The 60,948-nt window shown below is 36.6% G+C and overlaps 2 protein-coding genes across 11 annotated transcripts; one reads left to right on the top strand and one right to left on the bottom strand.

Annotated features, from left to right (window-relative positions):
• The first annotated feature begins 1,560 nt into the window (after window positions 1-1,560).
• Window positions 1,561-9,364, top strand: RBM12B (RNA binding motif protein 12B). 9 transcript variants are annotated; one of them, XM_045860755.1, is made up of 4 exons: window positions 1,664-1,852; window positions 3,932-4,001; window positions 5,147-5,197; window positions 5,788-9,364. In XM_045860755.1, exon 4 carries the CDS (start codon window positions 5,816-5,818, stop codon window positions 8,741-8,743), a length of 2,928 nt encoding a protein of 975 aa, XP_045716711.1. In that variant the 5' UTR covers window positions 1,664-1,852; window positions 3,932-4,001; window positions 5,147-5,197; window positions 5,788-5,815; the 3' UTR covers window positions 8,744-9,364. The 9 variants fall into 9 exon arrangements, with proteins under 9 accessions (XP_045716712.1, XP_045716711.1, XP_045716704.1 ...); XM_045860748.1 differs by lacking the exon at window positions 3,932-4,001 and adding an exon at window positions 2,312-2,609; XM_045860754.1 differs by having other exon boundaries at window positions 1,664-2,097.
• A 3,747-nt stretch (window positions 9,365-13,111) lies between these two features.
• CIBAR1 (CBY1 interacting BAR domain containing 1) lies at window positions 13,112-39,239 on the bottom strand. Of its 2 annotated transcripts, XM_045860757.1 has the most exons (9): window positions 39,083-39,239; window positions 38,411-38,645; window positions 36,127-36,195; window positions 35,062-35,163; window positions 32,032-32,037; window positions 30,777-30,881; window positions 20,414-20,527; window positions 15,095-15,214; window positions 13,112-13,391 (listed from the first exon to the last, which is right to left on the bottom strand). In XM_045860757.1, exons 1-9 carry the CDS (start codon window positions 39,106-39,108, stop codon window positions 13,302-13,304), a joined length of 867 nt encoding a protein of 288 aa, XP_045716713.1. In that variant the 5' UTR covers window positions 39,109-39,239; the 3' UTR covers window positions 13,112-13,301. The 2 variants fall into 2 exon arrangements, with proteins under 2 accessions (XP_045716713.1, XP_045716714.1); XM_045860758.1 differs by lacking the exons at window positions 32,032-32,037; window positions 35,062-35,163.
• Between the last annotated feature and the right edge of the window lie 21,709 nt (window positions 39,240-60,948).

The following is a 60,948-nucleotide window of genomic DNA, read 5'->3' as shown; positions in this document are numbered from 1 at the left end:
AAAATAACATAGATGAGAGTGTTTCCAGGTACCCTTAATAGAGAAACACTTTTTGAGATTAGGTAACTTGTGTTCTATTTCCATGCTTAGCAAACAACTCCCTGATCATATGACTTCATATAGAGTGTGTATATAGCCAGGAAAGTTCTGGTCAGACTGAGTTCATCTCGGGTTCACTTTAATAGTATTTATTCTTGTGAATTAATATTAACAATTTAACATTCTGGAACATTTCTTTTGTGTGCCTTCTATTTTATTTTTTTGAGTACAATTTCCTTTTAATCTTTTTCCAGAAAACTTTTCATCAGTCCTTAAGGTCTTAGCTCCTTGTGTGGGCTTTGGTGGAGGTCATAGGGCAGTACCTGCAGGGTGCTAAATCAGTGTTGGGTGTTTGGTCCTTCCAGGCTTCATGAGAATGTTTCCTGACTACTTTGCTGTGAATGGCACAACTCACACAGTAATGTAGGTTCACATACGGCTTGGGAGGCACATACGTGTCGAAGACATTCACTTTGTAAATGTTCCTAACCCTGTGGCCTCTATTATGTTTTGAATGAACTCCTTACTCTTCTTCTTTTTATTGCTTTTAGAAAGAGAGAAGAAGGCGGGGGGTGGAGACAGAAGAGAGAGGAAGAGAGAAGAAGAGAGAGCGACAGAGAGACACTGAGAAACAGGGAGTCATTCAACATTTCCAGCAACACTAATAGGTAGCTACTGTTATTACCTTCATTTTACGAATGAGGAAACAGGCACAGAGGTTAAGTGATTTGCCCAAGTGAGTAAATAAATGGTGGCTCTCACTCCAGGAACCACCTATTGTCCATTTGTTAAACTACTTCTTCTTACTCACAATCATATTAAATTAAAGAACGTGTACTTTGCAGTGAGCAAGGACTCGGAAACATTTTTTCTCACCTGTAACTATTTTAAAGATGTGTTTTTTGCTTTGTTAGTGAGGTTTGAAACAACTGATAAATGCGTGTGTAGTTATGAATGTGGTGGGCTGCTTTATTTGTAAACAATAAAATCAAATCAAACACAAGGTGGTTCACCAGCTATTACAGAGCAGGCATTATAGAACATGACTGTAATTGTGCTTTCTCACTTTTCATGATTGGCTTGTTCCTATGTTTCAAAACACCGTGAGATAGGAACAACAAATGCAGACATAAAATTATTGATGTCTATCAGATTGAATAAACATGCATTTATTAAGCCTCCTGGGTGCTGGCATTGTATCTTGAGAATATCTAAGGTAGTAAAAAAACTATTATTTTGTGGCCTCTTATAGTTTACAAAGATCCTTTCAGAAGATGCTTATGCCACACATTAACTGCAGCACTGAAAAAAAAAAAAGAAATTGCCAATTTTCTCTGCTTTTACTTCCTTTTCCTTTACTCCTGGAAATCACGAACGTTTATCCACTGAACAATGTACTAAAGCAGTTCTTTATTGAAGGTTCTCATTCTAGGTACCGGTTGATTCCCAAGTTCTGTGTTGAATTATCGCTTTTCCTAGGTGTGGCTCCCGGATTGGCTGGAATCTGAGCATGCGCAGAAGCTCAGCAAAGGCGGGCGGGTGCGGGCTGGTGCCTCCCTTCACCCCCGATAACGGGAAACGGGTGAGTGTCAGGGAGCGTGCGCAAACCTGGCCGGGGCGCCGGGGTGGTGGGTTACGCCTGGAGAGCGCATGGGCAAACTGTACGTCCGTTTGTCCGGAGCGGAGGGGAGAGTGGGCGCCATCTTCTTCTAGGCTCACTGAGGGCTGTCTCTACCTCTTCTGGGGAGGCTGCTGCGACGACGACGGGTGCTCCCCCCGCCCCCCGGCCAGTGTGTCCGACTCCGCAGCAGTGGTGTGTGTTTATTGTCAAGTGCGAAGCAGTTACCCTGGGGGCGTCGGGGGTGGGGAGGAGTTGGCGTCTGGGACGGAAGAACTGGGAAAGGCGGGGCCGGCAGCCACGCCAGGACCTAGCTCAGTTTCTGCCGTTAGGGCACCCTCTTTACTTGCTAAACACTCACTCTCCCGTCAGCCTTCAAGTGCTGTTGTGTGTGCGCTTTCCAGATTTCGTAAAAGTGAAGATCTCGAGGGATTTCATAGGTATCTTTTTTCCTTTGCTCTGTCATTGTAGTTAGCGGTGGCAGGAAAGCGCTGAAGGCCCGGCTCGTTAGGCGCGAGAGGGGCCAAAGTGTTTTAAATTTGGAAGTTCACGCTCTGGCGAGTTAGGGCGGATTGTTTGCCCTTGGGACCCGGGAACAGAAAGGCACGGAGGTGGGGCGGTCCAGGTTAATTTGAAAGCTGATTTTGTTGGAAGGTCTGGCGGCAGCATCGGATCGCACATAGCAACCTGGGCCTGGCGTGAAAAAAGGAAGCTCTGACCCCTGGGAATCTGGACAAAGGCTTTGGGCTGTAGAAGTGATGCCTTCCGCTGATCCCCATTTGAGGATTGATGGATGATGATATGAGAAATCCTGTGCCGTGTGGATTCGTCTTCATTTACAGAGCCTATTGGGGACTATGGTTCTGTCTTCATGCCTTTGGTTTTCATTTGAACCATTACATTATAAGAGGATAAAAGGCAGGCCATTATAAAGAATAATTGTGGACTGGGGGTAGGTTATTTTCTGCGGGGGAAATTTATGCGTTTAGAGTTTGAATGCACTTTATCGTAACAGATTTGAAACGTCGCAATTTTTGCTCCCTCACCATGTTCGGAATGACTTTGTTATTTGCTAGTTAAAATCAAGTGGATCTGAAATAATACCTATTTAAATTTAGCCTCCAGTGCCCTCTCAGGCTTGATTAGAGGATGTACATTTCATTGTTTAATGATAATGATAACCAAGGGGGATGAATTGTTGGATAAAAGTGCAGCAAAACGAGTTTAAAATGATTTCATTAATTTCAGTGACTTGCCCTTAAACGAGCTTCTAAGGACCCATTTCCTTCTTTTCATAGGTTTGAAGTTCCAATCTGTCACTGTCTTTAAATCATCAGTCACGAAAAATACTTTTGTTGCATTCATAAGTAGAAAAATTTTAAGTGCTTTAGAGTATTTTGGTTTTTTGTGTAATGTTCTACGAATGGAGTTTCTGGAGAATTTGCTTAAGGAAATTACTTGGCAAACAGAGGAAAAGTGTTCATTTTGAGAACTGGTCACTTATAAGTGGTCTCTTGTGTTATTGCAGAGATAAATGGTACATTACCCTAGTATCTGAAGGGAAAAAATTTTAAGCACTAGTTATATTTAACAGTGGCAAATTAAAACACATTTTTAATATAGTCTGCTTGAATTGGAATTCATGAGATTTGCCCTCAAGGAACTACTTAGGTAAAATATTGTTTTTAAGTTAGGGAGGATAAATTACTAGAAATCTTTGGAATTTGACATAATTATTCCCTGAAACATCCCTAACTTTTCTTGTAGATTTGTTTATGTTCTCAGGGTAAATTCCTTTTAAAATTAAAAAAAATTGGGAGAGAAACATGGTATGTATCTTACATGTTTTCTAAAACAGTTTAAAAGTGAAAAAAGGAGCTAAGTCAGTTTGTATAAGAAGGAGTCTTTAGAACTTGAATGGTGACAACTATTACAGAAGCCATTTATAGTTTTTGTTAAAATGCTGGTGTAGATTTGGTTTGTTGAAGAATTAGCTTATATTTGATTTTTTTTTGGTACTGTGCAGATTTTTCTTTTAAATAGACCGTTTTTTAGAGCAGTTTTTTTAGGTTTACAGAAATTTTGAGCAGAAGGTACAGATATTTCCCAAATACCTACCCTGCCCCCACATATACCATGCAAATATTTTAATAGTAAATCTCATTAACATTTTTAATATTTGACGTTGATAATTAAGATGCCAAGAAATTTCTTGATATCTTTTTTTAGTTTAGCTTGTAGTTTATAAAGTTTAATTTTGGACACTTTTCAAAGGAAAATAAATCCTGCAGACTTCAAAGAATGTGTCTTCAGACCCCACTTTGTGGAAAAGTGGTAATTGTGTGTAAGTATTGAATTAAAGCAACACTTACTTGTACATTAAAAACCAATTTATAATTATTAATTTAATGGCTCTTAAAAACTTCCTTGGAAAACTAGATTAAATATTGTTAGGTTATCTCTGAAAGTTGATGTGAATTTCCTTAAGGAAACACTAGGTTGAGATTTTTCAGTAGTTCCTACTGATAGTCCCCAAACATTCCAGATATTTTTACTTTTCTACATTGTCATTTGGGTTTATTCATTAGAACCCAGGGTAGTTGTTTGAAATGGAAGCTTGAGAAGATTCTGTATCTGAACATTTTCTGTTTGACTTGAGATGAATAGTGATTTCTTTTAGGAGTTTATGGGGTAGTGTAATAGTGGAGTTTAAGATAAGAAATGGTAGTAGCTGAGATTTTTGATTTTAGAGATATTTCAATATTTGCTTTAATTATATTTGGTTCCATGTTTGGAAGTGTGTATGTAGAATTTAAAATTGTATCCAAATGGTAGCCATTATTTGGATTTTGCTTTAAAAATTGGTTTTTGAAGTGTTTTATTCTTTTATTTGATCTTTTGAATGGTCACCTTTTTAATTTGATTTGGTCTTACGTTTTGAAAGGGAAGAGAATTACAAGTGTCAGACATATTAGTGAGTTAGGTATTTGGTCTTTTCATGGTTGGAAGAGATATAAAATTTTGGGGAATTTTTTTATTTTTAAATTTTATTTTACTTGTGGAAAGATTGTCTTTTCTATTTTTTTAAGTGGATGTAAAATTTATATACAATTTAAGCACAGACCTTAAAGATAAAATTTATTTAGCTTTGATAGACTTATGTACCCATGCAACCAACACTCCAGTGAAAATCTATAACATTTCCATCACCCCTTTCCTCGTACCATTTTCAATCAAGTTCAGTTTATAGGAAGTTTTTTAAAAAATTATTTGCAGATGTCTTCTCCGAATTTGTAGGCCTTTTTTTGCTAAAGAATGATTTATTTCCTCTCAGAACAAAGAAGACCATCTTGTAACACCCATACTTGTGGTTCCCTATATTGCTTCACTTTTTTACTAGGTCATTCTGAAGTGAATATCCTAATCTGGCGTTGTTTAAAATCAACTATAGAGGCCTGGGATTAATTATATTTCATTTTCTTTCCACAGTTAAGTTGCTTTTACAGAATTAACAGGTGTCCAAGAAATTAAAAAAAAAAGGTAAGATATTCAGAGTTTAAGGCTTTTCACAGAGGCTTGACAAAAAAATGTAAAAGTAGAATAATACGTATTAGGTACCCATGGCTTCTGTACTTTATGTCTGGCCAGGGATGCACTAGTGGTAAGCAATTTATTATATAATAAGCAGAAATTATATACTGACCATAGATGGCTTTTATAAATATGTAAAATTCATCATGGTAAAATTCTTTCATCCGCAAAGTTCTCTCTCATGTGTCAGTAGAAAGTATGTTTCTTAGTGAGTCTGAAAATGTTTTGGTCTTGTTGTGAAACAGTACTTGGCAGACTTACAAAGAAGATTTTATATTTTTGATGTTCATACTATTTAGGATAGGTGATATGAAAATGTGTCTTCAAAGTAGTCGGTTTATTTGTATGTTTAGATGGGAGAAAAGTTTATTCCTTATTTTTTTAAAGAATTAGATACAATCAATATTTTTGTGAACTCGTATTTTGTTGTCATTTATAAAGTGCTGAAGAAAGTAGGAACCAAGTAATTATTAAGCTTAGTGTCGGATAAGGTACTTCAAAAATAAGACTTGCTATTATGTGTACCTTTTTGTCTGCAGGTCATTATTGCTGTGATTTGAGCTCAGCATGGCTGTAGTCATCCGTTTACTGGGGCTTCCTTTTATTGCGGGGCCTGCGGATATTCGTCACTTTTTTACGGGATTGACTATTCCTGATGGAGGAGTGCATATAATTGGAGGGGAAATTGGGGAGGCTTTTATTATTTTTGCAACAGATGAAGATGCAAGACGTGCCATAAGTCGTTCAGGAGGGTTTATCAAGGATTCATCTGTAGAGCTCTTCCTTAGCAGTAAGGCAGAAATGCAGAAGACTATAGAAATGAAAAGAACTGATCACAAAGGAAGAGAGCGACCGGGATCTGGGGCATCAGGGGTTGGCTGCTTATCTAATTTTGTTGAGGGTATTAAAGAAGAAGCAAGTAATTCTGGATATGGCTCTCCGATTAATCAAGATGCTGGGTTTCATACTAATGGTACAGGACATGGTGATTTAAGACCAAGAAAGACACGACCATTAAAGGCGGAGAATCCTTATTTGTTTCTACGAGGTTTGCCTTACTTAGTAAATGAAGATGATGTACGTGTCTTTTTCTCTGGTTTGTGTGTAGATGGAGTAATTTTCTTAAAACATCATGATGGCCGAAATAATGGTGATGCCATAGTAAAATTTGCTTCATGTGTTGATGCTTCAGGAGGTCTTAAATGTCATAGAAGTTTTATGGGTTCCAGGTTTATAGAAGTAATGCAAGGCTCAGAACAACAGTGGATTGAGCTTGGTGGTAGCACAAGTAAGGAGGGTGACATTCCTATGAGAACTGAAGAACATTCTCCACTAAGAGGAATAAATGATAGGCATTTTCGAAAACGATCTCATTCAAAATCTCCCAGAACACGTTCTCGCTCCCCACTGGGATTTTATGTTCACTTAAAAAATCTGTCCCTAAGTATTAACAAAAGAGATTTAAGAAATTTCTTTAGAGATACTGATCTGACTAATGAACAGATTAGGTTTTTATATAAAGATGAAAGAAGAACAAGATATGCCTTTGTGATGTTCAAGACGCTGAAAGACTATAACACTGCTCTGGGTTTACATAAGACTGTTTTACAGTATCGTCCAGTTCTTGTTGATCCAATTTCTAGAAAACAAATGCTGAAGTTCATTGAATGTTATGAAAAGAAAAGACCAGCATCAGTAGAGAAAGAGAGGATTGGACATGTTTCACAAAAATATTCTCAAGAAGGTTACTCTGGCCAGAAACTGTGCATATATATGAGAAATTTTCCATTTGATGTTACAAAAGTTGAAGTACAGAAGTTCTTTGCAGACTTTTCTCTTGCCGAGGATGACATTTACTTGCTTTATGATGACAAAGGCATTGGTCTGGGGGAAGCACTGGTGAAATTCAAATCAGAAGAACAGGCCATGAAAGCTGAACGTTTAAATCGTCGAAGATTCTTGGGGACAGAGGTGTTGTTAAGACTTATATCTGAGGCACAGATGCAGGAGTTTGATGTAAATTTTTCTTTGCTGTCCAGTAAGAGACGGCAAGACCATTCAAAATCATGTGATAGGGATGACCCTTCCCATTCATTTGACTCAAATGATCTACCGGTATATGCAGTGGGCCTTTCTGAAAACTTTAGGCATCTGCACGAAGACTTGAGGCAGATGGACAATTTCAGGCACGCCCAAGGGGATTTCCAGCCGCCTGATAGATGCCCTCCAGAAGACTTTAGGCATTCCCCAGAGGACTTCAGGCGCTCCCCAGAATTCAGGCACTCTCGCGAGGGACATTTCCGGACTCCTCAGGAGGAGGACTTCAGATGCTCTTGGGAGGATTTCAGGTACCGTGGGGAAGAAGACTTAAGGCACCCAAGGGAAGAGAATTGGAGGTGTCCACCAGAGGAGGATTTCAGGGAACCTCCCAAGGAGGACTTTAGGCGATCCCCTGAGGAGGACTGGAGGCAGCTTCCCAAGGAGGACTGGAGGCGGCTCCCCAAGGAGGACTGGAGGCGGCTTCCAGAGGAGGACTGGAGGCGACTTCCCGAGGGAGAGTTCAGACGGCCACGTGAGGAGGATTGGAGACGACCCCTTGAGGATGACTTTAGGCGGCTTCCCCAGGGAGAATGGAGGCGACGACCTAAGGAGGACTTCAGGCGACTTTCGGAGGAAGACTTAAGGCAACCTTTCGAACAGGACTTCAGGCGTCCACCAGTGGAGGACTTCAGACGTTCTCCTGAGGATTTCAGGTGTTCTCCTGAAGAGGACTTGAGGCGGCACCCCCAGGAGCACTTTCGGAGGCCTCCCCAGGAGCATTTCCGGCGTCCGCCCCAGGAGCATTTCCGACGGCCGCCCCAGGAGCATTTCCGATTCCGACGGTCACCCCAGGAACACTTAAGGCATCCACCTGATGAAGATTTCAGGCGCCTCCCGGATGAAGACTTCAGGAATCCTACTGAGGAGGACTTTAGGAGTCCCCAGGAGGAAGATTTTAGATGCCCTTCTGATGAGGACTTCAGGCGGTGTCCGGAGGAAGATCTCAGGGCAGCTCCAGAGGACTCTAGAGTTCCTGACAATTTCAGGCCGCCTGGTGAAGAGTTTAGGAGCCCATCAGATGATTTTAGAAGTCATCGCCCTTTTGTGAATTTCGGTCGCCCAGAAGGTGGCAAGTTTGATTTTGGAAAGCGTAATATGGGAAGTTTTCCTGAGGGGAGATTTATGCCTGATCCGAAATTAAATTGTAGTTCAGGTAGAATAACACCTATTAAGATAATGAATCTTCCATTTAAAGCTAATGTTAATGAAATTCTAGACTTTTTTCATGGTTATAGAGTCATACCTGATTCAGTTAGGATACAGTATAATGAGCAAGGATTACCTACAGGGGAAGCCATTGTGGCTATGGTAAACTATAATGAAGCTATGGCTGCTATTAAAGATCTAAATGATAGGCCAGTTGGCCCGCGCAAAGTTCGGTTAATTTTGCTCTAGAGAGCACGTCTAAATTCAGAGTTACCTCCCCACAGTATTGATGCAGTAAAATACATTTGTTTCTTAAAAAGTGTTTATTTTAATAGTCTAATGAAAAACATTTTAAATTTGATCTGTGACTGGAACAAATGTTAGTGGAATGTAAGTCTAGTTTTCTTTTGCTTGCAAATTGCCGTTTACTTTTTCTAATTAAAGTTATATATGTTTTTTTTTTTTTTTGACAGTGGGGAAGAGGACTAATTCCCTGAGTTCATTAATTTTTGTTGATGTCATGGGTATACCTCAAGACCTGTATAAAGTAGAGCTGTATTTGGGGAAGACAAGTTTCATATTCACTTTTGTTTGCATTCTGTAGTCTATATATTTTACTCAAAATGTATAAGGAATGGTCATCAGTAACTGATTTGTTCAGGTTTAGCATTTTCATTGCTGACTGCCTGCAGAATTAATGCCCTCTTCCTTGTCCGAGCTATTACTGTGTTAAGCTTCCTATTAATTATAAATATTTCTAAATGAACATACTGTGAACTTGAAATTTACTTATGTAAAAAGGTTAGGAGATTCTTAGTTTCCATGTTCATGACTTGAAAAGTTTTATAAAAATAAAAAAATTGCAACTGAGTAGACCAGCTAATTAACTTGTATTTGTATAAAAGGGAAAAAAAGAATTACAGCTTCTTTTGTGAAGTTTTTCAACAGTTACATTAAACAATATTTAGGACTGACCAAACATTCTGTAATGCTAGTGTAGAGTGTTATGTTAAGTTCCTGTGGTTTCTTCAACATCTCATCAACCAAACTGGTAAGATTAACTCAAAATACTTAAAAAGACAAAAAATAATTGTAGGTACAAAGACACTTTCAGGCTTGTGCTGGGAACACCTGATAGATATGGCTTGTGTTTCTAGGAAGAATTTTTTGATGATTCATATAACTTCTATTTTTATTAGGTTCTCATTCTTTAATTTCAAAACTTTGTATCAAAAGACCAAACAACTATTAGACTTGTGAAGTCAAATTTTGACTTTTGATATTTGACATTTAGCATAGAATTTTGCAAATACTGCATTTGATTTTTCTATACTTGTGATATTAATGGCTAACAAATATTGGACATTTACTGTGTGCTAGGAAGTGTAAGCGCTTTACATGCATGATCTCAATATGGTAAGAACCATAGAGTAAGTATTTACCTGTGTTTCATTGATGAGATAATAAAGGTTAGAAAGGTTAAATAACTTGCCTAAAATCATAGCTAGTAAATCATGGAGCCAGTTTCAACACACTCACCAGTGACTTCAGTTCATGCTCTTAACACTTTTTGCCTACTAACTTTGTTAAACGGTACTTTAAATTTTAGTAAGACCTTGCTAACAACATTTTCAAGAGTGAACCATATTTTTTACTTCCACTGTAGTTTTAAAAATGACATTAAAAAGTAAAATTAGTGTTCTCAAACATTGCTAACAAAAGACAAAGTAATTTTAAAAGTTTTTATATATCCAGGGTTTCTCTTGGATGCTAACATTATATATTGGCTTCTAATTTAAAATTAATTTTATCAAACATGATTTGACTTTGGCTTTTTATAGTTACATAAAACAAGTTAGGTAATTTTTTTCAATTCTGTGTCCAGAGATTTCCTACACTGAGCAAATAAGTATAAAATTTGAGTTGATATACAGTAGTTGTCATTTAATATTAGGATATTGCGGAAGTAGAAAACTGACGGTGTCAGTACTTAGCCAATTAGTAGTATAAGTATTTTGGAATAATCTTTAGTGGTTTAAAGAAATATGAGAGAAGCTAACCTTAACTTTGTTTTTAATAATAGTGAATATTCTGGTTGCTAATAAAATGAGTAAACTGGAAGTTTGGTTCAAAAACATATCAGTATGGCTTTTCAAACTAGTGAGCTTATAAATAGTTAGATGAATGATAAGCTAATATCCAAATCAAGCACAATGAACAAAATAGGAAGGAATATTTTTACATGCTAAAAGACTATACATAGTTCATTTGGTCAGCATTGTTGAGGAATTAAATGGTTCTCAAATATATACCAATAAAAGCTAAGATGAAGCTTAAAAGTGAAATATCACTGAATGTAGAACTGCTGAAAGGAGGCTGGTATATGGTAGGGGTGGATAAGAGGCCAACAATAGTAAACACAAGCTTTGTATTTTGATTATAAATGTAAAAATAATGGATTGATATGAAGTGAATTTTACTCTGTAATATATCAGTTTAATATATTTTCAAACTTTTTAAAATAAAAAGTTTATCATACAAATTTGGATTCTGCTGGTTGGGAGCCATTTTTTCCCACATCTTTTCCCAACTCTGTCTACAATGGTATGTTGATGACCAAAATTGGCCATGGTAGGAGTATTACACCATGGAAATTGGCAAATGCAAAGCAGGACATTTTCCACTCTAGGGAGTCAGCTTACTAGCACACCACCAATTTCAAACACATAAAAGAGTACCCATTAGTATACATGTGTACTAAATAAAGCCCTATATACCCATCATCTAACTTCAATATCATCTCATAGCCAATTTTATTTTTTTCTTACTGCTAGATATATCAGTACATTAGGGCATATTGGTTCTTTAGTTTAATGCCATTTTAATTGTCTTAAAACATTTTTGTCTAGAGGGTATGTGGAAAACACAGATCATGTCCAGAAAGTAAACTTAAGCCCATGACCAACAGGTAAGGTAGGAATCATATTAGGAATGTACTTTTACCACCTACTGTGAAAATATGGCCAAGAGTGACTTAGTCCATAAATCATCTGTTAAGTAGTAACCCTGTCACCTCTGTGTTTGCATAAATGTTAGCTGTCATTTATTGAGCTGTATTAGATACTATATGATCTATAATTATGTAAATTAACTATATCCTCTAATCCTAATAACAAACCTATTTTGGAGATAAGAAATGGAGTTCTATAAGCTAAGTAACTGCTTGAGGTGGTTGCCTGTTTTTTTTACAAGGTAAAAGAGGTTTTTATGTATTTAAAGGTGGTTACATTTAAATGGCTGCTTTTTGTCTTTTGGCTCACTGATATAAAAAAAATATTTACTACTTAGCCTTTAAAGGAAAAGTTTGCAGCTATGTCTAGTCTAAAAGAAACTTAATTTTACATCAATGAAAGTATTATGTATCGTATTCCTTTTGTCCTTAAGAGTGTTTCTTTGAGGTAAGCAGAACATACATTCTGTATTAATTATTTGCTGATTGTTTTACATGTCATACTGTTTTCACTGTACAGATTGGGCAACTCATGCTCACAAGTTGCAGCAAAAGAAATTAACTTTGTTTTTCTCTCAAGTACACCACTAGGTTTAAGTACTGGGAAAATAAAAATGCAGTGATATCTTCAGTTCCTTAAGAATACCAATTTATTTAGGATTTTTAAATGTTTTGAATATTTTAAAGTACTGAAGTAATTTTATCACATAAGACTATTCACTCAGGAAACAGTGCTTTGTTAGGAATGGAACCATGAATAACAAAGTCAAAAAAACATTCTGGAAAGTCTTTGTTTTTGTTATGAATGATTGCTTTTTGTAGTTTTCCCAAATGACTTTGTAAATTTCTTAGTTTGTATATGCCTGATTGGGATCCATGAAATAACAAAGTACAATTCCCCATTCAAAGAAACAAAAGCATCAGATGCATTGAAAAGCTCTAATTAGTTTTACATTTTCAGGAATAATTGTGACTATATACTCCTTTTTATTAGACGGTAATTTGGTAAAATTTTCTTAGAATTTTTAATGATTTATGCCTTTCCACAGTGTTTTCTTAGGCAACATTCCACCAAATTACAGCTTTCCAAAAGTTGCAGTAGTACCATGACAACTTGAGTATGACAGCAGTTTTGTTTTAAAACTAGTATCAGGCTGAATGTGGCTTTTAAAAGCTGAAATATGTGCTATATGTATAGTTGTAGAACACTGACATCCTAGATTCCCATTACTTTTAATCAAGGGTGATTATGCTCTTGTTGAAAAGTAAATTTATGTATTAAAAGATAAAACTTCAGGTTATAGTAAAAGTGAAAGATTTTTTTTGATTAAGACTTCACAGAATAGAATTCGTATTTAATCAGAATGACTAAGGACTCTTTTCTGGTAATGAAGGCATGAAAGCATGATGTCCTAACTTAAAGGAAGCAAGTGGTATTGTTAAATATTTTCTTTTTTGTCATCTATTGTAACCTCAACTAGGTAATTAATATGAAATACTTTGAAAATACATAATCTTTTTTAAAAAATGGAACCTATACAAAAAGATCACATACTGCTAGACAGGATGTTAAAATGACTGGTGTGTAATATTTTTTAAAGCCTTAATTTTTGTCAGCATAAATTTCCTTTATTTTTCATTTCCAGTAGGATTTCATATTGAGGTTTAATGTATCAAACCAGTATAAAGTTTTAAAATTTAGTGATTTTGGATTCCAAGTCATTTAAGATAAAAATGGAAATGTGAAGTTTACTTAAGAAAATGAATTTTCTTCTGTTACATCTTTGTCCTCATAAACTAATTTTCTTCTTCTGTTACATCTAAGTCTTCATCCTCTTCATCATCATCATCTGCTTGTTGATCCTTTCTTAGTCGACAGGTGGATACCTGTTAAGAAAACATTTTAAAAAATGTATGTTTGTACATGCTTGGTATTTTAAACATGCCCTCACAGAAAAGGGCACATAAAACAAATACTTCAGAAAAGTGTCCATAAATAATGATTTTTAGTAATGAAAATTCCCTATGGGTTACTACATTTTTAGGTGGAAACCAGTCAAAAGGCTTTCCATTCATGTTATTTTTTGAATAAAAATTGAAAATCATTCCAGTTGGATGTCAGTACTTCAATAACAAAATACTTTCGGAAAAAAGTATAGTCTCAGTATATTATGAATGTCAAAAAAATTTAAATTAAACAATTCTTGGGTCACAAAGCGTTGAGAATGATCAAAGGGATGGCAAAAGCACAAGGATATTTCAAGGAGGCAGTTGAAATAGTAAACTTTAAAAACAGAGTAACTTAAATAGAAGGAATCGACAGTCTGAATTCACCACTTAGCTTTAAATGCTGACTGTTATCACTTTGTCATCTTCTTCTAAACCTTTCTGAGAGTGATTATACCTTCCAGGGGACATCTGGCAGTGTCTGGAGACATTGTTAATTGTCACAAATGGGGGTGTGTGCTTCTGTGTGTAGCATCTCTTCAGTAGTGACTAGTGGTGCTGCTCAACATCTTTACAAGGCACAGGGCAGTACCACCTCTTCCATCACCAGGTTATCTGGCTCTTAGTCCATAGTGCTGAGGTTGAGAAACCCTGGGGTAATGTATTCTCCAATGCTACGGAGATGTTATCTAACTTAGGTGTAACATCATTAACTCTAAATAGTCACACAGAACTTCATAGGTACTGGAATACTAAACTTATGTAATATATGTGTACGTCATTTAATGTTGGAATCTTAAGGTAAATTGTTTAAGGGGAGAGATGCATGAATATAAAGTAGTAAGTAGATAATGTAGAGGACAGATGAAAACAGAAGGTGTTGGGTCATATTTACCTAAAAATTTTATTTTGAAAATATTTTGCTCAATTTTAAATTCTGAAGGCAAGGTATGAAAAACACATAGCTCTCCAGATCAGGAATTGGCCAGCCATGGCCTAGTTTGCATTTTTTTTTTTTTTAAATAACGTTTTATTACAGCACAGCCATTTATTGTTTTTTTTTTTTTTTTTAAATGTATTGCTTATGGCTGCTCTTAGATGGAACAGAGACCATATGTACAGCCCACAAAATCTATTATTTTCCTTTGTGGTCCCTTAGAGAAGAAGGTTGTTGAGCCCTTCCTGTTCTATATACCTGGTAACTCAGGCTTTCTGGATATAGACTGAGAAAACTGGCTCTTTACCTAAAGATCTGTGCTTCTGGATTTATGGGTAATGTCCAGGAAAGGCACTTTTTAGGTATAATTTCCAGTAAGTCATTATAATGGGACTTAAACTCTAAGTAGGTTGACTTTAGAATCTCTGTTCTTCATATTATACCAGAGAACAAATCTAGATTAGCATTCTCCTGTCCTTTGTATCTTGGCTCTGAAGGTTCTGCTTTAGAGAATAGTATGTGTTACTGCATAAAACATAATAAAAGAAATAACAGATGCACGGAGTGCAGTCTGGTACCATTATGTCTAAGAGGGTAAGGAAGGATAAGTTACATGAGATCATACGATTTAAGGGAAACATTTTTAGTACTAAACAATTCCAACGGCAGCAGCTCAAATTCTTTAAAGTTATGGTTTCTAGCTCACCTGTCCTGTTCCAGATACACACTTAGCTGACAGAGATCTCTGAAGAGGTGACTTTGAATTTGCTCTTACAATATCTAAACGAGATGAATAATCTGGTGGATACAGAGAATTTCGAAAAACCTGTTGCAATGATAAAACATTATAAAGTAGACATTAAATAATGGAAATCTAGAAAGCCATGTTAAATTCCTCTTAGTTAATGTTTTTAAAAATTTTATTTGTTTTTAGGGAGGGGAAGGGAAGGAGAATGGGAGAGAAACATCAGTGTGTGGTTGCCTCGTGTGCCCCCTACTGGGGATGTGGCCAGCAACCCAGGCATGTGCCTTGACTGGGAATTGAATCTGTGACCCTTTGGTTCACAGACTGGCACACAATCCACTGAGCCATACCAGCCAGGGCTAAGATTCTTTTAAAAGTAACCTTCCCCAACCCCTATCCCCCAGTATAAAATTTCAATTATTTATTATAAACTCAAAACAAAAAATTAAATATTTTAAGTTGTAAAGCTGAAAGCTAAAAAATTCTATTTGAACAATATATGATAATGATGGATCCTGAAACTGACACTTGAGAGATTTTGCTGGGGAAATGGGAAAGTTTACACCTCAAAAGAATATGCAAGCCAGCAGGAAGGCTGCAAAGCACACCTTTGATTCTTTCTGTTGTGCCTATCCTCAGCTCTTACCAATATAACTCCATTGTAGACCCACTATAATTTATGGATTCCAATCTCACTAGGATCTGGATTGCCATTACTTGTCAATTCTTTTTCCTTAAAGCTGTGGTTCCAGATCTTACCACTTTTTAAGCCTTCCTACATGTATCTTTTATTTTGCCCCATTTCTCTAATATGTAGACTAAAAGGTAAGGTTATCAGATGTGAATTTCTTCAACTTCCTTCCCCTTTTCCTTAACTCTTCACCTCATGTTTTTTTTTCCCTTAAAGTAAATGTCATTTTGACGCTTTCCAAGGTGATTTTTTTCCTTAGTCCAAAACCTCAAACCAAACCAGCAAATAAAAGCTTTCTCTCTGTATAGTTCCCTCCCAAAGCAAACAAACTCAAAATCAATTTTTCTTTTTTATTTATTTACTTTAAGATAAAACTTTATTCCTTAAAAAAATTCTCTAATATTCTACTTCTCCATTCATTTGTCAGTAAACTATAATTAGGCTTTTACCTTCCACTGAAATTGCTCTTGCAAAAATCACCAGTCATTGTTTTGTCATCTTCACTGACCTTGCACTGAAACTTACTTCCCAAAGCATGCCTTCACTCAACTTTTCATGTGCACTTGCTCTATTACTTCACATCTTCTCTTTTATTCCTTGCACCATAAATATTTTTGAAGAACTTCCTTTAGGCCACTTTTCCTTTTCTTGACACCTTTCTCTGAAAATCTTACCTATAGTATTTACTGGCTACCCTTCAACCAGTTCTCTATGGACCTCTTTTGATGGCTGTATTTATGCTCCCAGCTGCCTTCTATTCTCTTAAGATCAGCACTGTCCACTAGACCTTAATGAGATGATGGAAATGCTTACTGTTCTAGGCTGTCCAAAGAGGCCACGTGTGTGGTTTCTGAGCCCTTGAAATGTGGTTCCTGTGACTGAGAAATTAAATTTTTTATTTTAACCTTAAAGAGCCACATTTGGCTACTGGCTACTACACTGGACAGTGTAGCTCTAGATTGACCTTTACAATGAGAGACATTACCATACATTTAGTAGACCAAGCTAGAAGCCTGAGCATTCTGCCTAAATTCCTTGAGGTACAGTGGAATCTGTTACTGAACTGTTTGAGATTGGAGATGTTTGAAAACAGGTTTGACTGTACTTCTGTTTTAATTTTTGACTACATATTTTCCTTTATGGCTTACTTAGAATGACCTTACTAAACATCAAAATATGAATCCCATACCAAAATATTATATGGCTCCTGACTACCCAGAGTTCAGATGTCTTGGTGACATCCACAGCTTAAGATCACCCAAATCTACCTATCACTTTTCACTTCTAGCCTATATGCCTGCATGCGGAACATGTTATATTCTGACTTTGCAATGCTGGTTTTTCATCCTGGAATTCACTCAACTTTCAAAAGCCAAGTCAAATTCCATCTTTTGCTTTCTCCTATTCTCTAGTCAATAGCTCCTACTGTTCATACCCTAATACAGCCTTCATCTCACTGTTTTGTAATTATGTCTCCATAACTGGTTTTAAGTTCTTCTAATGTAAGGAGTCGTGTTTTATCTTTCCAAGCTTAAGACAGTGACCTGGTAAATTAATGATGTTACTATGAACTTAATTCTAATGTTTTGGGGAGGGGGGAAGGAGACCCAAACTAGAGGATGTCTATATGCATTTCTTTAAACCTTAGAGAAGTATGGAACAAAAAAGGAATCAAGGGGTGAAACTTAACACAAGAGGCAAGATTTGTGTTTTAGGGCAATTCAGGCATGCTAATTAGGTTATTTAACAGGTTACTGAGGACCCAATTGTGTTTGGTGCCAGACATGGAACACTGGCATGTTGGTGTGATATAAAAGCTGGATGACTCATTTATCAACAGGAATTTGGAAGGGATATATTTTTGTTAGAATAAGATTTTTTTAAACTTTTCTAGCAAAATGAAGTTAAGAATAGGAACTGAAAGGCAATATACACCCTTGGTTTAAAATTTTAAACCAGTTAAAATGAATCTCATTACAAAACAACAGATTTACAGATTGGCAATAATGCATTTTCCAGTATGGCCCAAGATCTCTTCTAGGAGTGAGTCTGAAGATCTAAATATGCTCTGAAGTAGTTGCACAGAACAAATGGGCCAGAGAATACTTTTTATGTGAAGAACAAATAAGGTAAGATGATTTGTGATACAGCTAGATGCCTAACTATGAAAAATTAAGTGCTGTCAGAATAAGTCTTGGTAGTTCTCATAAGCACGGACTACCTAAGAAGAATATCAAGTTATTTCTCTGTCCTTCTCTGTATATTTCCTGTAGTTATTTCCAAGAAACCTTGCTTTTAAAAGATCATTCCTCTTCTTGGTACCTGTTTGATATAATTTTACTTCCCTTGGCCCTGTAACTCTGCAGACTGTTCTCTTCTCCACAATTTCTGTATGGCATAATAGTAATAGTTTGTACCTATAATTTGTTATGCCTCAGAACCTTTGCATCTCTCTCTCTGAAAGTTGTTGCCAGGCATTCTCCTACTCATCCCTCAAACTTCTAATTAAATCATTCTTTTGATGCTTCATACTATTTGGAGTCCTCCATGACATTACACTCACAGCACACTGTATGTTTTCCCTATGAGACTGATTACATTATAAAACTTAAATACTTATACAGTATGTATACTTTTTATTGTCTGAAGTACATTTCTAACTTAAAATGCTAAGTCCTCAGCACTTAGAATGGTGCCTGGTATATAACAGGTGCTCAATAAATAGTTGTTGAATGAACATTTTATGAGGTAAATACTGTAAGTACCTCCATTTTAGAGATAAGGATGCTGAAGTGTGAAAAAGTTAACTTGCTCAATATTTTCCCTTTAGAAAGTGGGGAAGTGATACGCAAAAACAGATATACCACACAGCCCTGAGATCTTTAGTTTATCTCTCCTCACACAAGCTACTTAGTTGATTAAAAATAGTGGCAAGAGAAGCTGTAAGGGAAGTGGTGTGACAAAAAAGATATCTAGGGCCTCTGGAATGAGGAGGAAAATCTTGGGGTTCGAAGGGTTGAAGGAATTTTAGTGTCAGTTAAATGGCATGTCAGGGGTATTAGAAGGCATCAATTTTGAACCTGTTACTCAGTGAAGTATTGTTTCTGCAGGAAATAGTTCATGTCACTCATGAAGAACCACACTTCTGGCAGTATAGTAGTGTAGAGAGGATAAAAACAGTGTTATAAGGCTACTGGATTTGGATCTCAGCTATGTTACTAGCTATGGGAGCCTCTGGGAAGTTTCTTAACCTTACTAGCTATGGGAGCCTCTGGGAAGTTTCTTAACCTCAGTTTTCTCATCCATAGAAAGGAGAGCAATAAGTACTTTTATCAAAGTTGATGGATTAAAATAAAATGCATAAGATGAGTAGCTGGCCCAAAATAATCACTATATAAGCATTTGATATTTTATTTTACAAATCAAGATAAAAGCTTGATATTCTATTTAAAAAAATAGGACCATAAAAGGAATGAAAATTAAGAAATCTTAGCTTTAGTATCTAGAAGGAGTGGGCACTTAGGAAGCCATCTATTGACAAACAGTAAATGTAAATATAATTATTATGTGTAACTGATAAAACTGCTGCTATAGGTTTTGGCATTGGAAAGCTACACATACTAAACATGTACCTTTTTTCATATAATTGGGTTTTACTGGAACCAGTGTAGCAGTGAAAAGCTTGTGGAAGTTAGTAAAAAAGAAACTGGGGGAATCTTCAAAATTGTCAAATGGCAGACACTCCCAAATTGTACTACTTATTAATACAGATGGTTGTATCTTGAGAAAACAAAGCCTTTTTCATTTCTTTAGAAATAGTAAGTACTAAGTATGTCTTGAATATTCACTTTATCTATTTCAGCAAAAATACTTTGTGTTTTTTTCCCTCTCTTTTGGAAGGTAAGAGGGTAGGTTATATACTCTTCAGATATGCTTATTGCTGCCAGGCTTTGATATTTAATTGCTTTAATGTTAGTTGGCCAGATTTATTTGCATTTAACTATCTGTACAATGCAAGCCATTCATATATGCCTACATTTATTTCACAGCTTATAGATTAAGTCACAGAAAGCTGACTAGAAACCTGATTCTGCTTTTTACTAACTAAGTGGCCGTGGGCATGTTATTTAAAGCAGCTAAACCTGTTTTCATGGCTATAAAATGAGAATAATAACAGCACCTATTCAGAGGATTGTTTGAGGAGTGAATGAGAGAACTGCATGTACAGCTTTGGGTACTGTGCATGGCGTAAACGTTCAAATGTTAGCTCAAATCAATGAATGTTATTTTGAGCACACTAAAGTGACTTATTACCAGTCAAAATGATATGTTATTTTATGTAATGGCTTTATTTAGATTACATTTTACTAGCTATTAAGAAATTAATTCTTGGAACTTTACCATGGTTAATTTGAAAAGTTAAATAAATAAAAAATCATAGGAGTTCAGCTATTTGGGACTGTACACAATGACAAATTAACCACTGTAGTATTCTAACTTAAGATATTTTTACTACAAAACGCTAATAGCTGTCTTTTAAATATTTCAATATTAATAGAAGAAGTGAGCTTAGACAGACATAGTCGTACCTCTAAATCTTCTTCTTCATCAATCTTTTGTATATTTTGGTAGGCAGCAGTGAAGACCTCTAAAGCTTTGCCATGAAATAACATTTCAATAGTGATAAATTCTGAAAATATTGTCTGAAAAACACAAAAATTTGAAATTAAACAATCATATAAAAATTGCATTGTGAATGTAGTAAAGTTATTCCTTACTATATGCTTGCCATTTTATGAAATACACAGGAATTTTTTTTACAGAGCAAATGAAAAAATAGTTGCAAGACCTTTTGCAGCAAAACCTTCCAATTATACAAAATATCTCCTATCACCATTTACTTACCTCTTACTGTTTTTAGTTCTCTTTATACCTTGTAATTGACATTTGTGATAAAAAAAAATCTAACTGAAATGTATAACATTATATGCTGTCACCACATGCCTATGAGTATTAGATAAAGCAGTTCAGTTCTGAAGCTGGTATTTTAGCAACTACAACTAATGTTTGAATAGAATAAAAAATAAGACTTATAGAATAAGCCCTTAGGCTTGTTTAAGATGAGTACAGAGGGAGGTGGAGAATACACATTATAGAATGTCAGACACTTTTAATTTTTGAGTCGAGGATTTAGAGACCATCTGTTTACTTATGTGGATTTGTTTTATTGCATTTTGCATTATTGTGCCTCACAGATACTGCATTTTTTTACATATTGAAGATAAGACCCTCCACCAGTAAAAAGATTACGACTCAATGAGGGTTCAGGTGATGCTTAGCATTTTTAACAATAAAGTATGTTTTAATTTATGTACATTTTTTAAAAAAGACGCCATGCTATTGTCTACCTAATAGAATACAGTATAGTGTAAGCATCACTTTTATATGCACTGGGAAATGGAAAAAATTATGACTTGCTTTATTGTGATACTTGCTTTACTATGGTGGTCTGGAACAGAACCCACTATATCTCTAAGGTCTATCTTTACTTATGTGGAGAGAGAAGAGGTATTTGTCTTATATTACAAAAGCACCTGAGAAATAAATAAAATAGCCTCAAGTAAGGAATGAAGTTTAAATCACTGGAGTGAGGTGGGTATTAACTTCTATTTTATAATATTTTATAAGTAGACATTCTTAATCTTTAATAGATCACCACACTATTTTATACCTAGTGAAGTCTAAATATTTCCAAATTTATCACACCTAAATCAGTAAGTTTAGGCTTAATGCAAATCTGCTCCACTATGGTAACTTTGTCGAATATATGATCATTTCCAAATAACAAAAATTTTCAAATATTTGATTATTATTGTTAAATTCCTGATGGTTGAAATCTCTTAAGCAATTTCATCTCTGAACTAAGTTTTTCAATGCTAACAATTTATAGGAGTTACATTTTACTTAGTTCTTAAGTAAGCCCTGAAATAGGTAGATAGGCCTGTTGCTAAAGAAAGATACATTATTTTTGTTTATACATATCCTCTGATAAGAGAACATTACCACATTTAAAAGAGGGATTGACTTTGAGCCTGTTAGCAGCTTCCAATCTCAAAATTTAGTTTCAGTTTAAAGTATTTTGAATCTATAAATGACTGTTATTTACTATGGGGGTAGGAAGAAGCTCACTTTCAATTGTTCTGATACTTTGGTTTAGTCCTCTGTGGTTTAAACTTTCATCTCTTGACAAAATTTATATTATACACCTCTATAAGCCTTGTTAATTTTTTATAGTGTTTATTTATATATATATATTTTTTTTGGGTCAAAGACTGATGGGGAATCAGTGGAACTGCTAAGCTAGTATCCTAGATTTGGAATTTTGACCCAAGAGCCATGAAGCCTTAAGATTATCATAGAGGAGAATTATATTCCTGAGGATAGTGAGAAGGGAAAACTGCTAGTTATATTCTTATTTCTAGCTAGAATTTCATAAAATAACTGAAAACATGCAGAAAGGAGGATAACATTTTAAGGAACAATAAAATTAGATGGCAAATGATATAAGAACAAGGAAAAGCGTTATGTTTTTGAAATACGATGATTTCAGTGTGTCACTTTCTAGGACCAAATCATATTTAGAAATAATTTTCCTCAAATAAACATGGCCAACTTTTCTGTGATCTCAGATTATCTGTTTATCTGGAATGGGTCAGTATGGTCAGGGATAGAGTTACCTTTTTACCCCTTTTCATACTTATTTGGTATGACTACAAGACAGTTTTTAATTGGTGGGCGGCAGGAAGCTAATCTGAAAAATTCTTTACCCATCTGCAAGTATTCTGTAAAGCAGGATAGCAGAGTAGGTAAAAATATGGGCTCTGGATTAAATAAACCTGGGTTCAAATCATGACTGAAACATACCAGCTATGCAATATTAAACTCTGCTCCTTTCCCTCATTTTCCTCATATACACAATGGGGATAACAGTATGAACCTCATAGGTATTGTCTTAAGGATTAAAGAGTTGATCCAAGAACAAGTATAGTATGACTATTAGTTTAGAGTAAGTACTCAACACAAATTAAGTATTTTTATTGCTCAAGAAGTAAACCCGCTAAATTAGAAAATGTTCCTTATTCTAGTATTAAAACTTCCATCTGGTTTAATTAGGAAGCAGGATAATTTAACAAAAAAGTTATAAATGGTCTTTTTACATTTTGGCAAATAAAGGGGAAATGATAGCTCTCCAGATTAGAGGCTATTCCATAAATGACGTCAGAAGAACTTTCTATGCATAAGGTCACATATCTCCCCCATACCACATCAAAACACTACTGTAAGGTTAAACATTTAAAATATTAAAAAATCACATAAATAACAAGAATATATAAGCAAATATTTATATAATCTTGAGGATGAAAACAACTTTTCTAAGCATGAAACCAAGGCAGAAACCAAAAAGACTAATAGACCTGAAACAAAAATAAAACTCTTAAGGTGGCAAAAACACACAATAAGCAACAAAATGGGAAAATACATTTGCAGCGTATTTTTTTCTTAAAGGGTTAGTTTTATAAATATAAAAAACTGCTACAAATTAATAAAAATGCCAGCATTCAAAAAGGTGGGTTAAGGACAAGTGTGAATAATTTAAGGAAGAAATAAAAATGTGTCATTAAATAGATGAAAAAGTACTCTGCTTCAACAATACTAAAATGCCAGCTAAGACACTACAATATCAGATTGGTTATTAAAAATACTAATTGTTACATTGGGGTACTCACACAAGGTTTTATAGGCAAGTAAAAGAGTTCAAGCTTTGTGAACAGAGGTTTAAAAATAATAGGTTATATGGATCTGTTTCTTAGCACAAATATATCCATGATATGTTAAATTTGAAAAAGATGCTATATATAGTGTGTTCCCATTTATTTTTATTTATTTTTTAAGATTTTATTTATTTTTAGAGAGAGTGGAAGGCAGGGAGAAAGAGAGGGAGCAAAACATCAATGTGTGGTTGCCTCTTGTGCGCCACTAACTGGGGACCTAGCCTGCAACCCAGGCATGTGCCCTAACTGGGAATCAAACCCACGACCCTTTGGTTTGCAGGCTGGTGCTCAATCCACTGAGCCACACCAGCCAGGGCTAGTGTGTTCCCATTTAAATATAACTGTAGGAGTAACCATATTAGTTTCCACAATGATGTCATGAAGAGTAAATGAGGTTTATCCACATAAGATGCTTAGAATGTGTGACATAGTAAAAGACTAAAAATTTGTTATTACCATATCTCTTGTGTCTATGTACATAGTAAAAGAGTATGAAAGGATATAAACCAAATGCTAATTGATTATTTCTAATTAGTGGGATTATATTTTTCTCAATTTCATTAAAAAATTTATGGTGATTTTATAAGGAAAACAAAGCTACTAAAAATTAAATTTAGAAGATGTTTCTTGCTCATGTGTACTACTTCACCACACTCTGGATTCCTGTCCCTATCTGTTCAGGAGTGAACCCTGGTCAAGATCCATTTTGTAAGTATGAGATTCTCTTGACACTCACCATATAGCTGATGACTTTCTGTTATATGGGAAACAAATGGGGCTGTGATTTTTCTTCCACATTCTGTACATTAAGTTTCATACCAACTTTTCTCAGAGAACAAATTCTTTGAAAGGTTCCTATGAAAAGTCTTTGCCTAGAAATTGTGCTATCTTGCTGATAAATGCTACTGAAATTCAGATGGACTTGTTGATTTAATCCCACCTCAAAAATCGTAGGAGTTATGAGCAGTGCAGAACATACAGAGCAGAGATTCAGAACTGTAAAAGACTCTGGTATTGATTTCTGGGAGTTTACTAGAGTTGTGGTCAGCATTAAAAGTTTAGGTTGCATATGACAGACTGGTCTGGTATGCAGAAAATCCTAAGGAATCTACTAAAAAAATAAATTGTATTTCTGTGTATTTGCAAAAATTCAAAAATGAAATAAGGAAACAATTTCATTTACAGTATCATGGAGATTTATAAAATACTTGGGTAAAAGTTTAAGAAATCACAAAACTTAACACTCTTAAAAACTACAAACATTGTTAAATTAAGGAAGATTGAAATAAATGGAAAACATCCCATATTTATGGACTGTAAGAATTAATCTTAAAATGGCAATGCTTCCCAAACTGACCTACAGATTTGATACAGTCCCTATCAGATCCCAGCTAACCTCCTATAGAAACGGACAAGCTGAGTCCAAAGTTCATACTGAATTGCAACAGATCCAGAGTAGCCAAAACTATCTCTAAAAAGACCAAAGAGGAAGAACTCACACCCTAATTTTAAAACTTACTACACAGCAATGCTAATTAATGAAGACGTGGTACTGGCATAAAGACAGACATATAGATCAATGAAAATGAGAGACCTGAAACAAAAACCATGTCAACTTATTTAAATATTTAAACTATTAAAAAGTCAACAAGGGTGCCAAAATTTTTCACTGGAGGAAGAAAAGTCTCTTCAACAAATTGTGCTGGGACAACTGGTCATCACATGCAAGAAAATGGAATTTAACTTTTAGCTCAGATCATGTATAAAAATGGATCAAAGACATGAAATAACAAAAGCTATAAAGACTGTTAGAAAAAAAACATCAATCTTCATAACCTCAGATCTGGCAATGGATTCTTAAGTATGACACTAAAAGCACAAGCAATAATAACAAAAATACAATGGACTTTGTCAAAATTAAAACTTATGCACTGAGAAGTCTGTTCTGAGTTAACTTTTGTTGGAATAATTCTATTTTGATCTGTTTTAGAGGTACTACTCCCTTAACTCTTATACACATATAAATCCTATTGCAATGGTGTATAAATAAAACTGATTAAAAGTAAAAAATTATGCTTCAAGGAACACCATTAAGATAATGAAAAGAATCCACAGAATAGGAAAAAATGCAAATTACACATCTGATAAGGCACTTCTATCAGAATATACAAAGTACTCATAACTCAATATAAAGAAACCCAACTGAAATATACCTGAAGAATTTGAATAGCCATTTCTTCAAGGAAAAACAAATGGCCAGTTAGCATCAGCAAGAAATGTAAATCAAAACCACAGTGAAATACTTCACACCCACTAGAATGACTATAAGGAAAAAGTCTAATGAACGGATTGGTGAGGATGCAGAGAAACTGGAACCCTCATACTTGTGGTGCAGCTACATTGGAAAACAGTCTGGCAGTTTCTCAAATGGTAAGAGCTTACCATAGGATCCAGCAATTCAATTAGGTATATACCTAAGAGAAATAAAAATATATGTCCATGCAAAAACTTGTTGATGAATATCATTAACCATAGTAACCAAAAGGTAGAAACACCAGAAATGTCCATCACTTGATGAATAGATAAGTAAAATGTGGCAATAAGTACCAACACATGCTACAACGTGCTTGAAAGCATTATGCTAAATGAAGGAAACCAGTTACAAAAATCATGTGTTTTAGGATTTCATTCATATGAAATGGTCCAGAATAGCCAAATTCATACATGGGAGTAAAGGACAGAGCAGAGGAGGTTGCTTAGGGCTGCGGTAGGAGTGTGGTAGTGGGGAACAGGGAGGTAAAAGCTAAATGTACTAGGTTTCACTTTGAAGAGGATGAAAATGTGAAAATGGTCTAAAATTGAGTAGTGACGGCTGCATATATCTGAACACATGAAACATCACTTTTTAAATGGGTTAATTGTGTGGTATATGATGTACCATCTCAATTTTTAAAAAAGTAGGTTTCTTCCTGTCTTTTTGTGACCATCAGGAGACTTCCCTCTTTCCATGGCATGATACTGAAGGCAAAGAAAAACTTGGAAGCCCTTTCCTTCTCTGTGCACCCTCCAATGTGCAGTCCCTTTCTCCATGTCCTATTGCTTCAGGAAAGCCCAGGTATTAGGAATTGTAGTTGGGAATTCAGCACTCACTCACTCTGCCCTAGTTTTGTGATTGGTGTTAAATGCACCTGTAGAGGTAGTCAGCATGCAGGAGGAACACTGAAGTGAGCCCAAAGATCAGAGACAGACTGCCATGGGTAAAAGAACATTTTGCAGGCCTGAGGAACACTGCTGAGAGCCAGAAATGAAGACTCCCATCACTAAAGAAGCCTTTCAGTGGCAGTGAAATGAGGCATACATCACAAGTCTTCACTCTAATTTTTCAGGTTTATATCTGCTCATCATACTCTCTCACCTCAGGAAAGATGTTTGTCTCAGGCCAGCTTCCGGAGATGCCTGTCATGTGTAGCAATCTACCGTTACCCAACAGAATGCAGACTGAATTGAGAGGCTTTAAAAACTTTTCTCAGGGCAAAACCAGAGAACTTTGAGCCTGGTTATCAGAAAAAGCAAAGTTCTGAAATCCTTTGAACTGTGGCAGGTAATTAAAAAAAAAATTAAAGGTGTAAATAGATTTTATTTTACATATTGTAGAGAGGAATGATATAATTAAGTGGCAAACCATGCTTACTGATAAGAATATAACTTATGAAAACAGGATGTTTTCTTTGTTAACAATTGTAAAATGACCAAATGCTTTTCTTTAAAACTTGTTCCAGGAAAATTTGCAATAAGAACATCCTTAGATGACTTGTTTTGAAGGACATAATGTGGTCATAAGCAATCCTCCAAATCTTTCCAAGATGCCTATGAAAAAGTCACTGAAGACCTTCTGGAATCCATGATCCTAAAGTTTTCATATCTATTAATGTGTTACAATACCATAAGGCAATTCTGTGACACTTTATCACAGTGGTTGCAAGTTTACATGGTTAGCAATTCTTACCCTATTTATTTGATACTATGTAGTTATTAGAAAGCTTTGTGCTATAATAATAATAGGGACTTTAGTCAAGATGAGGACATTTTGCCTTCTTGTGTAACCATAGAAAGAATTACAACTAGATCCAACAACTAAGGATTTAGAGAAGCCACCTTCATCCAGTCGGGTAGGAGGGGCACGGTCATGGAGACTGGCAGAAATGCAGTGTGGCGCAGAGAAGTGGCAGCAGCGGTGAAATGGACAGTCTCAAATTCACATATGGTGGATAAAAATCTGGAGTGAAACCTTGACAGTGTGCAATGCCACCCCAGGCCAGACCGCACAGCGCAGGGTTGGTGCGTCAGGAAGATAAATCCCTAACTTCTGGCTGTAAAAACCAGTGGGGGTTGGGGTGGCAAAAGAAACTGCTGGATCTTCAGACAACTCCATTTAAAGGACCTGCACAGACTTAGAACATCCCCAAACCCACCCATTCTGGGATTCACCACTAGGGCAATAGCTAGGAAGGGCGCCAGTTGCATAAGGGAAGTGGGTGAAGTGACTGGAAATGGGGTGAGTGACAGGCAAACCTGCAGAAGCCACGCAGTGGCTCTGTCCCCTCTCTGATCCCTCCCCCAGCACAGAGCCACAAAGTGAAGTGGGTTGCCCCACCCTGATGATTACCTAAGGCTCTGCCCCATACAATTAACAGGTGCCTTTTCTACAATAGGCCACACTACTAAGACACAGAGTTAAAGCAGCTCCACCTATACACAGAAACAAATACTAGGAGACTGCTAAATTGAGAAGGCAAAGAAATATGGCCCAAATGAAAGAACAGAACAAAACCCCAGAAAAAGAACTAAATCAAATGGAGATAAGCAACTTATTAGACGCAGAGTTTAAAACACTGGTGATCAGGATGCTCAAAGAACTCACTGAGTATGGCAACAATATAAAGGAGGAAATGAAGGTTACCCTCAGTGAAATAAAGAAAAATCTACAGGGAATAATCAGTGGAGGGGAGGAAGCCAGGATTCAAATCAGTGGTTTGGAACATAAGGAAGAAATAAGCATTCAACCAGAATAGAAAGAAGAAGCAAGAATTTTTTTTTTAAAAAAGGATAGTATAAAGAGCCTCTGGGACATTTCCAAATGTACCAACATTTGAATCATAGGGATGCCAGAAAGAGAAGAGGAAGAACAAGAAATTGAAACCTATTTTAAAAAATAATGAAGGAACTTCCTTAATTTAGTGAAGGAAACACATATAGTCCAGTAAGCACAGAGAGTCCAAAACAAGTTGGACTCAAAGAGGACCACGCCAAGACACATCATAATTAAAATGCCAAAGATTAAAGAGAGAATCTTAAAAGTAGCAAGAGAAAGCAGAGTGTTACTTGCATAGGAGTTCCCATAAGATTACCAGTTGATTTTTCAAAAGAAACTTTGCAGGCTAGAAGGCACTGGCAAGAAGTATTCAAAGTGATGCAAAATAAGGACCTACAACCTAGATTATTCTATCTAGCAAAACTATCATTTAAAATGGAAGGACAGATAAAGTGCTTCCCAGAAAAGGTAAAGCTAAAGGCATTCATTATCACCAAGCCATTATTACATGAAATGTTAAAGGGACTTATTTAAGAAAAAGAAGATCAAAACTATGAACATTAAAATGGCAATAATTTCACAACCATGAACTGAATCTAAAAAAAAAACCAAACCCAAACTAAGGAAAGCAGAACAGGAACAGTATCGTAGATATGGAGATCATTTGGAGAGTTATCAGCTGGGAGGGGGAAGGAAGAGAAGGGGGAGAAAGGTGCAGTGACTAAGAAGTATAATTGGTAGGTAGAAAATAGATGGGGAGGTTAAGAATACTATAGGAAATAGAGAAGCCCAAGAACCCATGCATGACCCATGGACATGAACTAAGGGGAGAATGCTGGAGGGAAGGGGGTACCAGGAGGAGGAGGGCAAAGGGAGAAAAATTGGGATACTTGTAATAGCATAATCATGATATATTTTTATAATAAAATATATTTAAAAAAGAATAATAGTGTATTTGTATTAGAAGGGGAAGCACAGATTTTTAAAATGCATAATTGGTTTATAGTTCAAATTTTTTTTAATGTAATATGGCTAATATCAGCTCATTTTCATGGAGTTAATGTAAAGATTAAAAGATAATTTATATAAAGTGCCTGAAACAGTACCTGATACATAAAAGCATAATGAATATTATTTCTCTTTGATTAAATAGTATTTGTGATAAAAAATTGAAAATCTGGCCTCTTTTTGTAATGTAGAACCTTTATACTATTTTTCCAGAAAATAACATTTGATATATTTTTATAATAACTTTTTCATGCAGAATATGGGCTAAAAAATCAGAGTAATTTATTCTCTATATCTATGGGTCTGTTTCTGTTTCATTCATTTATTTTGTTCTTGATATTTCATATATAAGTGAAATCATATTGGTCTTTTTCTGTCTGAATTATTTCAGAAAGAAATAATAGATGTGTCCATGTTGTCCCAAATAGTAAACTCCATTTTTTTTATGGCTGAGTGCTATTTCACTGTATGTATGTACCACATCTTTTTTATCCAATCATCTATTGATAGGCACTTAAGTTGCTTCCATTTCTTAGCTACTGTAAATAATGCTGCAATGAATACAGGGTGCATGTACCTTTCTGAATTAGTGTTTTGGATTTCTTCAGATAAATACCCAAAAGTAGAATTGCTGGGTCATAAGGTAGTTCTGTTTTTAATTTTTTGAGGAACCTATATAATGTTTTCCACAGTGGCTGTACCAATTTGCAATCCTGGAAGGTGAAAAAGTGAAGGTTTTAAGAAGTACAAATTGGTAGTTACAAAAATAGTCACAGGGACTTAAAGTATAGCTTAGGGAATATAGTCAATGATATAATAACTATACATGGTATCACATGGCGGATCACTTTCTAAATTATATAAATGTCTAATCACTCTGATGTATACCTGAAACTCATGTAAAATAACATTGAATGGCAACTGTAATGAAAAAATCAGAGTAATTTAAATTTTTCATAAATTTAAAACATAAAGTAAGGTTTAAAAACATGTTTTGTACCTTAGCATCTACTCTATTACCTTTATATCCTTTATTTTCTGCTTTTCAAAATTGTCAATAGTTTCCTCCAGGTGACGAGTTGTTCGGGTAGCATCCATCGTAGCTCTCTGTAATTCCGTTTCTGCCTACAGAAGTATTGCCCGACAAAAGATATGAAAAAAAAAAAAAAAAAGTAAGTCAGAATCCATTCATTTGAGTCTACTGGCTTTTTGGCATAACAGTGTAAATGTTTGATAATATTTTTGCCATATAAAATAGAATGATCTATATTACAAGCACATGCAGAATAAAGAATGTTAAATCTATTAAGTGGCATGACTCAAGATCTCAAACAAAAGAAAACAAAACTCCTCCCTTTCCTTCTACAAAATCATTTTTTCCCTACATCACCCTTGGATGATTTACTATAAAAACAATTGTCTTTATTTTTCTACTGCTTTCACCTATTTCACTGTCTGTGCCATTTATCATTCTTTTTCCCACTTATCATTTCTCTCCCCTTTAACCCTATCTCCTCCCAAAATAAAGGGCCTGTGATTTAAGTATTTTCAAATTTCTAGTTCTTCAAATGCATTCAATGTTTCTAATTCTGTAACATGTAGAGTGGAATATACACTACAAATATTTATTTCAGCATCAAGTTTCTGTTTGTATATTATAAGCTAACAATAGTACTTTTACTATTTAGTTAATACTTATTACAAGACATATATATATACTAGTAACTACTAAATTAGATGACAAGTCTAATACTTCATGTACTCTAATAAGTACTCATACTATCTAGCCACATGTGGCTATTCATTGTTAAATTAATTAAATGCAAATTTAAAATCTAGTTTCTCAGTTACTCTAGTCACATTTCAAGAGCTCAATAGCCATATACAGTTAGTGGCTACAGTACTGTACAATGAAGAACATTTCCAATTTAATCATGCATTTCTTTTAAAAAAGCAAGTCTTTCTTTAGGACAATAGTTAACCAAAAATATTTGTTTTTTTTTAAACAGTAACAGATTTTAAAAGTCCAATGTTCAGATTCACTTCTTTCTAATAAAGTTTTAAGTCCTATGCTAGTACTATATTTCCTCAAAAGTATCACACATCATCATTTAATAGTAATCCATGGGAAAAATTTGCATTTGTCATCAATGTATTTGACACATAATATTCTGACATTTAGCCCTTGCTTTCTTTTTCAAGAAAATATATAAATTGAAATAAGTAAAATGGTTTACTCTAAGGATCCATCTTGACACACCACTTTATTACCCACCTGTGACTGAAATTCTTCATAAAGGAAAAATCCATTTCAAAGAGAACAATTTTTTTCAATAAATTAAAATCATGTACTCTTACAATTAAATTATACATTAATTATAATTGTATACTGAGTATACACTCTGACAATTGGGTTAATTCAAGCACAATTTCAAGATACTAAGTATTTAAAAATACTCTGTGTGTGTGTATATATATTAAGTTTTCCATAAAAGGTATAAAGTTTTTAAAAACCATATAAACATTTAACTTTAATCATACCTAGTAATCAAAAACAATTCTCTATATTACTGGGCTGGGGATTTTTAAAAAATATAATTTCATAGGAAATCCAAAAGTAAAATAGAGCTTCTTTGAAGATCCATTAACATGGAAAAATTTCTTAGTTATTTGATGCATGTTAACCTTTTATGACTAATGAGAGTTTCAAGCAGACTAATTTTTCTTAAAAAAAAAAAAAGATTTAGAGAGAGGAGAAGGGAGGGAGAAAGAAAGGTAGAGAAACATTGATTGGCTGCCTCTTGCATGCCCCATCTGGGGACCTGGTCCACAACCCAGGCACGCGCCCTGACCAGGAATCGAACTAATGGCCTTCCAGTTTGCAGGCCGGCACTCAATCCACTAAGCTACACTGGCCAGGGCCAGATTCTTTCTTAACACTGTTCATTACATGCGACTTATGCAATTCTTTACTTGTGAATATTTTCTTTTGACTTTTATATCTTTCTCCTCACCATTTATCAATAGGTTCATTTTAAATTTCAGAAGGGTAGGCAAATTTGGCTAAATGAGGAACAAATGGGGAAACAGAGCGCTAGCTGGAGCGTAGGTATCTTAATTTACCACCCTCCAAAAACTACTCTTCCTTTCTTAAAGTCTCAAATCCTTTTATTCCAGCATAGCATCTTGCCCAAAGTTACACAGCTATTTTTAACAAAGTGGGTATAGATTTGTTTTTTCCCTTTGTTGAAGATTCTATAATGTACCGATTTGAGTAGGAAATGGTTTTGATTAAAATACTGCATGACTTTATGAGTATCAGTGTATTTAATAGAAGTACTCATGAGTGCAAAATGCCTTACAAAAGGGTGAGCCAGATTGATGTTTTTCCAATTATGTTATAGGCAGCTTGTTCAGAAGCCACCAGGGGTTTTGGGGGTCAGCAGGCAGAAACCCTGGGATTCTTCTCTGCCTTATCCTCTTGTACCAGAACTACTCCATTTTATTTTTACTGTACTTTGCCATGTGTAATGTGCGCCCATGTTTTTGGTCCAAACTTTCAGGAAAAAAATCTTTTGTTTTAATTTTTAAACTCAATTTATTTATATTTAGAAGCAAAACTGATAATCATATTCCAGGGTATTATTTTGCATGTGGATATTGTTATTGCTTTCTAGAGTTAGACTTTTAACACATAAGCATAAATAAGAGAATTAAAAACATTTATATAGATATGGAATTAGTACTACCCATATAGAATGCACGTCCTATGCTAATTCTATGCTAAGTCATGCTATGATAGAATATATTTATATCAAATTCATTTATATGTAGATTATACTTTATTTTCTTGTCCTGGGTTGTCAAAATCCATCGGATTCAGATTTTTCTTCCCAGTGAGCACAGCAATTCACCTATAGCAATAAGCTATTCAGTTGTTGCATTTTTCTCCCCATATAAATCTGCAGACCTGCTTCCTCCATAGCAGTGTTTAGAAAATGGCATCTAAGTTATCTTTCTAACATCTTTGTTTTAGGAATAGATTCATTTCTGTGTTGAGTGTCAATACTAATACCCTTCACTCAACTTTGCCAACCACTCAGATTCCAGATGTGACCTTTTTTCCTGCTTTTATGTACTCTTGTATAAACAAAACAATAGAAACTTTACCTCTGGCTTAATTCTCAAAAGCTAGTGACATTCCTTGGTGTCTCCCTTAGTCCCTATTTGTCAGTCATAAATTTTCCATCATTCTCTGGTTTGTCTGACTGACTTAAAACCTAGACTTTATAATCTCCAGTTTGTAGATCTTAACTCTCAAGTACTGTTTAGATGTTCCTGTTCCAGCCCTGTGGCTGCCCTTTTTTTTTTTTTTTTTTAAATTACAAGGTTGGGCGTTATGTACCTTTGGTCCACAGGAAGGAGGACCAGGCAATTGGCGCAGCCCCATATCACTGCTCAAGGGGTTCACCTCAGGAATGGAGGTGTTCTGGAACCTCAAATGCCCCCAAAGAGCCACTCCTCATGTGCTTTCTGGCTGAGCTGGGCAGTAAAAACCTTAAAGAAGTAGGAAGGAGACATAAAGGAATGGGAAAAAGAGGCAGTGGGATAAGTTAGTACTTTCAATACAACTGCACCTATCCCAGGTGCTGGCAGTTAGCCACGGCACTATTTTCTGTTCTTTTGTTTAGCGAAGAACAAGGCACAATCCACTTTGAGAAAACAGTTATTCTTAATAGAAGAACTTCGTTACTTTACAGTAGACACTCCTACCTAAATCACTTAGTGTCCAGCTGTGGATCAATTATACTCTTGAGTCTCCTCAAGGTTTTGGCTGAAGTTGTAATTATGGTTTCACATCGTGTTTTTTTGTCTGTTTTAAGATAAAGGCAATTATACTGGCAAATAAAATTTTCCTTCCTGTTCTCAAAAGCAGGACAGATGGTAATTGCTAAATTATAATTAATGATAGATCTTTAATTTTATAATTAATACTTAGTTATCATGTGAAACAAATCTCATAATTTTGAACTTACTCTTTATAAAAACACCTACATTTATGACTGTTTTATTTTTCAAATACATATTGTGAAAAACAACATAAGGGGAGCAAATTAAGTGGTGTATTTTCTTTAAAGTTTTCCTAATTCTACAGTGAGAATTCATAAATGCATATTTCTTTTCAAACTCTATATTCAAATTCTCTGCATGTTTAGAAGTAGAAATGCATAATTTCCATATATATTTACTTTTGTACTGCATACCTTACAAAATATTTTTTGAACGACTAGAATTCAAAGGATACAATAACATGTCGGTCAGATGGGTTTCGCTGACGTGTTCTTTCTAACTGAGTTAACTGTTTAGCTTCTCGGTTCCTTGCTGTTAATGTTGCTTTGAGGTCATCCTGCAAATAGGCATTTTTTTGTTAATAATAATCTGTGATTTTAGAAATAAAACATACTCTGTTTTAAGAATGGGAGAATCATCTTGTTCAATCTGGGCATCATTGCCACTGGAATTATGACTGTGTCATCAGTGTGTATCTCTGTGTGAGAGTGCACACATGTGTTTCTTTAATATCCTCTCAAAAATAACGACATAGACAAGATAATTTCAATGTAAAACTAATAACCATGTAAAACCACATATATACAATTGTATAGGTATATAAACAATTTTGATTGTGGTGGTAGTTACATGTATACATACATTTGTCAAAATTCAATGAAGACTTAAAATGGGACAGTTTCATCACATGTAAATTATACCTCAATAAAATTGATGTAAAAAACAGAACTTTGAGAATGTAATGTATAGCATGGTGACTATACTTAACAGCACTGCATTGCACATTTGAAAGTTGCAAAGGGAGTAAGTAGATCTTAAAGCCCTATTCACAAAAAAAGTTTCTGTAACTGTGTGGTGACAGATGTTAACTAGACTTACTGTGGGGATTATTTCACAATATCTATAATATCAAATCATTATGTTGTATGCTTAAAACTAATATGTCAATATACCTCAACTAAAAAATAAAACTTTGTCACACTCATTTTTCATTTGTTATTATTTGCTTTAAAACAAAAATATAAACTTACATTTATTTAGTAAAATAATTTCTGTTCATATATTCTTCATGACTGTAAGTATTAAAAGTGTCCACAATAAACAAAATGATGCTTTATACTTAGTAAGCTCACTAAAAATATTTCATTATTCTCAAAGTTCTAGGAAATGATGACTCTTCAGAATGTGTAAAAAAAATGAAAAAACACTACTTTGTACTTTTCATTAAAAGAACATTTTTAGAAACCGTATACTCTAGAATACTTAATAATAACAACAGAAAAATAATGAATTGACTTACTCGTTTCATTTTTACAATGGTTCCATAAGCTTTCAATGGTTCAACTACTTTGGCTTCAAGTCTTTCAACCTATTGAAAATTATTATAAAATATAACTGAAAAGAAACACAGATCAAAATTTTAATTCTGAAATAAGAGATGTGATGTTTAAACATATTACACAGAATAATTAAAAAAATTTTAAATTAAAATTTCACAGTTCAACTTATCTTCAATAATCACCACAATTACTTAAGGTATAGCATCTAAACTTAAGCACATTAAAAACTGTTAAGCTTTTCAGTAACAAAACAGAAAAGACCTGGTACCCATTATGACAAGAAAATGTCTCAGGTTTCCAAAGAGCTCATCCTTACCATACCATCACCTCTGTATTACATTGTATCTCAAAGATGGAGCTTTTGGCTAAATTTTAAGGCATCTCAACTTTTAATAGTTATCTCTTTGAGTGTGTTTAGCTCAGTGTTGGATACTTTGAGTATATATTCTCCAAAATTAATAGCTCAACCTTCCAGACAAGAAAAGCAAAGCTGAAAGATACAGAATGTGGGAAATATTTAAAGCAACACAATCCTCAAAAGTCAAGAATGCTTGGAGACCACTGTATCAGCTGCATTTTTTTTTCTAGGAAGCCATTCGTAAATTATCAAAGCATAGAGAACAAGATAAAAGGTCTCAAGTGTTCCAGAGCTGTCAAACTGTATAGTTGTACTCTCTTAGAAGTAAACAGTTTTTCTGAAACATTACAATTTTTTACCACATATTGGGTAATTCTTTTACTAACAGCACTAGTGGAAAACACTGAAGCAAAAAGGAAAGTACATAGCATAAGAAAAATAACTCTTGAACATTAAAATATTTTTCAGGATAGATAATACAAGATGACATGTATTTAAATATTTAAGAAGAATATGGATTATTTTTGTAGCAGGAAAAGGGCTTTTTTGATAATACATGTTTAATCAGTGAGTACATTTCATATTTATTTATTTTTAAATAAAATGTATCTGAATGTTTCATTTTAAAAGATTTTAGGAAAAACAAAGAAAATCAGGTTCTCATTGAGTATGTAAATATTAGGAATCCTAAAGTAAAAACCATCAATATTCAGGATAGTTTAGTCTATACCATTTTGAATAATCCATACACTGATTACTCAGTATAGGATTATCCAAGTCTTTTTTTCTGTTCTCCTTTTTGTTGCCTACCTTTTGGTCATTGTTCATTAGCACTTCCACCATTTGGTAAGCAAGGGAAATAAAAAGGAGAACAAATGTGAATCAATTCACTTTGTTCTTTGATAAATAGCATAAAGATTTTCTGAAAGGGACATTGAAATGATTGACTAACATAGAATTTTAGGATTACCTGTGAACAAACATGATTTCTGAAATAGTCACCAGTTATGTTTAACTGAAAGTTGTTTATTACAGAAGAAATACATGACTAAAGTTTTCTAAAAAGTACACCCAAATGTAATTACTGCTCAAATTTCTGTATGAATAGCAATTATAGGTTCAAAGATCATTATAGTCTTTTTTTTTTTTTTTTTAATAATTGAGCCTTCTGTTTTAGGCTTTAGGGGAAAAAAAAAGACCAAAGCACTGATGAGAAAAGTGCCAAAAGAGCAATGCAGCTAATTTGGGCAACTTCTGACAAGTTAACCTGTGTCTTAAAACCTAAAATAAATATAAGTGAAAGTGCTTATGAGTCATTAAAGGAAAAAATGGGCTTTTGGAACAAAAACAATGACAACCAACTTCCCTCTCCCCCACCAGCAAAAAAAAAGTCTCTACAGTTTCACTACTTGCTAGCATCCACAATATAACTCGGTGCTTATTCCCCTCCCTGCCCCCACAAACTTCCCCCAGCATGGAAGCAGCAAGGATCTTTTGTCCATTTATGACTTATTCACTCACACCACCATTCCCAACATCCTCCATCTCCAGACATGTTTTATACTTACCTGGCCACAAGGCACAAGTCATGCTCCTTTTCTTTCTCATGGGCACTATGTTTAAGACCCCCTGTAATAGCCACCCCTTGGCCAAAAGTTGGAAAATGAAATGGGAAAATTCAAGACACCCTGAAGTTTTAGTTTGAAAACGGTAAAATCACAGGAAGCTTCCCTTTAATAGACTCACACAATGTTACAGACATAAAAAGGTAGGTTTATCATCAAGTGCACGTTCACCACTGAAGATTACAAGTGAGTCTTCATGTTTCCTTCATCCACTACTTCAGGCCTCATTCATAACAATGACGGTGTGACCTCACGCCATACCTCTGCTTGTCGATAATCCTGAAGTTTGGCAAACTCATCAGCAAAGTTTTTCAGGCCCTGCTTTAAATTTGGGGTCTCTGTAGAGGCATACACGTTTATTTCATTCACCAGGAGGTCTGCTTTGTCTCGCAGTCTGGCAGTTTTCCGCACATAAGCAGCAAATATTTGGCACAGCTCTCCAAAATGCTTCTCCACATTTGTGACAGCATTTTGCAGTTGTCTGGTTTGAGCGTCCCTAGAGAAAAAGATGACACAAAAAATCTAATCATTCTTATTAGGGACAAGATGGCTTCATCTCCACGTTAAATTTATATGCAGATATTCCCCAGACGTTTTGCAGTTTCTCCTGAGGCCGATTCCCTTTCCCCTAGGTCCCCATTCGGGCCCAGCCTTAACATCCCCACAGGGAAAGCGCACGAAGAGGCCCGGCTCCTGCCGCCACGTTGCTACAGGCTGGAGGCTGCTAGGGCTGCTCAGCCCGGTCGCCCGGCTGCTACCCCGGGGCTCACCGCAGCCCAGGGAGGTAGGCCTAGGCCCCACAGTGCAGCGGGAAGGGCCCAGCCGCTGAGGCCGAATTCGGGGCGGAGGCCCCACCAAGAGAGATTCCACTTCTCCCCTTACCAAGCCCTAGCGTGTGGGGCACCTTGGGCAGCGGGGCCCCGGGGCTGTTACCGGTTTTCCAAGCTGCGCCTCAACATCTTGCCTCGCGCACCACCGAGACCCTGGACTGGGGTCCAACGACCAGGCTCCGCGGGGCCCGGGCTTGCGCAGGGGCGGGAACCGCCGCTGCCGGAGCCCGGGAGCCCGCCCCGCGCGCCGCCGCGCTTTCCCGGAGTTTCTACGGCAACGCGGCGCGCGCCCCCGCGGCCAATGCTGTAGTTGGCCAGAGTGCAGCCAGGGCGTCCGGAGGTCCGAGCGGTACCGTCCAGCGAGGGGCCGCAGCGTTCACCTCTGAGCTACTCAGCGCACCTCGCGCATCTGCTCCTCAAGGATTCCATCCCCGCTGCTGGGCCTTTCATCCTGGTGGAGTGCTGCACGGAGCTAGCGCCCTACTCCAGTACGTGCAGGCTGGACAAGGAGCAAAGGAAGAAAATTCCAAACCAACCCACCAGAAACGCAAAACTGAAGGCCAATGCGGGGGGGCGGGCGAGGTCCAGTCTCTGCTTATGAGACATTTAATCTTAGAACATAGGTTCGTTCACCTTGTCCGAGTCTCCGTGTCGAATCTGAAAGTGTGGCCCATGGAGGATGCGTTTGGAAGGAGCAGGGCTGGCCGCCTCATCTTTAACTTTATTCCGCAAATATTTATTGAGCTCCTATTTTGTGGAAAAAAATTGCTTTGGACCCGGGGAATAATGAAAAGATAATAAGACCCATTCCCCCTCAGGAGACAGACACTTAAACCATAACAATAACTTGAGATATGTAACAAACAGGAGACTTTTCTTTAATCACCCATGCTCTTGGCTTCTTGGCCTTGTCTGTGCTACTCTTCCAAGTAAACACCTTTTAGGACTATTCACGCTTTCTCTTTCAAGAAATCTCCCCAGACAACTCCCCCACTTCCCTCTTCCAGACAGCCACGGAGCCCCTCCCTGCGCAGTGTATTCTGTGTTTTGTACTGTCTTCTGTAGTCTGGACTTGGAGGCAGAGGAAATGGAATTTTAATCTTATACTCCTCAGCATATTGTACTGCTCAAAGTTTGTTTTGGACCAGTGTGTGTCTCCAGTCTTGTTCCCTCTTTTAGAGAAGTCCTCTTATTTTCTCATGTTATAATGTATACCTTTCTTCTCCCCTTCTATTCATTCAGCAATTTGTCTATTGCATTCCTAATGAATTCCAGATATTATGCCTGGCCCTGAGCGTGGAGTGGTGATCTAACATCAGAAGAGTCTTTGCTTTTATAGAGCTCAGTCTCTCTGAGGAATAGACACTAGTCAAACACATGTGTGAAACTGCATATGAGGTATGTGCTACTGTATCAACTTTTACTGTATAACAGACCATCGTAAAACTTTGTGGCATACAACAGCCGTTTAGCTAACTCAGGATTCTCTGAGCGGGTTGGGTGGTTCTTCTATTATACTTTGGTTCTGCTCAGCTGGGCTCTTTCATACCTTTTTGGTCAGTTGGTAGGTCTGCTGCTGGCTAGATGAGCTAGGATGGCCTCACTCAGAGATGCAAGAGAGGCAACATATTAGTGGCCACTTTTGCAACATAACACGGGTAGTAAGGAAACATGGCACCGAGAGAACATGGACTTAATACAGAAGTTTAGTTTGAGCTGCATGGTTGGGGAAAGGACTTCATTGAGAAAGTGACAGTTGAGCTGAGATCCAAAGACTGGGAAGGGGTTAACTTAGTGAAGAGAGGGAAAAACAGTCCAAAGAGTGGGTGAGTGTAGGCAAATCGCCCTCCCCTGACCCCATTCTTAGCTCTACAACTTCTGCTTCCCAGAATACGGTACCAGCCTCCAGCTGATTATTCAAGTCAAAAATCTAGGAGACATTCTTTACCCCAGGTACACTGGCTATTCTTGCTTATTGCACCTCCAAAAAGAAACATCCTTGATCATTCCTTCTTCCTCTATTTTCCTTTTTTTCCCCTTCTTCATTTCTTCTACATTACCATAATCTAAGCTAATATCGTCATTCACCTTTATTACAGATCTTTTCACTGGTCTCTCCATGTCCACAGTTACACACTGAAATGCAAAATAAAAAATGTAGATCAGTTCATGCCAACATTTCAAAGCCTCTGATGACTGATCAGAATGTTTGTGTCTCCCCCAAATTCATATGTTAGAATCCGAACCCCAAAGATGATGGTATGAGGAGGTAGAGCCTTTGAAGGTACTTAAATCATGAGAGCGGAGCCCTCATGAATGGGATTAATGTTCTTGTAAATAGAGACCCCAGAGAGCTCCCTAGCTCCTACCCTGTTACACTAAAAAGGTGGCCACGGAAGAGAACTGATGGCCACCAAAGAGGACGAGGCTCTTACCAAACACTGACTTTCTCAGCACAATGATCTTGGACTCCAGAGCCTTCAGAACTGTGAGAAATAAATTTCTGTTTTCTATAAGCCACCCAGTTTATGGTATTTTTGTTATAGCAACTCACATGAACTGAGTATATTTAAAATAAAAACTTAAATTCTTATTCTGGCTATGAAGGATCTGCCTCATTCTTGCCTACCCATCTGTGTTCTCTCACCACCACACTGTGACATAGCTACGATATCTTTCTTTCCTTTCCTTTCTTTCCTTCCTTTTCTAGCACATTTCAGACTCAGTTTTGTGTTTATTGTTCTCTCTGCCTAGAGCACACCTTTCATAGAGCATCATATAACAGCTAACCCCTTCTCATCACACAGAATTCTGCTTAAAAGGTAGCTACAGAGTGAGCCTTTCTCTGATCACCTACTTACTGCCAAAGCTACTGTTTTTTGTTTCCTCTGAAGCACAGGTAATGCTCTTAAATTAAATTATTTGTTTATATGCTATTTCTGTTGCCCATGACTAGAATATATTCCTCATGAGACTAGGCACTTTGCTATCTTGTTCACAGATAATAATACTCCTCACGCCACCACAGTCCTTGTCTCATAGTAGGAACTCAATAATTAGTTGAGTTTGTCGGTGAATATATGAGTTAGTGAATGAAAACCCCATGGCAGAGGAGCATGGCGTGTGCGAGAAAACCAGTGAGGCTGGAGAGGAGGAGGCGGGTGTCATGACATGCGATATAGCTGGAGGGGGAGGTAGGGGTCAGGTCACATAGGGCATTTTGACCATGCTAAGGAATTTGGTCAGAGTTCTCCAGAGAAACAGGGCCAGTAGAAACAAAACTAGTTTTATTATAAAGAATTGGCTCATGTGAGCATGGAGGCTAAATCCCAATGTATGGAATGTATGCACTCAGCAAGCTGGAGACCTAGGAAAGCTGATGGTACAAATGCCAGTCTAAAAACTGGCAGGCTCAAGACGCAAGAAGAACTGATCTTTATGGCTGAGTCTGAAGTCTGGGAAAAAAATAAAAAAACAATATCCCAGCTTACACAGTCAGGCAGGAGGACGTTCCTCTCCTTCCTTTACCTTTTTGTTTTGATCAGGTCTTCAGTTGCCTTGCTGAGCCTCACTCACTTTAGGGAGGGCAATCTGTTTTATTCAGTCTACCAATTCAAATGGTAATCTCATGCAGAAACACCCTCACAAACACTCTTAGAATAGTGTTCAGGGCAAAACTCTGGACATCTTGTGGCCCGATTAAGTTGATACAAATTGAACATCATAGTCCTTATCTTAGTATCAATGTGTATGTGTTTGAGCAAGTCATGTAACTCTTACATCTTTCAGCAAATGCCCTCATGTATTGGATTAGTTATTGTTGAATAAATATATATTGAATTGCATTTTTTCAATCTCAAACAAATATATGAAATGAATGTGTTCTAGAAACCCTTCTTGTGAGATCTGGGCTCTTTGACCTGACATTTTAAAGCATGTATCAGCACAACTGTTCTCAAGCCTTTTCACTGCTGCTTTCTGCTAGGTCACATCATGTCAGAGAAGAGGAGCTGCGAATGGGAAGACCAAGTCCCTTGGCCAATGTCCTAGGGGGGCTGGCCTTAAATTTTTGTCTTCCCTCTCCAGTGTTCTTTCCACTATATCAGGATCAATCTTTCTCTCCCTTTTCTCTTTCTCTGACTCCTTCTCTCTTCTTCTCTACCATTTTGATGTTTTGTAAAGTTCTTTTTTTATTTTTTAAAATATATTTTATTGATTATGCTATTACAGTTGTCCCATTTTCCCCACTTCACTCCCCTCCACCCTGTATACCCTCTCCCACCCATATCCCCCACTTTAGTCATGTCCACTGTGTCATACTTATAAGTTGTTTAGCTTCTACATTTCCCATACTATTCTTACCCTCCCCCTATCTATTTTCAACCTACAAGCTATACTACTTATTCTCTGTACCTTTTTCCCCTCTCTCCTCCTCCCACTCCCCTGTTGCTAACCCTCCATGTGATCTCCATTTCTGTGGTTCTGTTCCTGTTCTGGTTGTTTGCTTAGTTTCTTTTGGTTTTGCTTTAGGTGTGGTTGTTAATAATTGTGAGTTTGCTGTCCTTTTACTATACATGTTTTTTTTAATCTTCTTTTCTTAGATAAGTCCCTTTAACGTTTCATAAAATAAGGGCTTGGTGATGATGAACTCTTTTAACTTGACCTTATCTAAGAAGCACTTTATCTGCCCTTCTATTCTAAATGAAAGCTTTGCTGGATAGAGCAATCTGGGATGTAGGTCCTTGTCTTTCATGACTTGGAATACTTCTTTCCAGCCCCTTCTTGCCTGTAAGGTCTCTTTTGAGAAATCAGCTGACAGTCTGGTGGGAACTCCTTTGTAGGTGACTGTCCCCTTATCTCTTGCTGCTTCTAGGATTCTCTCCTTCATTTTTACCTTGGCTAATGTAATTATGATGTGCCTTGGTGTGTTTCTTCTTGGGTCCAACTTCTTTGGGGCTTTCTGAGCTTCCTGAATTTCCTGGAAGTCTATTTCCTTTGCCAGAATGGGGAAGTTCTCCTTTATTATTTGTTCAAATACGTGTTCAATCTGTTGCTTTTCCTCTTCCCCTTCTGGTACCCCTATAATTTGGATGTTGGAATGTTTAAAGATGTCCTGGAGGTTCCTAAGCTTCTCCTCATTTTTTTTGAATTCTTATTTCTCCATTCTTTCCTGTTTGGTTGTTTTTTTTCTTCCTTCTGGTCCACTCTATTGTTTTGAGTCCCAGTTTCCTTCCCATCACTATTGGTTCTCCATGCATGTTCCTTCATCTCTTTTATGGTAACCTGCATTTTTTCATGTAATTTGCGCCCAAAATCAATTAATTCTGTGAGCTTCCTGATCATCAGTGTTTTGAACTGTGCACTGATAGGCTATCTTTTGGTTGCTTAAAATGATGAGTCCTGGGTCATTGATCTGTTCTTCTGTTTGAGACATGCCTCTCTCTCTCTCTCTCTCTCTTGGTCTGGTCACTCCTGTTACCGTGAGGGGAGGAGCCTTAGGTGCTTACCTGGGGCTGGGCACCCCAATTGCTAGATTGTGACATTGTATGTGGGGGCGGGGGTGGGGGCGGGAGGAAACAACGGTGGTAGCTCTGTTCTCCTGGGACCTCAGTCCCTTCACTGGGATCCTGGGTTGCGCGCTCTGTCCTGGTCCACAATGCCGCCTCACTGGGTCTGCCAGCTGCCACTTGCGTGCTCAGGGTCCACCCACTGCGATCTTGTGCACCCCAGATGCCTTACTTGTTCCCAGTTGCCTCTTGCGCCCAGTTCTCCCTGTTCTCTGCATGCCAAGACCCGCGCTGGCTGCTCCTCTCCGCCCCTCCTACCGGTCTGGATGGACGGGTCTATTTCAACTTCTTGGCTGTCCAACTTCCATTCAGATAAATTCTCTATCAGTTCTGGGTGTTATTCTGCCTCTAAATTGTTGTTGTTCTAATCTTGGTTGTGTGTGGAGGTACGGTGCATCCACCTATGCCTCCATCTTGGCCAGAAGCCGATGTTTTGTAAAGTTCTTAAACGAATGTAAATAAATTACTTTAAGTAGTCAGTCAGTGCCATTCCTTACTTGGAATAAGGAGAGTGTGTGTCCATGGGCAGTGAACCACCGAGGATAGCTTTCAAAATCTCTGAGAATTATTGTTTCAGGGTACAGACAATATAACTTGATTTTCCAGTTACTTTTCTTAAACTACTACTGGCTTTTCACAGACTTTGTCATCAACTACTATGTGATATTTGTATTTTTATTGTAAAAGCAGAACAATCATATTTTTCATCACATTATATGGATTCCAATTTATTTAGGGTGGTTTAAGAGAGATCCTATAGAGGCAAAGAGTCCATTAACCACATTCACTCCTTTATTCAGCTCTACTCACTGAGAACTCATCCTGTGCTGGCTGCTGCATTCACCACTCTAACCCAGGTGCTCTGGGGAAAGTAGGAGTAGATAGCTACACACACAACAGGGTCATTATTTGAAATTTTGTTCAGTCTTATTCCAGGTATTTATTTAAATTATGTTATTATTTTGTCAGTCTTAGTCTCCTCCTCCTCACCCTTTTCATTGCATTTAGAAATTAAGAACTGTAGAAATGAAGAACCACATCCTATCTAGTTAAGAACTATGATAGACTGTAGGTATTTGCTATTAATTATGCCTGAACAATATAACTTCAAATGCATCCATTCTATGTTAAATAGCTTAAGGAAATTGTTTTAATAGAAATAAAATCTCTCTCCAGGAAAAGATTTAGTTTTTATTTGTTTGGTTTTGTTTAGTTTTTGCTCTTTAAATGTTCAGTATTTGAGTGGTGAATTTAGTATGTGCTTAGCATGGTATCTAGCATAATAAGTGCTCCACAAAAGTCAATATCATAGATTTGTCAGTGTTTTCCAATTTAAATAATTCAAAAAATAAAGTAGAACTTTTAAATGATATTGCTGTTAAAATTGTTAGCTAAGTTATATTGGTAATTTTACTTATGATTATGGCCTTGTGCTTGACACTCTACTAAACACTGTGAGCATTTATCTCATTATTAATACATTAATTTTTCATGTTGCTTTGAAAAATTAATATAAACCACCCCCCTCTCCCCCAAAGAGAGGGTATGTCAAAGGGAGAGAGGGGCCCATTGATGGAGCTGCCAATGGCCTGAGCTGGAACAATTTGAACAATAAAATAAAGTAGTAATGGGTTATAACACAAAGTAAAAAATAAATATCTCTGAGTCTATGCTGAGATAAATGAATGAATGAATAAATAAGAAGAGACAAATCTCCCACGCAGAGGGTTCCAAATAGTTTATATAGATACTCTGTCTTCAAAGAAGGTAGAGCATAACTACCCACTCCTTCCTTAAGGGTGGCCAGTACATAGTGACTTCCTTCCAAAGAGGGGGGAAGACTGTGCAGTGGAGAAACATGACAAACACACCTTGGCCAGGTGTTAAGGTCAACATTAACAGTGATAAGTCATGTTACCAGTATGTACCCCTTATGTTCTGTGGTGAAAATGGTACCTTCCACTTGTGGTCTTCCTCTTCAGAATGTATAAGCCCAGTTTAATAATGACAAATACATCAGATAAATCCCACCCAGTACAGGGATTTTAACAAAATACCTGACTAGTACTCCTCAAAACTGTCAAAGTCATCAAAAATAAGGAAAGTCTAAGAAACTGTCACAGGCAGGAGAAGCTGAAGCAAATCTGACAAGTAAAGTAATCTGGTACCCTGGATGGAGTCCTGGAACATGAAATAGACATCAGGTAAAAACTAAGGAAATCTGAATAAAATATGAAAAAAAGTAGAGCAAAGCTTTTTGGCTTAAAAAATGATACATACTCATTGTTAGAAGTTTCATGAAAACTTGAGTATAATGAAGAAAAAATGCCAATACTATATGATAAAATTTATGTTACTATTACATGAATACTTTTCTAGATTAATCTATCTACTTCTAGATCAATATATTTATCTACTAAATAGGTGGAAACAGAGCATATACATATACATATACACATACAAATATATACAGGTACACATATTTATGGTATTTATAGGAGGCATGAAGACAATTTTATAAAATAGGATTTTTGTGTTTTAAATTTTGAGCATATTTAATTTTTTACATTATGGAATATATCAAACATACAGAAAATAATAAACTGACCCTTACATGTTCACTGGGAAGATTTTACCATATTTGCTGCAGATTAAAAAAAATAAGCAATAGTTTTGTGTGAGGTAGAGCCCTACCCCTTTGTCTCGTTCTTTCACTCTCATTTCTATCAGGACAATCACTGTGCTCAAGGTGGTGGTGCATATTCTTTCCATTCCTGTTTGTGTGTTACTTTATATGTACCTATTCATTACTGATGTAGTATTTCTTTATGTCTTTAAACAACTGGTATGATATTTTAAGTTCATTTAAAAATTTACTCTTTTAAAATGTTTTTAATTTAATTTAATTTAATTTTAGTTTAGTTTAGTTTTTTTGCCATGACCATTTAGCCCCCCATATCCTCTTCCTCCTCCACTTGCTCCCTGCCGCAGTCACCACACTGTTGTCTGTGTCCATGAGTTCTTTCTCTCTTTTTCTCTTTTGCTTAACCCTTTCGCCCACTGGAACCTCCCCTTCCTCTGCCCTGAGCTGCCAGCCTGTTTTCTATCTATGAGTCTGTTTCTATTTTGCTTGCTGGTTCAGTTTGTTCATTAGATTCCACATCTGGGTGAAATCATATGTTACTTGTCTTTCTCTGACTGGCTTATTTCACTTAGCATAATGGCCCCCAGGTCCATCCATTGCCATCACAAATGGTAAAATTTTCTTTTTTTAACAGCCAAGTAGTATTCCACCATGTAAATATATCATAGCTGTTTTATCCACTCTTTTACTGGTGGACACACGGACTATTTTCAGATCTTGGCTATTGTAAATAATGCTGCTGTGAACATAGGGGTTCATACATTCTTTCTGATTGGTGTTTTGGAATTCTTAGGATATGGTCCCAAGAGTGGGATTGCTGGGTCAAATGGAAGTTCAGTTTTTATTTTTTTGAGGACCTTCAACACTGTTTTCCACAGTATTGTACCAATCTGCATTCCCACCAACAGAACATTGTCCTCCTCTCCACATCCTCAGCAACACTTCTTGTTTGTTGATTTATTACTTCCAGAATGTTTTGCAAAGCAGCCGCACCATTTTACATTCCCACTGGCAGCATTCAAGGGCTCCAATTTCTCCACATCTTTGCCAATGCTAGTTAGTTTTTTTAAAATATAATTTTATTTTATATTCTTTTAAAGATTTACTTATTTACCTTTAGACAGAGGGGAAGGGAGGGAGAAAGAGAGGGAGAGAAACATCAATGTGCCCTTGCCTCTTGCACGCCCCCAACTGGGGACGTGGCTCATGACCCAGGTATGTGCCCTGACTGGGAATCAGACTGGCAACGCTTCTGTTTTCAGGCTGGCACTCAGTCCACTGAACTGTACCAGCCAGGGCTGCTTAGTTTCTGATTTTACTGATTCTAGTCACCCTAGCGGGTGTTAGTGGTATCTCATTGTGGTTTTTATTCCCATTTCCCTGATGGCTAATAATGTTGAGCATCTTTTCATGTTCTTACTGGCCACTTGTATATCTTTTTTGGAGAAATATCTATTGAAAATCCTTTACCCATTTCAAATGGGTTGCTTTTTTTGATTGCCGAGTTATTAGAGCTTTTAAAAATATATTCTAGATATGTTCCGTATCAGATGTGTTAGTAACCAATTGTACTTCACATTTTATCTTCATGGTTTTGTTCATATGCATTTTTTTCTTTATTGGTTTTCAGTGCCAGTAGGAGTTTTTCTGAGTCTTCACAGATATTTTTAGTGAGCAGTTGGAGGTTTATGTAGTCAATGCATTAAAAGTGATTGCAGCCATTATTCCTTTCTGATGCTTCAATTATCCAAGAGTTAGCCAGTGGGAGCCTTTTCAGCTCACTACTCAGTGTTTGACATGTTTCTATTTTTCTTAAACACATCCTGGGTTCTAGCACGAGATATGTAAGCTCACCGGTACGGTCTCTTCTTATGGCTTAGACCCAGCCAGTTCTCCAAGGAACAGCTACAATTGCTTCCAACTGAAAACTCCAAATTCCTTATTGAATCATTTTCTTGAGATTGATTTTGGAATAGTGAGTCTGCTAAGTAAAAAGTTGAAAGCATCATTTTGACTGTTAGCTGTAATGGTCACTGAAACAATATGCTGATCTTTTTAAACAATTGAATATTACAGCCAAAAAGCTGGGTCAAATTGTAGCTTGTTGTGCTCTCATACTTTTGAACTAAAGTAGCAAAAGTCTGTAATAGTCCATTTGAGATAATACACTGTACTTGTACTAGAGACACTTCAATGTAGTTTAATATACTCACAGGCTTAGCTTAATGGGAAGGAAGAGTAATATTTCTTCACATCACCAGTTTTTAGAAATACTTTTCATTCTGATAGCAGAATCTAAGAAATACAGTGTTTATATAACAGATACCTTGGAGTGAAAAGTTAAGTCACCTATCAGAATGTACCCAAATCTACATGGTCTGGCACAAATGATGCCCTTGTTTTATTACAAAATCATAAGCATGTAATTCTGTAACATAACAATATTACACTCAAACACACCATATGACATTTTACGTGAAATGTTCAAATTAAAACTATGAATTATTATGCCCATATTATTACCCTACCAACCTCACTCAAGCAGGCCTTACTTCTGCTGGACTCTGTATATTATGGATGTAACCAAAACACTTAGATAATTTTCAGAAGCAATTACTTTTTATCTAGGTGATGTTATAGCATAGAAAAAATGTATATATTATTATTTTTTAAAAGATTTTTATTTATTTATTTTTAGACAGAGGGGAAAAGAGGGAAAAAGACATTGATGTGTGATTGCCTCTCGCGCAGCCCCCACTGGGGACCTGGCCTGCAACCCAGGCATGTGCCCTGACTCGGGATTGACCTGGTGACCCTTTTTTCTATAGCCCACGCTCAGTCCACTGAGCTATCCCAGCCAGGGCCATATATTTATTATTAAAAAGGGTGCCTTGAACTTTTATTTTCTTCAAAAATTCTCACACATTTCTCACTTTATTTCTATGTTATAACATTATCTCAAGACAGTTGAAAAAATGTAGACTTGTTAATCACTCCCTTGCTGATACTTCCCAATTCTCCCCTGCAGCAATGATCACCTTGTACGTAAATACTTGATTGGACAATGAATGGTGTTTGTGTCTGTCTGTCCTGCTAGCAGGTAGACTGTGTGTGCAGATACATGCTGCACCAGTCACTGCTGCACGCCCCGGAAGCTGGGACAGTGTCTTAGATGTAAGAGATGATCAATACATTTTTGTTGAACAAATCATATTTGTTGAAAATATTATTCTCAAATTTGTAATTTGCCTCTTAAGTTATGCTTTCAAACAAATGGCTAATTACATTTATGTGGCTCATTTTAAATAATTACACACTATGGTCCATATTACTATTGTAATTTGCTTTTATGTTTTGAAAGCTCTTCAGCTTGAGTTAAATTAACATTCACCTCTCCTCCCCCATTCTTCTAAAAGGTTTCATTTTATGTCATTAACTTTTTAATCCTTTTAAAATGTACTTCATTTTAAGTTATGAATAAACACAATACATGGTCAATATGGCTAATTAGTAATTTTCCCCAGAAACACTGATTTAGTAACATATGTCTTCCCTGATAATTTGGGACCCCATGCATTTCTTTTCCTCTGTTTGTCACAAGGAAGCTTCTCTAAAATATGTGCCTAGAAATGAGACCAGAATCCTAAATCTTTTAAAAAATATTTTATTGATTATGCCATTATAGTTGTCCCAATTTTTCCCCCTCTGCCCCTTCCACCCAGTACTCCCATTCTCTCTAGCAATCCCCCCTCTTAGTTCATGTCCACGGGTGATGCATATAAATTCTTTGCCTACTCTACTTCCATACTGTTCTTTCCATTGCCCTGTCTATTTTGTACCTACCCATTTGTACTTCTTAATCCCTGCACTTTCCCCCCTCCTTTTCTCCTTCCCCCTCCCAGCTGATAACCTTCCAAATGATCTCCATATCTATGATTCTGTTCCTGTTCTGCTTATTTGCTTAGTTTGTTTTTTAGATTCAGTTGTTCATAGTTGTGAATTTGTTACCATTTTAATGTTCATAGTTTTGATCTTCTTTTTCATATATAATTCTCTTTAACATTTCATATAATATTGGCTTGTAATGAAGAACTACCTTAGTTTTACCTCGTCTGGGAAGTATTTTATCTGCCCTTCAACTTTAAATGATAGCTTTGCTGGGTAGAGTAATCTAGGTTGTAGGTCCTTGTTTTTCATTATTTTGAATACTTCTTGCCAGTCCTTTCTTGCCTGCAAAGTTTCTTTTGAGAAATCAGATGCTAGTCTTATGGGAACTCCTGTGTAGGTAACTCTCTGCTTTTCTCTTGCTGCTTTTAAGATTCTGTCTTTATCTTTAACATTTGGCATTTTAATTATGATGTGTCTTGGTGTGGTCCTCTTTGGGTCCAACTTGTTTGGGAATCTCTGTGCTTCTTGGACTTTTTGTCCATTTTCTTCACCAAAGTAGGGAACTTTTCTTTCATTTTTTTTCAAATAAGTTTTCAATTTCTCTCTCTTCCTCTTCTCCCTCTGGCATCCCATGATTCGAATGTTAGTACATTGGGAGATGTCCCAGAGGCTCCTTAGTCTATTCTCATTTTGTAAAAATTCTTTTTTTCTTCTTGCTGTTGTGGTTGAATGTTTTTTTCTTCCTTATGTTCCAAATTGTTGATTTGATTCTCAGCTTTATCCCCTTCATTGTTGGTTCCCTGTAGATTCCTCTTTATTTTGCTTAATGTAACCTTTATTTCTGACTGGGTCTTTTTTATGCTGTTATAGTACCCACTGTGTTCTTTGAGCATCCTTATGACCAGTGTTTTGAACTCTGCATCTGATAGCTTGCTTATCTCCATTTCGTTTAGTTCTTTTCTGTTTATTTTTTCTTTCTGTTCTTTCATTTGTGCTGTATTTCTTTGTCTCCTCAATTTGGCAGCCTCCCTGTGTTTGTTACTGTGTATTAGGTAGAGCTACTTTGACTTCCTGTCTTAATAGTGTGGCCTATTGTAGAAAAGGGCACCCAGGAATATAGGGCAGAGCCTTAGGTAATCACCAGGCTCTGTGTGGGGGAGGGCTCAGAGAGTGGGCAATACTGCTGCCTAGCCTGTGGAGATTTGTCGGGGAGAAAGCTGTCTCCCAGTTGCCAGTCAATTTTCTTTCTCCCCATATGCCACTTGTGCCTTTCTAGCTGAATTCCAGGGGGATGGGTCTGCATAAGTTCTAAGACCTTTGTGGACCCTTTAAGTGGAGTTTCCTGAGAATCCTGCAGTTTCTTCCACCACTCCAACCCCTACCGATTTTTACAGCCAGAAGTTATGGGGGCTGATCTTCTTGATGCTGGAATCCTGGGTGGGGTGGTCTGGTCTGGGGCTGGGATCTCTTGCTCTTGAAGTGTCCCTCCTGACTTTTATCCACCCCATGTAAATGTGGGACTGCCTGTTCTGCCGCCTCTCAGTGCCACTCCACCTCTCAGCACCTCTCAGAGAGTCTCTGCATCTCCCTCCTACCTGTCCGGATGAGTGTGGCTTCTTTAAATTCTTGGTTGTTAGACTTCCATATAGCTTAATTTTCTGATGAATCTAGGTGATATTTGCTTTGTAGTCTAGCTGTAAATTTTCCTGTAGTTTTGAGGGAGGAGAAGTGTGTATATGTATGCCTCCATCTTAACTGGAAGTCCACAAAAGTGTTCTTGATCCTATCTTTACCTTTGCACATTTTGCTCCAGGAACATGGATTTTTCCAGAAGAGTGGGAACAATCTCTGAGATCTTGGTCAATTTGAACTCTCAGCTAGCTTGTGTTGTCAAGTCTACCTTAAAAACGTAGTTTCAGTTCTTTTTCATAGATAATATTCTGGTCTTCTGCTTTGGGAATTGCATTAAGCAGCAGGCAACAGAGGCAAGGATGACTTAGATAAGGTAGCAATGTATTGCTCTCTCACATAAAACAAGGACTGAGGTAAGCTGTCCATAGCTTGTACAGAGGCTCCACAAAGTCATCTGGAACGCAGACTTCTTTCTTTCTTTGCAACAAGACAGCAGTCTAGCTGTTATATACAGACTTTTGACTACCAACATTTTTCAGAAAGGCTGAAGGGCAAAATAAGTTTCCCCTAAAGTCATGCTCCCCTATTTTAGAATGAAATTTATTGGGGTAACATCAGTTAGTAAGATCATTTGGTTTCAAGTGTACGTTTTTATGATACATGATCTGTATATTGCATTGTGTGTCCACCACCCAAAGTCATATATCATCTTTTGTCACCATGTATTTGGTCCCCTTTTCCATTTACCACCCTCTTCACACCCTTCCTTCTGGTAACTACCATACTGTTTTCTGTGTCTATGAGTTTCAGTATTATATCCCACATATGAGTGAAATCATGTGGTTCTTAGCTTTTTCTGATTGAATTATTTTGTTTAGCATGATATTCTCAAGGTACATGCATGTTGTTGCAAATAGCAGTATTTAATCTTTTCTTATGGGTGAGTATTCCAGAGTATATTGGAATTTGTACATCTTCTTTTTTCTATCCATCGAAGGACACCTTGGTTGTCTCCATGTCTTGGCCACAATGAGTAATGCTGCAATGAACATAAGGGTTCATACATGTTTGCAAATAAATGTTTTCAAATTTTTTGAGTAGATACCTAGAAGAGGGATTGCTAGGCCATATGATAACTCTATTTTTAATATTTTGAGGAACCACCATACTGTTTTCCATAGTGACTGTATCAGTTTATATTCCCATCAGCAGTGAACGAAGTTTCCTTTTTCTCCACAACCTCTCCAACACTTGTTATTACTTGTCTTGTTGACAGTAACCATTCTAACAGGTGTGAGGTGGTATCTTAGATTGTAGTTTTGATTTTCATTTCCCCAGTAGCTAGTGAAGTTGAACATCTTTTCATATATCTGTTGGCCATTTTGTATGTCTTCTTGGGAGAAGTGTCTGTTCAGGTGTTCTGCCCATTTTTTAAATTGAATTGTTAGTTTGGTGTTGAACTGTATATTTTGCATATTAACCCTTTGTTAGAGCTGTTGTTTACAAATATTTTCTCCCATTTGGTTGTTTGCCTTCTTGTCTTGTTGCAGGTTTCTTTTGCTGAACAGAAGCTTTTTAGTTTGATATAGTCCCATTCATTTATTTTTGCCTTTACTTCCCTTGCGTTTGGGGCCAAATTCATAAAATTTTCTCCATAAACAAAGCCCATTAGTTTAATACCCATGTTTTCTTCTATGTGATTTATTGTTTCAGGTCTTATATTTGGGTCTTTGATTCATTTTGAATTAATTTTTGTATATGGGGCAAACTGTAATCCAGTTTTACTCTTTTGCATGTGGCTTTCAAGTTGTCCAAACGCCATCTATTGAAGAGGCTTTCTTTTCTCCACTGTGTGTTTTTGGCTCCTTTGTTAAAATTTTTTTTACCCATATACCTGTGGTTTTATTTCTGGGCTCTCAATTCTGTTCCATTGGTCTATGTGTCTGTTTTTCTGCCAATACCATGCTGTTCTGATTATCATAGCTCTGTAATATACCCTGAAGTCAGGTAGTGTGACTTCACTACTTATAGCTTTGTTCTTTTTTTCCTCAGGATTGCTTTTGCTCTGCAGGTTTTGTTTCGGGTTTTTGGTGGTGGTGGTTCCATACAAATCGGATGATTTTTTGTTCTATTGCTTTAAAAAATGCCATTGGACTCTGGCCACTGTGGTTCAGTTGGTTGGAGTGTTGTCTTGTAACCAAAGGGTTATGGATTTGATTCCCTAGTTTGGGCGCATTTGGGAAACAACCAATTGATGCTTATCTCTTGCATCATTGTTTCTCTCTCTCCCTTCCTCTTTCTCTAAAAGCAATGAAAAAATATCCTTGGGCGAGGATAAAAAAATACCATTGGAACTTCTATGGGGATTGTATTAAATCTGTATATTGCTTTGGGCAATATGGCCATTTTACCTATGTTGATTCTTCCAACCCATGATGTGAAGTACCATTCCATTTCATTGTGTCTTTTTCAAAATCTTAACAATGCTTTGTAGTTTTCAGTATATAGACCCTTTACACATTTGTTACATTTATTCCTAGGTATTTTGTTCTTTTGGTTACAATTGGCAAAAGGAATTGTTTTTTTTAAATTTCTTTTTCTGAAATTTCATTTTAGTATCCAGGAAAGTGGAAAGTAGTGGATTTTTGTACATTGATTTTGTATCCTGCAACTTTACTCTGTTTGTTTATTGTTTCTAATAGTTTTTTTTTTGTGGGATCTTTATAGTTGTCTATGTAGAGATTCATGTCATCTGCAAAAATTGACACTTTTACTTCTTCATTCTCAATTTGGGTGCCTTTTATTTCCTTCTCCTGCCTGACTGCTCTGGCTAGGACTTCCAGCACTGTGGTGAGTAAGGGTGGTGAGAGTGGGTGTCCATGTCTTGTTCCTTGTTTTAGAGGAAAAGCTTTCAGTTTCTCATCATTGAGTATGACATTAGCTGAGGGTTTGTCAAACATGGTCTTTATTATGCTGGGGAATTTTCCTTCAGTACCCATTTATCTAGTGTTTTAATCACAAATGGATATTGTACCTTATCAAATGCTTTTTCTGTATCTATTGATAAGATTATAAGATTTATATCCTCTGTTTTGTTAATGTGGTACATTACATTGATCAGTTTGCTTATGTTGAACCATGCCTGTGCCCCTGGAATGCAACCCACTTGGTCATGATGTATTATTTTTGATGTATTTTTGTATTTGGTTTGCTAGTATTCTGTTCAGGATTTTTCATCAGTATTCATCAAAGACATTGGTCTGTAGTTTTCTTTCTTTGTGCTGTCCTTGCCAGGTTTTGGTATCAGGGTTATTTTGGCCTTATAAAATGTTTTTTTTTTCTTTATAGCCTCTTGCCTTGTGCTGTATTAAATAAGTACTGAATAAATGAATGAAAAATTTATGTACCTTAAAATAAAACTGTCAAAATATGGTACATAAATATATTTGATTTTATCTCTCTTTAAAGCTCATTGATTACAGAGTTGAATATTTTAGACACTTAGGAAATACATTTACACACTGAGAAAAAAGCTCATAGTAAATTATATCCAAAACATAGTTTATAAATTTATGATATAAGCTTTTCTAATATAGTTGTATATCCATTTAAAGACCTTGATTACAAAATTGAAATATGTTCAGAGTCATAGATCTTTATGCAGAAAAAGATATCAAGAGTCCATCCATTCCAATACCTTCTCTTCAGTCAAGGGCAGTTTTACAGAAGAAGCCATGGGCTCAGAGAAGTTTAATGCCTCTACAAGGCCAAATTTATGTGATTATCAAAGAGCCTAGAGTTTTGGTCCAATGCCAAGCATGCTCCTGGCAACAACTGGTGCTCAATCTGTATTTGCAGAATGAATGATATTCTTTCTTCCTAGTGCCTTGTGTTTTCTACTGTTCACACTTAACTTTTGGGAATCCCTACAATCGCAGTTTCTATCTGTGGTCTCTAAGAGTCACAGCTAACCATTCAAGTCATATCCTGAAGTTGTAAGTTCTGCTGGCATGAACTAATACCACTGTCTAATAGATAACATGATCCATGTTTGTAATTACAAATGTAGCTGCACTAAAGCAATAAAAGAAAGAACAAAGTTAATTTTCATAATGTATTATTTGATGAATATGTCCAAAATTTTAGCATTTTGTTATGTAAACAATATGAAATTATTTAGATATTTTATATTCATTTTCATAATTTCTTAGAAATCTAGTGTGTGCATTGCATCCCATCTCACTATGACCACCTACATTTTGAAGTGCTCACAAGTCACGTGTTTGTGGGTACTGTATGGTCCAGCACTCACAATCTGGTGTGTGTGTAGGACAGTGCAGATCTAGACTGACCCTTGGTAATCTGTCTTAATGCTTTGCACTGCTTGGGTCCAGCTGCCAAAGGACAAATGCCCCAAAGAATGATTTCTTCTCCCATTACACCTGACTTTTTACATAATTAAGGTTGTGAGTACAGGTCATTATAACGTTCTTTCACAGAATTGCAGAATTTTGGGGAGGAATTAGACAGTATAATAGTACTTTAATAAAAATATACACACAATTGCTCTGGTTGGTGTGGCTCAGTGTACTGAGTGCTGGCTTGAGAACCAAAGGGTCACTGGTTCAATTCCCAGTCAGGACACATGTCTGGGTTGTGGGCCAGGTCCCCAGTAGCACGTGAGTGAGAGGCAACCACACATTGAGGTTTCTCTCCCTCCTTTCCTCTCTCTTTGAAAATAAATAAATAAAACCTTTTAAAAAACATACACACAATTCCTTATCCTTATGGATCAATAGCTAGTGGTAATGTTTTCAGAATTAGATTATGAATAATCTTCATCTACATTATCTGTGTTCCTTTTTAAAGATGGATACATCAGAATATGAAGATAATATTGCTTATTCCTACATTTGAAGGAAGAGAAAGTAGTTTTGATGAAAATGACATTCAGATTTTAAATTCTTCATATCTTGATAGAGAACATTTTTCTTGACTGCTATTAAAAGCTGAAACCTTTAATAACACTTCAAATTACTGGGTAAAGGTAAGGTACATGATGAATTATCTTGGGACCACTGACCACACCTCTATAGAACTGTACAATAATAAAGCTGGATACCGACTTTACTTCTATACCAATATAATGCAACGTGGAACTGGGACATTTTGTCTCACATGTTGTTGGTGGAGTGCAAAATTGGACAGCAATTTGGCGATCTCAATTTAAATTGTACATTTCCACCTCCAGAAATTTATCTAGCATATATATTCATACATGTGCACAAAGACATATGTAAGATCTAATTCACTGTGGCAATTATTTATAACAGCAAAATATTAGAAAACAACCAAAATGTGTATCAACATAGGATTGGCTAAATAAATTATTATACATCTATACATTAGCTTATTATATATCCCTTTACACATGAGATCTCTCTAATGTCCTGATGTTCAATTCACTCTAAGGTATATGGGAAAGAGAGAAAACCAAGATACAGAACAGTATATAGATCAGGGGTCACAAACAATCCAACTTGCTTCTTGTTTTTGTAAAATACAGTTTTATTGGAACAAAGCCCCTCTCATTTTTCTGCATAGTGTCTGTGGCTGCTTTTGTGCTACAAGGGCAGAATCAAGGAGTTGCTACAGAGAACAGTTGGACTCCAAAGCAGAAAATATTCACTATATGCTATTTAGAAAAATATCTTGCTGAGCCCTGTACACTACTATCTGTGTTATATAACTTATACTCATTAAAAAAGGATATAAAATAATTGGAAATTACTGCACCTCTACCTCAAATACCATTTTACAAATGTAGACCTGAAAATATTCTCAATGACATGTTTGTTGAAATGCCCCACCTTTAAGTAGTTTACAATAATCATCAAGGATATGTTTCTACATGACTGTAAATATGATCAATCTGCAGAAGGCGATTCCATTTCCCTGTGGTGGAATCTTTACTGTGTGAAGAACAGTGGAAAAGCTGGAAAAATTAATCAATCAACCAATTCATCATTTTGTGTACAGAGTAACTGGTTTGAAGGTTTTTTTCTCTTCCTGAACTCATGATAACAACAATTGCCTCACCTTGAGGCAAGTTAGCAGAGAGTAGTGTGAGTTACCAGCTGGCTGTATAACTAACATCAAAATGTCTTAGAGTGGGAAGACTGGGCATGATGATTGTTAAAACCCAATGATGGGCTAGCATTCTGTCACTCAGTTAAGCTCTGGCCTTCTTGTATAAGATGCTAGTGTGCTTGCCTGCTGGGTGCCTTGCCTGGCCTCGGCAAGGGGTGGCACACCCAGGCAGGGATAGTCTGTTTGGACAGCTCCTGTGGCTGGTTCATCTGCTCTGGACACTAGGGTGGTGGCTGCAATGGTAGTTAGGGACATTTAGTTCAGGTTCCCCCTTTAATACAGGAGAGACTGTTCAACTTGAGATTTCAGAGTTATTTGAAGGCTTTGTGGAGTAGACCATACTCAGACGGCCAGGGAACTTAAATATCTAAAACAAATAAAACAAGTTTGTAATGCTATCCAGGCATAACAACAGGGTGATTATGAATGAACGTTAAATCCTCCTCATTCAGGTTGTCTTTGAGAGGCCGCCTAATGAGGTTCCATCAGAGTCCAAGCCTGAGAACTTCTTTTGCTTTCCAAGTTCTGGCCAGCCTCCCTCTGGTTGTTCCTCCCTGCTGGTTGTTCTGAGATACTTATCCACAAAACCTTTTAAAAAAATATAACAAAGACACTTCCATAATAGTTTGGACTCCCACAGAGAATAGAGCCATAGTTATTTCCTTTACATGTTCCCCATGACTTCCTCTGACTCTAGTTTCTTTGAATTTCTTGGCTCTTGGCCTGCTTTGTTCTTGGATTATCCACCCATAAGAACCTGGACTAACTCACTGTAACAACCCGGCTCTGCTGTCCTGGTCCCTGCCTCTCACTGGTACCTTCCCTCTCAGTTTGTAGTCTCACCTCATTCCAAACAAATCAGACCTGACCAACCAAACCAAACCCAAAACTGTTAACACCCATAATCACAAACATGGCCCTCGTGCACCTGGGAACATCTCAGCCAGTAATTGCAGCACTACAGCTTCTTTCTCCGCCATAAGCACCCTACGCCCCTGTATGTCTCCCAGGTACAGGTGTGCTCTTGCACGGCTCTGTTTCAAACTATTTCCATGCTGCCCAGAGAGCCCCTCCCATTCCAGCTCAGTCGTCTCCCCTGCAGAGGCTTACCATTTTCATTCCTCAACGTTTTGTTCTTAACTCTATCACTGTATTAAAATGATTCATTTTCGTTCTTCCTTGCTCCTTGATCTCAAATGGTGCAGTAGTCATTTTGAACCCTATGCCCCTTGAATAACACCTGCCACAGAGCGAGTCTAGAAAAGGTTGATGAATGAATGTGCTGTTCTCAAAACTCTCTGCAACTTTAGCAGTCCAAGATTATATGACTGTTGATGAAATTATGGCAGTGAATTCATTCAATAGTAAATATTTAACTATGTGCCAGCTTCTGCCATGGTGCTTGGCATGCATCAGAGAACAAAACACAGATCCCCGGGCCCTTGGAGTTTGCTTAGTGATGCGATGCAGGCAAAGAATACCAGATGGCATAAATGATCCAATTCCATAGTATGTTAGAAGGTGATAAGCACTGTAGCAAGAGAAAAACGTAGAGCAGGGTCAGAGGGATTAGCTGCACTGGTGCCATGCAGGACAATTTTCAGTTCCTCCCTGTTGCTTTTAAGTAGGACAACTACTAATATCCAACACTTCAGCCAAACAGTTGCAGCACTTTTTGAGCTCAATGCTCATACTATCCACATAGGATAGGCATTATTATTGTTATCTTTATTAATACAAATTAACACATGGAAAAAAAGGTTCAGAAACTTGACTGAAGTCACAGAGCTCCTACACAGCACAGACAGAATTTCATCCCAGGCATCCTGATCTAAAAGTTCACATTTTTAAGAAGTATTAATCAGTGCCTTGATATCTATAGAAGGCAATTTCCCAAATTCCCCACTTCACTTTTTCAATATACAGTAATTCTTTTAAAGACAGTACTTTTAGTGAAAGACAAAGAATCTCTGTACAGCCAGGGGGCAGCAAACTATTGCTTTTGAACTATGTATAGGGCAAATGAAAAAATGGAACAATTTTGAAACAGTTTAATTGTAGATAAGCCCCAAAATAAAAAAATGGAAG

Source organism: Phyllostomus hastatus, unplaced genomic scaffold (genome assembly GCF_019186645.2).
Source record: "Phyllostomus hastatus isolate PE091 unplaced genomic scaffold, TTU_PhHast_1.1 phas_scaffold_21, whole genome shotgun sequence".
NCBI classification, from domain to species: Eukaryota; Metazoa; Chordata; class Mammalia; order Chiroptera; family Phyllostomidae; genus Phyllostomus; species Phyllostomus hastatus.
This window is presented reverse-complemented; position numbering and strand designations above follow the sequence as displayed.

What these genes read in the sequence shown, in the direction of transcription:
- CIBAR1 (XM_045860757.1), bottom strand. Translation starts at nt 39,108, where the DNA reads ATGTTGAGGCGCAGCTTGGAAAACCG. An exon ending in AGGCGCAGCTTGGAAAACCG is followed by an intron (nt 38,646 to 39,082) that starts GTAACAGCCCCG and finishes CTTTTTCTCTAG; the next exon opens with GGACGCTCAAACCAGACAAC. An exon ending in AGAAAATAAAGGATATAAAG is followed by an intron (nt 20,528 to 30,776) that starts GTAATAGAGTAG and finishes TGTGTTTTTCAG; the next exon opens with ACAATATTTTCAGAATTTAT.
- RBM12B (XM_045860756.1), top strand. Translation starts at nt 5,816, where the DNA reads ATGGCTGTAGTCATCCGTTTACTGGGGCTTCCTTTTATTGCGGGGCCT.